Genomic DNA, 72,089 nt, shown 5'->3' on the forward strand with positions numbered 1-72,089 from the left:
AACTCATCTTTGAGCTCTTTTATCATGACTTGTCTTTCACGGGATTCGTACCTGAGCTTTCATTATTACAAGTACAAATCTGTACCAGCTGAGCTACTGAGCAAACTTATTATATAAAAAAAAGCCGAGCATATGGAGCAGATTAAGTGACGCAAACTCCAAAATTTATTCATTTACATGGAAAAAAAAAACGATAAAAAGTGCTTGCTGTTTTACTGCCTCTAGTGTTCATTTCACTTTGAAACTGCAGAGATATGTACATATTGGTACGTATTTTGGCGGTTTGCAAAAACGTTGCTCAGACTCCAAAGACAGGAGAGTAGGCCTATGTTAGCTTCACTATCAAAATGACACAGGAGTTTTCTGCTTTAACTCAGCTTGTGTCAGTCTAATGGGAATGTAATATCGCCAGATGTTGTTTATCTGTTGACTGGAGGAGACTTGATCTCACTGATACAATTAAAGCAGTGTTCTGTTAAATATCCTCAGGCTTGAAGGATCAGAAAGTGGAAGAGATGCTTAGATACTCATACAATACTCAAACAAAAAAGTTTTGTTTATATAGTACCTTATAAAACACTGTTTAAAAAAAACATGTAAATGCCATATAAATAAAAAAACAAAATGTATTAGACGCATTCTAGTTCATATTTGACACTATTCACATTCATGTATATTTTCTTTTCTTTCAATATATTCCCTCTTTTGATAAAATGCATTTTAGTTTGATTTTGGTAGTACACTTCTAAAACTTCATATATACCTCTAAAAATAATGGTATATATATATATATATATATATATATATATATATATATATATATATATATATATATATATATATATATATATATATATATATATATATATATATATATTCCCTTTTGAGCTTATTTAATTATCTGGATTCAATTCAAATTAATTTAACAGAACTTCCAAAGGAGGACAGGGCTGTAGTTTAACACAATTAATTATTATTGATAAAGTATACTCATATACTCGTGCACATACAACAAATATTGTTTTAGAACAATTTTTAAAATCTTTTTAAAAAAATGCCTTTTTTGTAAGTTTGGAAATTCTCTATGATTGAATTCATATGATTATAATAGATAAATAACTACAATTTAATATTATAATCTATACAAAGAGATAGGTAACACTTTATTTTACAGTGACCTTGTTACATGTACTTGCCATAGTAATAACAGTAAATTATGCATAATTGCATGCAACTAACCCTCAACCAAACGCTAATCCTACCCCTAACCCTATAGTAAGTACATGCAGTTATTATATTACTCAGTGCTTAAATATATAATTACACTGTAACAATGACACCTTAAAATAAAGTGTAACCGAGTTGTATTTAATAAAAAAAAATGCCTTTAATTAATTAATATAATGCAACTAAATTTGTTCTGAAGCACAACACTGAAACCAGCATTTATTCAGAATTAGCCTGAATTGCCTCATAGCAAACTCACCTTCCATTTCCAGCGGACTGCTGAACCTCCTCCACCTGGAGCCCCCACATGTGTAGACGACGGCACGGATGAACTCTCGGCCACACAGCTTGACAGTCTTCACGTCAGCCTGCATGACTGACACCCTACACACAGCACACAGCAGCAGAACTGGCAGCAGTACAGCAGGAGAATGTAACCTTCTCATAGTGTCTTCAGTGACCGCGCTCCTCCTGTTCTTATGTTTCCTTCTGTCTCTCTAATGTCCTCTCTATCTTCAGCCAACCTCTCTTAGGTCTAGTGCACGTTTGATTTGCTCACGAGACGTGACCCCAATTTATGGCGGCATGTTGGACAGCTCACGTTGGACCATTCCATCCGGTCCAAACCCCACCCAACACTTACTTGATCGCCTCAAGTCAAACAACTTAGATCAGAAAACAAAGGGCAACAGGTATTTAGGTGCTTTACTGCCCCAATCTGGAATTAAATTACATCCTTTTTAGGGACAATCTGTTGTCTCTTAACATCTTCAGTTTAATGGTCTCATTTCAGTGATATTCTCCTTAATGAATGGATAATCTAGTCACTTAAAGACCAACACTGCTCCCCGAGCGAAAAAGATGTCCACTGATGCTACCATCAAATTATGTTCCCTTAGTTGGTCTATGAGAAAAGGGAGTGCAAATGAGCAAAATGGCTATAATCCGAGCCATTATGGTTTTATGGCTGATGTGCCCCATGCATGAGATGAGTAACAGTATGATGTCTACTGACAAAATGATAAAAGTTTGTGAGACAAACTCAATACAAGGAAACATAACAGAGGAAAAACTTACTTTATATGATATATGATGTGATATGATATATTATATGATATGATATATGGTATGATAGATATGATATGTAATGATATGATATGACTGATATGATAGATATGATATATGATAGATATGATACGATATATGATTGATATGATATGGTATGATATATATGATATGATTGATATGATATGGTACGATAGATATGTAATGATATGATATGGTATGATAGATATGATATGATTGATATGATATGATATGATATGATATGGTATGATAGATAGATATGATATGATATGGTATGATAGATATGATATGATTGATATGATATGGTAGGATAGATATGTAATGATATGATTGATATGGTATGATAGATATGATTGATATGATATATGATATGATATGGTATGATAGATATATGATATGGTATGATAGATATGATATGATACGATATGATATATGATTGATATGGTATTTGCTTTACTGACTCTTGAGTTTAATAACTTTGGTAACATTAAATTTAATAATGCAAAAAAGGAGAAAAAAATGACATTTACTGTTTCCTGGACTAAGTAATAAACAGTTTACAGTTTCATTAACAGATATATATTTTTTTATTTATTATAACTATTATAATACAACAATATTTTTTTTGAAGGATTTTCATGGCACATTAAGCTATCATTAAATTAGGCAAGTAATTATATTTATTAAATTATATTATATTATACCAAATGTCTGTTAAATACATTTTAATGTAATTAAGAAAGAATAGTAAATGTCAAATTTCTTCCAGTATTTCCTAAAATTTTTTGCTTTATTAAATTAAAATATCACTAAAAGAGGTAGTGAAATAAATGAATGAATTAATATAATATAATATAATTAATATAATATAATATAAATCCAAACAACATTTCAAAATATCAACTTCCTTCAATACAAAACTTCATGTGGGAAAGTGTTTTAAAATGTATAAATGACCATATGCCATATGGATAAAAAGTCCCGTATACATTAGTAAACAAGCAAGATCCATTTCCTGTCATAATGTCAGAGTTGTTATTCTTAAAAGCTCTCTCATATAAGCTGAGTTGCATCTTTATTGCTACAGTGTTTGATTTGTACTAAAAAGCTCAGATTAGAGGCTTTTTTGAGATGTAAGAGAGAACAACAGATCAGTAATGACACATTTGTAAAAGTGTGATTTGGTCCTCATGTCGTCGATAAGCTGTAATGTGTGGCGGGCAAGTGGTAATAAAAGTGTCTGTCCATTACCACAGAACAAACACCCACACAAAACCAATATATACACATATGACAATAATTAAAAACAAATGTATTTGTTCCTCAAAAATGAATGCCTGCATGCAAAAAATAACATTGCTTGTGAAGCTATTACAATAATATATGTATAGTTGCAAGAAAAAGTTTGTGAACCGTTAGCAGAATCTGTGAAAATGTGAATCATTTTAACTAAATAAGAGAGATAATACAAAATGTTTTATTTTGTATTTAGTACTGTCCTGAATAAGATATTTTACATAAACATGTTTTTTTACATTTAGTCCACAAGACAAAAAAATAGCCGAATTTATTAAAATTACCCTGTTCAAAAGTTAATGAACCATTGATTCTGAACACTGTGTGTCATTCCCTGGATGATCAACGGCTGTATTTTGTTTTGTTTTGTGATGGTTGTTCTTGAGTCCCTTGTTTTTCCTGAGCAGTTAAACTGACCAACGTTCTTCAGAAATATCCTCCAGGTCCTGCACATTCTTCAGTTTTCAGCATCTGTGGCATATTTGAACCCTCTCCAGCAGTGACTGTATGATTTTGAGATCCATCTTTTCACACTGAGGACAATTGAGGGACTCAAACACAACTATTAAAAAAGGCTGAAACATTCACTTATGCTCCAGAAAGAAAACACGACGCATTAAGAGCCGGGAAAGAAAACCTTTGAACAGGAAGATGTCAAAAATTATATATAAATATAATTAAATATATATATTTTTTCATTTAGTACTGCCCTTTGGAAGCAACAGAAGATACTTAAATGTTTCCCAGAAGACAAATTAAATACAATTTACCTTGATCTTCAAATTCAAAAGGTTTTACCCCCCGGCTCTTAATGCATCGTGTTTCCTTCTGGAGCAGTGTGAATGTTTCAGTCTTTTTTAATAGTTGTGTTTTTAATAGTTGTGTTTAATTTTTATCAGTTCAGCTATTTTTTTTTGTCTTATGGACTAAATGTAAACATCTTTTATGTAAAATATCTTATTCAGGACAGTACTAAATAAAACAACATGCATTTTGTGTGATCTCTCTTATTTTGTTAAAATTATTCACATTTTCACAGATTCTGCAAGCGTTTCACAAACTTTTTCTTGCAACTATACATATACATACATATATATATATACATACATATATATATATATATATATATATATATATATATATATATATATATATATATATATATATATATATATATATATATATATATATATATATATATATATATATATATATATATATATATATATATATATATATACACCTACAAGGATGCTCAATAAAGGCACAAACAGGCATGCATGCTGTAATCCCATTGTTATGTAAAATGGAGTCGCTCAGTCTGCCAGAGGATATAGATTATGATGATGGAGAGGTAAAACAAACAGCCTGATACTTCTATGAGCCTGTACCAGTGTTTCCTAATGCTCCTCAGTGCTGTGTTGACTGGACAGTGTGGACTGAATTACATCCTCCAACGTCTCCACCTGCAGAAACACAAGAGATATAAATGATCTTGGCATTGGACTAAAATGATTCCTTTGAATACTGTACTACACAGATCGAGCCAATGGATATGAACAGAAAAGGCCTAACCTGTGTGCTACCTCCAGCTGTGAGGTTCTTCAGCTTGTACACAGTGACCCGTCCTTCACTGTCCCCCACCAGAACACAGTCCGTCTCAGTGGTGAACAGCAGAGCTGTCGGATTCACTCCTGGACTGGTTACGTTCACAATTGTGGGGTCCAGACTGTTAAAAAAAATGTAGTGTCCTGTATAATAGTCCTTATTATTCAATATTATATATGTTATTGAACAAAGATCTTACCTGCTGATTCTTAGATCCCAGATCTCCACCTTGCCCACACTGACAGCTCCAAAGACAGTAGCACAGTGTGGGGACCACATGATATCAAACACAGCCTTCTGTCCAGAGGTGAAACAAAGCACGGGTATATTGAGGTCCTGCCTCCACAGTTGAATAGTCCAATCTGAGGAACAACTCAGGAAAAAGTCTGGACAGAACGGCGACCATGTCACCTTATTGATGGGACCCTGGGGAAAGGTGCAGAGAGAAAGAAAAGAACGTTTAAATGTTTAAAGGACACCATATTGCAACAATAACGCAATTTAAAATTAGACAAACATTTCTACATACTTGGTGGGCTCTGTAAGTTTCCAAGAATTGCTCATTAGATGAATAGGAGCACTTGTGAATATGACCGCCCTCTGTACCAGCAAGGTAGATATTTGAATCCTGTAAGATAACGGCATTATAGCTAATATCTTTATAGCAAGTATCTTTAGCAGCTTTTTGATATTATGTGTACATATGTGAGATGTACTACTGTACTCAATGTAGGCCTCACATTAGGATGGAAATCGAAGCACAGCACCGGTGACAATAGTGAGGTCACAGGGTTCCATTTCTGGTCTTCCGTCTTTATTATCATCAGGTCTAACAAAATAAAAATGATTCAACACATGGCTCAAATATACCGAAATGCATCTATTTATACTAAAACCAGCTCAACTCGTCAGTATTGTGATATATCTCAATGATAAATATTTGTACATTATGAAGGTGGTCACATTAGTGGGATGTCGGCAAAAGTTTGCAGGCAAAAAATTGTCTTTTGTCAATAGTGCAGCATTAGTGGACTGGATTTCACTTGCAAAATTTTACCAAGCAAAAATCTGACACAAATGTGACGGCAATTTAATACAAATAATATGACTTTGAATTTCAATGTATTTACCAATATATATATATTTTTTTTTTTTTTTTTTTTTTTTTTTTTAAATAGGTGAGTTATATGATAATGATGGGGGGTGGACTATCCCTTCAAGTGTGCCAATGCTTTTTGGGGTCTGAGTTGTAACACAGTATCTTTGGTCTGTGGATCTACGCATATGTTTATCACATCTCTCTCATTTACCAATGCATTCCAGGACTTTGTAGTGCACCCATTTGCTGATTCTTCCATCATCTGACACAGAGATGAGTGTTTCCCCTTTATCCTCTCCAGCCAGGCCGCTCTCATGATCAATCCATCTAAGCTGCCACACCGGACCGGTGTGCCTGTTGGCACAGTCACTGTGAAGAGATGACACAGGAATAAAGTCAAAGCACAATCCTGTCAACTCGTTCAAATATGATTCAGCAGCATTATAGCCTTTCACATCAAAAAAGTTCTCCAATAAACATAATTTGGGAATTCTTTGAGTCGCAAACCACTGATATTGAGAGACCCATTTTAACTGTATGTTAAAAATCTGTAACTTCCTGTACTGTAGCTGATCAAGAGAAGGAATGCTCACAGCCCCACCTGCTGTCAATGATGGGCGTTTGTTCTGTGGCTTGTACATTATAAATGGCAATACTGCCATTAAGCATGCCTACTGCCAGCTGATTGGCATTACAAGCTGAGAAATCCAGTGCAGTGCAGTCACTCTCACAATGAAAGATTCGATCAGGCCACTGAAACAAATGAACAAACATATTTAGAGAATGTTCACAAAATGATATGACATGCTAAGGCATACAAACACAGGAAAAGAATAAAGTGGCTATAAATTAATTTTTCGAGCACTAGTAAAGCCACACTAAAAGTGTATTAGATTAAATACATGAGTAATTTTAAATCCTTTGAAGTTACATAAAACACTGCTGAAAGTGATAAATATTATAGTATATGTCGTGTGTGATATAATAAGCAGACTAACAAAATAGGCGCTTTTTGATTTTTTTGGTTATAAACTCATTTTTGAAAGTGTATATCTCAGGCCCTGTGTGTTCTTGCACCCTGCAGAATAAGATCTTCATTCATCTTCGGAACACAAATGAAGATATTTTTGATGAAATCCGAGATCTCTCAGGCCCCTCCATAGACAGAAATTTAATTAACACTTTCAATGTCCAGAAAGGTAGCAAAAACAAACTATTTGTTAAAATAGTCCATGTGACTCCAGTTGACCTTAATTTAATGAAGCGACAAGAAAACTTTTTGTGTGTAAAAACAAACAAAAATAATGACAATTTCGTTTTGGCCTATGCCAGTCTCCTACGCTGTTTACAATACAGTGAAGCTCCCACGCATGCGTCATAGTGCTCACATGAACAGTATTGGCTGCAGTCGATGAGAGCGCTGCACTATTTACAACGGAAACTTGTTGAATAAAGTCGTTATTTTTGTTTGTTTTTGCACACAAAAACTATTCTCGTCACTTCTTAAAATTAAGGTTTGCATGGACTATTTTAAAAATGTTTTTAATACCTTTCTGGACCTTGAAAGTGTTCATTAAATTGCTGTCTATGGAGGGGCTTGAGAGCTCTCGGATTTCATCAAAAATATCTTAATTTGTGTTCTAAAGATGAACGAAGGTCTTACGGGTTTGGAACGACATGCGGGTGAGTAATTAATGACAGTATATTTATTTTTGGGTGAACTAAGTGTCTCAAAGTGTCCAAATAATTTTGGGGTGGCCACTATATGTGAGCACAATATTTAAATGAACAGCTCTTGAGAGGGAATAAATTACTTACAAACACTGTTAAATTAGCTAAATCTGCTATTCATCTTTGTTCTAAAGTATGCATGAATGTGCAGAATACCGTGGGGTTCTTCAAAGACCAGCAGCACACAAGTCCAGATTTCTGATCTTTGAAATCAAGCTGTCCATATCCCACGGCAAGAAGATCCTGTAGGGAAACACACGCTGTTCAGTAAAGATTTAAAAATAAATAAAATCATTTGTGGATGAAACATGTTGGTAAAATGGATAGTACTGGGTTTTTCTTGTTCCAGGCCATACTGTTGACATTTCGCCCCTTGGTGAGTTCACACTCAAAGGCCCAGAGATGCTCAAGGAATGGGTACTGGGAGTTGCTAGACCCCACTGCCATCTGCACACAGTCTGGGTCTGTTCAACAAAGCAGTATACATACATACATTTATATAAATTGATATTTAAATACAAAGACATAAAAATACTACTGTTACATTTAACATGCAATTTTAGATGCTATACAAAAGACATCACCCTCTATTACAGGCAGTTGTCTGTATGCAGCAAGCTTGTGCTGGAAGATATTGGCCAGAACCACCCTTTCCATCACTGCCAGGTCCTGCTTGAATTTGTCTGACTGTAAGATCAGCTCATGATCTGGCTCATCCTCCACCGGAAGCACACAAGCAATCTTTTCAAGTTGAGTGCTTGAACCACTAACTATAGTCAAAGCAAGGATAAAAAAATGAATGTCTGTTTAACCATTTCCATAATGAAAGGTGAAATAACCTAATGAAAATTTACAAAAATAACACAAATGTTTTTTATTTAATTACCGTAAACATTCAAATGTATTATTATTATTATTATTATTATAACTATATAAGTCTATAATTGATCAAATGTTTAGCTTCATTGATAAGTCAATCTGTATTTAATGTAGTCTGGATCAAATTATATTTTTTATACTTATTTCACACATACATTTTCATCAAACTGTACAGCTTTACCAGATGACAGATGAATCTACACTCACCTAAAGGATTATTAGGAACACCATACTAATACTGTGTTTGACCTTCAGAACTGCCTTAATTCTACGTGGCATTGATTCAACAAGGTGCTGAAAGCATTCTTTAGAAATGTTGGCCCATATTGATAGGATAGCATCTTGCAGTTGATGGAGATTTGTGGGATGCACATCCAGGGCACTAAGCTCCCGTTCCACCACATCCCAAAGATGCTCTATTGGGTTGAGATCTGGTGACTGTGGGGGCCATTTTAGTACAGTGAACTCATTGTCATGTTCAAGAAACCAATTTGAAATAATTCTAGCTTTGTGACATAGTGCATTATCCTGCTGGAAGTAGCCATCAGAGGATGGGTACATGGTGGTCATAAAGGGATGGACATGGTCAGAAACAATGCTCAGGTAGGCTGTGGCATTTAAACAATGCCCAATTGGCACTAAGGGGCCTAAAGTGTGCCAAGAAAATATCCCCCACACCATTACACCACCACCACCAGCCTGCACAGTGGTAACAAGGCATGATGGATCCATATGCTCATTCTGTTTACACCAAATTCTGACTCTACCATCTGAATGTCTCAACCGAAATCGAGACTCATCAGACCAGGCAACATTTTTCCAGTCTTCATCTGTCCAATTTTGGTGAGCTCGTGCAAATTGTAGCCTCTTTTTCCTATTTGTAGTGGAGATGAGTGGTACCCGGTGGGGTCTTCTGCTGTTGTAGCCCATCCGCCTCAAGGTTGTGCGTGTTGTGGCTTCACAAATGCTTTGCTGCATACCTCGGTTGTAACGAGTGGTTATTTCAGTCAAAGTTGCTCTTCTATCAGCTTGAATCAGTCGGCCCATTCTCCTCTGACCTCTAGCATCAACAAGGCATTTTCGCCCACAGGACTGCCGCATACTGGATGTTTTTCCCTTTTCACAACATTCTTTGTAAACCCTAGAAATGGTTGTGTGTGAAAATACCAGTAACTGAGCAGATTGTGAAATACTCAGACCGGCCCGTCTGGCACCAACAACCATGCCACGCTCAAAATTGCTTAAATCACCTTTCTTTCCCATTCTGACATTCAGTTTGGAGTTCAGGAGATTGTCTTGACCAGGACCACACCCCTAAATGCATTGAAGCAACTGCCATGTGATTGGTTGATTAGATAATTGCATTAATGAGAAATTGAACAGGTGTTCCTAATAATCCTTTAGGTGAGTGTATATCATAATAGCACACAGTATGACTTGATGCAAAAGTTACTTCCTTTGGTATCCTAACTACGCATGATTATATGATTACACACCAGCTGAGAACATTACTCTAAATGTAATGTTTATTTATACAAAATAATTACCTGTACTGGTGAGGCTGATCATAGACATACTCTGTTCCGAACCTTTAGGGTGTAGGAGGAAACTCATGGAGGAGGAGTCTGGGACAGCAGCCTTTTTTCCTTGAGCAGACACCGCTGTGTTTCCACTGACATCGCTTTTATTGCTGAATGAATCATACATGTCCCAGACGGTGGACATGACAGCTGGATAGAGTTTTTGACGTGAAAAACATTACATTTGATTTTATGGGCAGATTATAAATGGACTTTGTATCGACATCATACCTTTGTCTACCATTGTAATGCTTTCACATTGGGCTTCCTTCGTCTTTGGTGCACCACTGAATGTTTGCATTGAGCGCTCCACATACTTATCGTTGCCCTGTCGGTTTTTGCACAGTTCTGTGTAAGCGTTGTTCCTTTCCCTTCAAAACGCAAGAACAAAAATGTATTTGAACACTGGAAAAAGTGCCTGTGTGTGTCTAGCTAGCCAAAATAAATGTGACGTAAATTAGATATTTATGGTTTAATTAGCAATAAATTAATTGTCCAACGACTCAAATGTCATCAACAGAGTTAGCTCAATCTTAAAATGGAGTTTGAATATTACTGAAAAAAAAGATCATAAATGTGACCCACTTGACTGCCTCAGCATCCTCTGAATCTACTGACACAGACACTGCAGGAATGTCCAGCAGCCAGATGGTCTCTGTCTCAGTCAGGTAACAATCCACCGCACTGTCCAATACGTCCTCCCTGACCTGCTCCTTCACCTCCTCTTTACGTGCCTGAACATCTGTATGAAGCAAACACAGCAAAATATAGTGGAATATCACAATTATATTGGAACATTAATTCATCCGGGATTTATGGAACGGATGAGTTAATGAAGATATTTAGCAAATGAAAATATGAAATGGAAACGAAAACCTGAAAGACTGTTGGACTGTTTCACTAACAAGTCTTTCGTTTCATCAGTCACTGATTCCGCTGTCAGGCTGGTTCTGGATGCTGAAACGCTCCCAAAAAAGGACCTGATGTGACAGCAGAGACATCAGACAGTGTGGTTCAGATATATGTGCATTCAAGTGCTGCAAAGAAGTGATATTTAAAAAATTACCTTGTAAACGGTCCAGTAATGCTTGTGTTGGTGGTCTGGAAGGCTACCGAGGGAAAGTCTGTCAATGTAGTCCATGACGTTTCACGTGCAGGAAATATTTTACCTTGTTTAGGTTGTAAATCCCCAGGATCTGGATTATATAATGGGCGAGGAGCAACATCCTGTCCATGTTCATCAAACACCTGGTGAAGTAACAAATATGAATGAGTTGTATTTAGATCATCTTTTTTTTCTTCAGTTAAATCATATAGTGAATTTATAAATATTCATAATGAAATGCCCATTACCTGAATATTGTATTTTGGTGTTTGGGCCGAGCTCTTGTCTATAATTTTACTGTCACCTGCCGAACTGAAGCTCTTCCCGCTGAATGAAGGGTTAATGATTTTTGTAATGCTCTGATTCACACGAAATACACCAGATGATACATTTAGTGTTTTGGATGACCTGGAAGGAAGAAAACGTGCTTTAGCCTATGAGGAGAAAATGTAAATATTCAAGGCAAGCCAACATAATAAATATTAAAGAACTGGAAAATGTTGTTTAAAAATATTTTAACCTTAGGACACGACTAATAAATCCATGTTGAAAACTCAAATGTATAAATTAACGTATGCACTGCCTGGTAACATGCTGACTGGCAAGGTATTAGACTAATAATAAAGTGTTTGAGTTGCTCTTTGAGCGTTTGTAATGTATTAACTTACTTGGAGACTTTCAGAGCGGGTCTCTTCTGTTTGACTGTTGTGTTAGACATGTTTCACACTTTTAAAAGCGGTTGGCTGGATGACTTGAAGTTTTAAGCAGGACAACTAACCGGTCATGATGCTTGCTTCTTGTTTGAAATAACCATAGAAACAGACCCCTCCTACTTGTCCAATTCAGTGTGCTTTTCGACTTCCAATGCACCAGGTGGCGGTGTGGCGCACTAGTCCGCTGTACGACTTACAAGAAGAAAAGGTCATCATTCTGTCATGTGTTTAGTATTTATTGATATGTACAATTATCAGTGTCCAATTAATAATATCAGTTTGAGCTGACAACACTTTATAGATGTAAGCAAGATCACGGTAAGTTTGACATTTTCCCCCCGGTTTTTCTGTGATACAATGTCAGTGCATGTTAGCTTCTAGCCACTTACAGGTACGTTACATCAGAGCAACTGTATCAGGTTGTGAATTTAGTTGTTTGCAGTCCGATTCGCTTCAAATGTACAACAGAGACAGTGCTCTTATTTACATGTTAAGCTACTCGATGTCGTGTAGATCTCATGAATGAACAAAACTTGTGTAACATATATCAACACTATAATATTCTCTTCCATCCTCAGAGACCCACAGTAAAATAGTTGGCACAAATGTTCAAAACATACATTAAGTTACACTCTTAAACGTGTCATAGCAATGCACTTGGTTGGAAAATTAAATTTCTGCCAGCATGCCAAAACCACATTACATTGTAACACCATTCTACTATTTTTGTTCTTCATATTTAATGATTACAAAATGGAAAACAAAAATGTGTGTTTGTGTGTACTACATTTTCTATGAATTAGTAAAGCATAACAATTTTGTAAAAGTTTTTTAAAGGCACAATATGTAAGATTTTTGGATTAAAATATCCAAAAACCACTAGAACAATGTTATATATTTTGTTGACTTGTGTACTTACATTATCCCAAATGTTTCCAAGAATGTTTAAATCCAGAGAAATGTCTGTGCATCGCCTATCAATGACATCACACCCACGTTACCCTCGATTTCCGGTTTAATTTTGTAGAAACCGTGGAAACACCAAAGACGCTTTAATATATTATGTGTATTATTTGACGGGCGAGCAACTGTTTGGATACATTTATTAACAGAAAACGAATCATTGCTATATAGCTCAACCAAGTTAGTCTATATGTTTAAATCTCATTTTCTTGATATACCGCGAGTACCATGTTTTACCATGCCTAATATTGATCTAGCTTACTGCAGTGTGCAACAAGTGTCTCATAGTAGCCGCCGAGCGAACACACAGAGTAGTATTATAGCATATCTTCCAACACATTCAAATAATGTATGTAATATGATAAAACAGCGCTGCGTTACCCTACATACGCATAACTGGAGGAGGAAAAGAGCTCCTCTGCGGCATAATAAAAGCTCAGCTAAATCCAGGCGTCATCAAGCTACGCCTTTGTTTTGAATAAGCGATCTCTAGTGGTGAAAAATTACATATTGTGGCTTTAAGTTTCCGAAACTTCATAGAGCGTAAAAGAGCTACACATTCCATCCATTTCTCTCTAGAGCTTTCTGCAGAGTTCTGAAGGTGCATATTCTGTGCTGGATAATCGATTGCCCACTATCAACCATACTTTTGTTTGTTCTTTCATTAAAGGTTGTCAAAAATGGAGGTGTTCATGCATCACTGTCATCACAAGCTCCCAAGTCTTCTGTCCAGGACTCTCTTCAAAGCATCAAGGAAAAGCCACATCAACTGTACCATCCACACTTCTCCCTCAGTCTCTGCCGTTTCCAAACCTGTCATTCCACCACCGCTTGTGTCTCGCCTCTTCCTGCCGTTTAACATACGGGAAGGTCAGGAGGGCGGAGACTTGACATGCCGTAGCCAGAGACTGATGCTGCAGACAGGACTTATCCATCCCTCCAACCCTGGCTGCTTCTATTACTTACCGGTCGCTCTGAGGTCCATGGAGAAGCTGGTTCGTCTCATCGATGAGGAGTTGTGGGCAATCGGTGGGCAGAAAGTTGACATGCCGGCACTGTGCAGTGCAGAACTTTGGAAGAAAAGTGGCCGCTGGGAGCTAATGGGGAAAGAGATGTTCAGGCTACTGGATCGGCACAATGCAGAATACTGCCTCGGACCGACTCATGAAGAAGCAGTCACAGAGCTTTTTGCTTCCCAGACCACGATATCCTACAAGAAGCTGCCACTTCTGCTCTACCAGGTATTAAACACACAAGCTTTCTTGGTAAAAATACTACTATACAGTTGCTTGCAGTTGTAGGTCAGTTATGTACATAAGTAGATAACATGCTTATGTTTTGCAGGTAACACGCAAGTTCCGTGATGAACAGAAACCGAAATTTGGGCTCTTACGTGGCCGAGAATTCTACATGAAAGACATGTATTCATTTGACATTAATGAAGAGGCGGCTCTTCATACATACCACTCTGTGTGTCAAGCTTATGGACGGATATTTGACCGACTGGGCTTGAAGTGGGTGCAGGTACAGGCTGCCACCGGTAACATAGGAGGCACACTTTCCCACGAGTTTCAGCTGCCAGCAGACATCGGCGAAGACCAGTTACTTGTTTGTGGGAACTGTGGCTTCTCTGCCAACATCGAAACCATGGAACCAGGGCAGACAGAGTGTTCACGGTGTCAAAAAGGCACACTGACTGAATCCAAAGGCATCGAAGTGGGGCACACTTTTTACCTCGGCACAAAATATTCACAGGCGTTTAAGGCCCTGTTTGTTAATGCATCCAATGTGCCTGCAGTTGCAGAGATGGGCTGTTTTGGACTGGGTGTCACTCGAATACTTGCCGCTTCTATAGAGGTCATGTCATCTGAGGATGCTATTCACTGGCCTGGGTTGATCGCTCCTTATCAAGTGTGTGTCCTGCCACCTAAAAAGGGCAGTAAAGCACATGAAGTCACGTCCATGGCTGATGAACTGGCTCAAAGCTTAGGAAACAGTCTACCCAACTTAAGAGGAGAGGTGGTACTGGATGACAGGATTCAGATGACCATTGGTAAACGACTGAAGGATGCTAAAATTCTCGGGTATCCATATGTGGTGGTGGTAGGGCAGAAAGCTCTAGAGGATCTGCCCGTATTTGAGGTGATTTGTCAGCAGAGTGGAGAGACCATGTTCCTTAGTAAAGAAGGGCTTGTGGATCTTTTAAGTAGAGTTGAAACTATCTAATCTAATAATGTTTTATAAATTTGTTGTACATTCACAGGGTAAGTGATGTTCAAGAGAGTTCAAACATTGCTTGTGTCAGTATTGACAGTGTGTGATGTGAAAATGCCTGTGATTTGATAACAAGGAAATATATGTAATAAAACTGGTCTGTTTGTAATATTTTTGTCATTTTGTTCTTGCTATTATAGGACCACCAAGAAGTATAGTTTTAATCTAGTGTAATTGTCATTTAAAGTATTCATAAAAATAAAACATTAAGAAAATTTTTAATTAAATTTTAATTAAAGCAAGAATAATAATCTACATTTTTCCATTTGCTCTGATGATAATGATTTTCAAATCAGTATGAGCATTAATATATATATATATATATATATATATATATATATATATATATATATATATATATATATATATATTTAACAGGAACAATGCAGTCAAATATAGTTACAATACAATTACTGCAACTGATGCGCAGCATTTAGAGTTTATAGCTAATGCTAATTTTCAACTCCTGTCCCTGGTCTGGCTTTAAAAATTATAAAACGCATACATGCTAGTATAAAACATAGAATTTTTTTTTAAACATACACTCACACACTCACTCATCTTACACAAAAAATGGTTATAATATTTAAAAATGGTTACAGTTTTGGTTTGTCTTTAGCCACAACTTAAGCCTAGAAGTGAACTTTTTAAGTCAGATATCGATATAATATCGTTAAAAAAAAAAGATTCCTATTGATAGGCAATTTCAGTTTTTTTTTATTTTTGTTTAATTTTTTTAGTTTTGCAGTTTTCATTTTATGTGGTCAAAAGTAGTTTTGTCATTTTAACTCATGTTTATCTGGTCAAGAGGATAATTGTCCCTAGTGATGCAACATTAAAATATAATTAAATATTTGATACAATATTATCAACATTTGCCTTTATATTTTTATATACTTTATTTATTTCAAAGAAGGTTTTCGATATCCTTGAAAGTGACTTATTTATTCCTTTATTATAATCTTTTTTCTTACTCCAAACCAGCTGGTGGCGATAATACGTCCCTGAGTCTGACGTATCTACGCAGCACAGGAACAGCTGCTTGGGCAGGCCATGTGGTTCTCTGCGGCAGTTTATTCTCAGTTTTGTCGCTTTTTGGAGTTTTATGTTTAGCTTCTCATATCGGCTACACTTTGAACACAATAACGTATTAAGATACATCTAGTACCACATTTATTTAAGTAGGATAAAAATAGAATAACGATGGCGGCACCAGTGCAAGGCGAAGACAGTGATGATACCATGGACGAGTTTATGGAGAAGTTTAAAACACAGAAATACAAAAATGCGTTTAGTGAAAGCAACTGGGAGGAGGTAAGGACTGTCTCATTATTAGTAAAAAACAAACAACAAAAAAAACACTGGCAACTGCATGTCAGTACTGGTGAACGCGAGCTGATTGACGTTACTGAAGATCAAGCATTGTGCTGTAACATTTGGCTGAAACAGCTTGTTTTATATATCAATAAATACGCGTTTTATATCTTGCAGGAGTTTAATAAGGTGCCCATGTTCATGAAGACAGCCCCAGAAAACATAGACCCCGAGAAAAACCCTGATCTCGCCTGCATTCAGTCTTTAATCCATGATGATGACAGAACACCTGAAGGTGTGCGGCTCTTTATTTTGCTTTGGTTATGTGTTTTTTTTATTTTTTATTTTTTATGTAAGCAATGTACCTCCTTTAAATGGCAATTGAATACACTATAATTTAATAGTTTCTTCTTTTTTTCAGAGCAAGCCAGTGGTTTGAAGGATGAGGGGAATGATTACTTTAAGGAGAAGAATTATAAGAAAGCTGTAGTGTCTTACACAGAAGGATTGAAAAAGAACTGTATGGATCTTGAACTCAATGCAATTCTATACACCAACCGTGCAGCTGCACATTTCCATTTAGGTACAGTCAGTATTCCTTCAACCACACACAATGAGGTCTATGTTAACGTTAATCTGCCTTGCAAATGTGCCAGAATAATTTAGTTTTTCCTCATTAATTTATGCAATAAATTGTTTCCTCCAGGAAATATGCGTTCAGCTATGAATGATGCCACAGCTGCAAAGAAACTGAAGCCAGACCACATTAAAGCCATAATAAGAGGTGAGTTATGTCTGTAGTTCTATATCTCAGAAAGAAAACCAAAATAGCCTCTTCTGAAATTGCATTATTTTGTGTACAAAAAAACGAATAATATGTATATCTGTGTAATGTTATGTATGGATTTAGGGGCACAGTGCTCAATGGAGCTGCGTAATTACGCTGGAGTGTTGCAGTGGTGTGACGAAGGTCTCAAGCTGTTTCCCACCGACAAGAAACTACAGGAGCTGAGAGCCACAGCAGATAAATTGAAGGTAGAAATGCCTGACAGGAAGATATATTTATGGTGACCCATTCTGGATTTAGAGCATTTAAAGGGATAGTTCACCCAAAAATGCAATTTCAGTCATTAATTACTCCCCCTCATGTTGTTCCAAACCTGTATGACTTGCGTTCATCTTCAGAACACAAATTTAAGATATTTTTGATGAAATCCGAGAGCTCTCTGACCCCAGAAAAGGTATTAAATACATTGTTAAAATAATCCATGTGACTCCAGTGGTACAACCTTATTGTTATAAAACGACGAGAATACTTTTCATAAATTCAGCAATGTCTTCTCTTCTCTGTCACTCTCTTAAGCGATTCACGTTGTTGGGCTGTTCACACAGTGCAGCACTTATACGGCCGAATGCCGTTTTTTTCTATGAAATTATGCTGCTATCAGATTTTTTTTAATGCATATTTTTCGGAGTGTTGACACAGAATTAGTCGATTAATGTTTGATGTAAAATATAAATATGTTAATATTAAATTCCACAATCATTACAATTAAACTATTCACTTTATTCATTTATAATTGCACATTACCACCTTATTACTTGCTAATTTACACCTTTTTGTTCATAATGTTCTCATTTGTTTCTCTCTCTCTCTGTTTGTTTTCTCCCGTGTCTTTCGTCTGCACCAAGGCAAATTGTGGGCATTTTATATTCTGCAAATAATGTTCTAATGTATAAATTAGAGCTGCATGATTCTTGATAAATTTAGAATCACATTTTTTTGTGTCAAATAGAGATCACGATTCTAAATAGCACGGTCCTTCGGGTGAGACGCGAAAACCGAGGTCCTGACTCTGTGGTCATTAAAAATCCCATGGCACTTTCTTGTAAAGAGTAGGGGTGTAACCCCTGTGTCCTGGCCAAATTCCCTCCATTGGCCCTTACCAACCATGGCCTCCTAATAATCCCCATCCATTGAATTGGCTCTATCACTCCCTCTCCTCTCCACCTATCGCTGATGTGTGGTGAGCGCACTGGCGCTTTTGTACTGTGGATGCTGCACACTGATGGTGGTTGAGGAGAGACCCCTGACATGAGTGTAAAGTGCTTTTTGGATGTACAGTAGTACATATGAAAGCGCTATATAAATGCCTCATTCATAAATAGACCACCAAACAAAATAACAATTTATTATAGATTCTGACAAAATGTTAATTGTTGCAATTTATTTATAAAAAAAAAAAAAATATATATATATATATATATATATATATAACTTTTTTTATTTTTTTTTATCAAAGCCACACAATGAATTTTTCGAATGAATGATTCAATGACAAATGCATGTTTTAACAGTCCATTGTTGCCACCTTCTGGTGTAATGATGTAATTGTTACAATCTTTATTTAAAGCGTCAAAAGTGATTTCCTCTATTTTGATCATTACCATACCATCAATGTTTATATTCAAAACTTTCATCAAACTTTTATCCCAGTACTTCTGTGATAGTTTGAATTATTGTAACATAGAAATAACGATACTGTGTGGTTGAAAAGATTGATTGTGCAGCTGTTTCATACGTATACATGACAGCTGCTCTCTCTGGGTCGGTGCCAGCTCCGGCGCAGATTTGAATGTTTCACTGTGATTGTACTTGTCGATCTTTTAAGAAGTATCCATTTATTTGTATTGTAGAGAGAAGCTGACAAGGATGCCAGAAAGGCAAAGGTTAAAGCGAAAAAGGAGCAGAAAGAGAAAGAAGCATTGTCAGCTGCCATTAAGGTACTGCAGAAACTAAGTTTAATCGTAAAAACGTTTTTCTTAAACTGAATTATGAAAAGGCGAAATATTCAATGGCAGTTTTTTACTTAGGAGCGTGGCATTAAACTTCTGAAGACCAAGAAGTCTCGACACAGGGGTTCTGACAGTGAGGATGATGATGGAGGACCGTCTAGAGCTCTGGCTGATCTGGAGCTTGATGGAATGGGCTCGCAGGAGGCCACAGGAGCTCGTGTTTATATGGATGAGCAGGGAGTCCTCCACTGGCCGGTGCTGTTCCTCTACCCTGAACACAGCCAGACGGACTTCATATCTGCCTTCTGCGAGAACTCCAGGTTTGTTACAAAGTCAAAACGTCGTTATCAAAATGTGTATCCTTTCTGAGGAAGGGAGATCTGGATAGGAAATTACTATTGGAATTTGAGTTATTCTCTTTAAATTTAAGAGCTGCAAATATTTTAAATTTTTGTAACCACTCTTTCTTTGTTCTTCAGCTTCATGGACCATTTGGCAGTTATGTTTGGTGAAGAGCTTCCTCCTTGGGATACAGAAAGAAAATACCAGCCACAAAATCTACAGGTCGGTACAAAAAGATCTTAACCTTACACCTTTTTGATCCATCGTTGTTCACTTTTGCTTGAGAATTTTAATTAGATGCATTACCACAAAGAGTTGTTTTTTAACTTTGATCACATCCATCTGTAACCACACAACTATGTTTTTTTAGCTGTTCTTTGAGGATCATGAAAAAGGACATCTTTATCAAGTTGATCTTGAAAAGTCACTTCTTAATGTTCTTCAGCATCAAAGGTATTTCAAAGGAATTTCTTCTAAGTAGTTTTTATCACTGCTTGAATTGGTCTTTGATGTTTTTTTCTCTCCGTTTTGTTCTTTCCAGGTACTCTGTGAAGGCAGGATCACCTAGTTTCATTGTGCTGGTATCAGGCTCTCCATTTTCTAAGCAGTTTTTATCAGGAAAAAAGGTCCAGAGATCGAGATGATTGAAATGTTCTGTTTGGACCTTGAAAGACTTTAAATGACTTGGCCATAAATCAACCTCCGGACATTTCTGCTCACCCCACCCTTTCATCAGTGGATTTATTTTGCAGCGATGTAAATGATTCACTTTAAAGGATTAGTTCACCCCAAAATTAAAATGTTGTCATTAATTACTCACCCTCATGTCACTCCAAACCCATAAGACCTTCGTTCATCTTCGGAACACAAATTAAGATATTTTTGATGAAATCCGAGAGGTTTCTGAACCACACATAGACTGCAACACAATAACCACTTACAAGGCCCAGAAAGGTAGTAAAGACATTGTTAAAATAGTTCTGACTACAGTGGTTCAACCTTCAACCAACAAACTTTTCTCTTCTCCTACACTATTTATCTAGCAAACCGGGTTCTACGTCAAAACGGCAGCTCATTATTGGTCGTCGCTGTTCATGTGAGCTCAACGCATGCATGTGATGCTGACGCAGGAGCTTGCCAATAGAGAGGCGGTATTCTGTTGTAGAACCTGGAACTGCTGCACTGTTTACTATGTGAATAGCGGAGGAGAATGAAGTGGAAGAGAATAAATTGTCGTTATTTTTTTTTGTTTTTTGCACACAAAGTATTCTCGTCGCTTCATAACATTAAGGTTGAACCACTTTTAGTCAGGACTATTTTAACAATGTCTTTACTACCTTTCTGGGCCTTGTAAGTTGCAATGACGTTGTGGTCTATGTGTGGTTCAGAAACCTCAAGATTTCATCAAAAATACCTTAATTTGTGTTCTGAAGATGAATGAAGATCTTCCGGGTTTGGAATGACATGAGGGTGAGTAAGTAATAACAGAATTTTCATTTTGGGGTGAACTAACCCTGTAAAAGTCATAAAAGCATTTTCTTTGGTAAACATTTCTTTAATCTGCATCTTGTATATGGTATGGAATGGTATTAGACTGTTGAATAAGATTAAGAAGACTCAATGTTATTCCAGATTCATAATTTACATCAGTTTTTAATGCAGATTGAAAACATGTATTTAACTGCATTTTTAATATTGGATAAAAATAATAGATGGTCATGAAGAAACGTAAAAGAAGCTGTTTAAAGTATAGCCCAGCCAAAGCAGAAAATTCTGTTCTCATTTACCATCTAAACAGGGATGACTTTCTTCTTCGGAAAACAAATTATATTTTGAAAAAAAAATGTAGGAAACAACACCGGAGCCCATTGACTTCCACTAAAAAACACTGATACGTTTCTTTTTCAGTAAAAAGAAAGTCACATGGTTTTATAGCGTCATACGTGTAAGTAAATGATGACAGAATGTTTATTTGTGGAGTATTGCTTTAAAACATTTTCTTACAAAATAAATTAGAATTAAAGATTTTGGAGTTGTCTTTTAGACAACATTAACTCATTTAGTTTCTACTATATAATGCAAATTGCAAACCTCATTTACTGAGGATTAATCAATGAAACAATCTCTGTTTTACTGTAAATAATTTATTTGCGATGAAATTCACTTGTCATACGGTTCCATTAAACCATTTGTCACACAAATTCTTGTCACATACAATCTCTTGTAAAAAGTAAAAGCATAAAATTATGGAATCTTCACACTTGGAGGATGTTCATCCATCAAATCACAGATATGACACAAACAAATTTCTGCTTAATGGACCAACATTCATATACCTCAAACAATTTAAATTATTTATTTTCAGCCTGCATTCTTTGGGGTGTGAACTTAAATCTGATTCCAACTTTCTAGAATAGCGTTTGACATCAGCTTTGCAGGAGGGATTTTCTCCAAGCCTATTTTCTATCAATGGTATGAGAAAAGTGCCCAAAATTTCAACGTACACTTGTGCATTGACTGCTACGGTAATCATTGCTATCTCCCCTGGTCCTTTACCTGACATGCAACCCCATATCATAAATGAGTTGGGAATCGGGCAGCATCTTTATGCGTTTTATTAGAATGGCACCAGACAAAGGTTCCAGCATCATCTCCTTGGCCAATGCAGATTTGCGATTCATCACTGAATCTTACTTTTATTCTATCATTCACATTACATTGAGTGATTCAATACTTTTTTGATCTGGGAAAAAAAAGGTCATATGATTAGGGTCCAATTCTTACTATTAACTACAGCTTTTGCCTCAATAAACTCCTAATTACTGCTTATTAATAGTTAGTAAGGTAGTTGTTAAGTTTAGGTATTGGGTAGGATTAGGGTAGGGGCATCCAATCCTGATCCTGGAGGGCCACTGTCCTGCAGAGTTTAGCTCCAACCTCAATTAAGCACACCTGTACAAGCTAATCAAGGTCTTATTAGGCATACTAGAAACTTCCAGACTGGTGGTGAGGCAAGTTGGAACTAAACTCTGCAGGACAGTGGCCCTCCAGGACCGAGTTTGGACACCCCTGGCATTAGGGGATGTAGAATAAGGCATTAATATCTGCCTAAAACATATCTAAAAAACAGCCATGAATTTGCTTGAGGTATATGTTTCATGAAGCCAGCATACTATATTGAACAATACTTTTTTGTCTGTGATTGCCAGGGGTTGTACAGTGGTCTGAGACCACTAGTGGAAATTATTTTATTTTATTTATTTATTATTTATTAACTTTTTTTAACAAATGATTTTATTAACATAATTTAAGTGAAACCATTTTTTAATCTACTTTTGCTTTAATGACAGCAGCACTCAAGCCGACATGAACTATACATTTGTGTAAAACTTTATGATGTATTCAGCATGATTCGATAATGTTCCTAAAAGGTTTGGGGGGGGGGGGGGGGGCTGGGGTTATCCCAGATTTTTTATGTGGTCTCAAGGTGTGGTCACATTTACTATTTCTCAGCAAAATTTTACAGCTGGAATCCAGTCATTCCAAAAGGAATGCAATTGGGTGTTTAAAAAAAAAATTGTATTGTATTGACAATGGGCAGTTTTTTGCATGTGAAATTTCACTGATGCTGTTTTCTAATGTGACGGCCCTTTCAGGCTTCTAAACTATGTAGTACATTGTTTAAACACTTAGTTCTCGTCAAACTGGCTCTTCACGCTTTGTGGCATGTGTTGGAGAAAAGGGTAGCCATAAAGGCAACATTTCAAAGCGACTTTTAACACCATAGTAATACATTTAGAATTTAATACATTCCTTTGTCCATCACTCAGCTTTACCAGATGGGAATACCTCTGGTTAGAAATAAGCTACATTATTAATTACCGTCTTAACATGCATAATTCATGGGCATCACATTATTGCACATCAGCACATTATCTGGAGTCACCTTCCCATTGCTCCACAGACCCTTTTAAATAGAAAGGGACCTGCCCAGTGTGAACCTTTTCCCTTGTGGCTGTACACTATTCAGCAGCCTTCTAACCACCTCCAACCTCCCCTTCCTGATCAGTTCTTTTGAGAGCTCTGTCACCTCATCCGTATTTGCTCGGCATAGTGCTTTCAACTCAGTCTGAACAACATGTGTTCCATATCGCTTTTCCGCCTCTTTTAAACATTCTTCTAATTGGATAATTGTTTCATCTGTGTCCCTCCCACATTGGGTGAAGCTCACAAGAATAGCCTGTAGCATGCAGCGCAGTACCATCGTGTTTTGGACGCTGAGAGGTTCCAGTTCAAGCGCTTTCCTAAAACAGTCGATCGCATTCTGCTCCTCTCCTTTCAGCAGCAGGCAGCGACCCCGCAGGAGCTGTAGCTTAGAGATTGTAGAGCCGAGAGGACATTGAAGAGCTTTAGATAGACTAACCAGGGCCTGGTTTATCGCCATCTCATCAACCAACAGGCTCTCCTGTAGGGCGTCCACACCCATGTAGTAGTAAACCTGAGAGAAGTGGAGAGATGGATATGTTATGCTCTTAAAATACATAGTAACTATGTTAGTAGCTACTTTACCGTTCAAAAGTTTGGAATAGAGACGTTTTGGTTACACTTTATTTTAAGGTGGCCTATCCTTGTTACAGTGTGGGCTAATTTTACATTTAATTACTAATAATAGTAATAGTGTTTTTAATATTTAGGTTTAGGTTAATATTTAGTTGCATGTAATTATGCATAATTTATAGTACTTCAATAACTACATGTAACACTGAAAAATAAAGTTACCAATTTTTCTGAAAGAAATCTCTTCTGCTCACTAAGGCTGCATTTATTGCAGAGCTCTAAAAAATGCTATTGGATTGTTTTAACCAAGCAGTTGGATTAAATGTTTGCTTAAAACAACCCAACTGTTGGGCTAAAACAACCTAATGGCTGGGTTAGTCCATTTTCAACCCAACTTGGGTTGTTTTTAACCCAGCATTTTTTAGAGTGTAGAATATGAAGTAGTTTAGTCAAACTATTCAGCATGAATGTGAAGATTTTGTTTTAGTATTATTTAAACATGATGATTTACCAATAATTTATTTCAAATTCATAACTGTTTGTAAATGGGTCTTTCACAGCAGTGAATCAACTGCTGAGATTCATCTTTGAAAGATGTGACATCATCTCTTGTAAACATCACGTAATGATGCACAGCCATCAATACTTGACATACAAAACACAACAATGGTGACACTCAACAAATAATAAAAGCACTTATACAACATAAACCAACATTACAAAATAAACCAACAACACAAACTGCTAAAAGCGAAGCAAACATAAGCTCAGCACAGATAAAACCAACAAGAATCAAGAACGCACTGCATTCTGGGTAGGCTACCTTCATAGTACATAAACACTGTAGAAATACAGTATGTTGTTTGTTTACAGTAAATCGTTTTTTCCAATACTGTAAACTCACAGTAAAACCACATTTTTAGTGCACTTAGATAAGAGAAAAGTGAAATTACTGTGAAAGTAATGCAATTATTAACCTGGGAATATACTGTAATTTCCCACTCAAATGTTTAACAGTGTGAAAAAATTTTTTTTCACAAAGATAGGAATGTTTATTAGACACCAAATCAGTATAAGAATGATTGTGACGTGAAGACTGCAGCAATGGCTGCTGAAAATTCAGCTTTACCATCACCGGAATGAATTACATTGTATAGTATATTCAAATAGAATGGTTATTTTAAATATTAATAATATTATTGTTTTACTGTATTTTACTATAAATAAATGCAGCCTTTGTCAGTTTTCTTTCAAAAACATAAAAAAAGCACAATTATTCCAAACTTTTGACCGGTAGTGTTGTGTTCTCATAACTACCTGACCCATCTCCAAATGAGTCCTCAAACAGGGTCGGACAGCCAAAACCCGTTCCAGGTCAGCACGAGCCTCTTTTAGAATCTGACGGTCAGGGATTCCACCTTGGCCACACTTCGCTTTATCAAGATCCTTTGCATAAGTGGTGACACTAAGCTGGAGAAAAGATAGAAAAGGACAAAGAATACATATTTTTAGGTGCATTAAAACGATCAAAACAAGATTAGACAGAGAGTAATAAAATGCTAAACATCTAAACAGAAATTAATGTACAATGGCCCCAACAAGAGCTTGTACACCTTATCCATTTTAATCAAAACATTAAAACAGGCAGAGGTTTGTTTCATCTAATAATATAATTAATATTGTTAAAAATTAAGAGAAGCATTTGGCCATTTTCTGTTTAATTGTTAGTGGAGTATAAGCCTCAGTAACGATTTGAATCATTCGTGAAATGGGTTTGCAAAAAGCTCTGAAATTGTTTGCGTTTCAGTTTGATTCATTGGAAAGGTTCACTCACGCACTGAATCATTTGCAGCAGTTTCTCACACAGTAACGGAATACTTTAGAACTGGATGAGGTGATATTTATCTATAAGTAATATGAACCATTGTATGAAACAAAACTTGTAAATGTGTGTCTCTTTAGCTTGTGAACATGCAGCACACTTTATACTGCATGTAAAGACAATTTATATAAATATATCCAAAACGGCATCAAAATTCCGGCCATATTCCACTTCAATAGCAGCAAAATTGTTTTGCAGATTGGTTTTTTATTATATGAAAATCACACATTTAAAATGTTCAAACACTTCTGGGGAAACTTTACATTTATTACAATATTGCCTTTTAGTCTTTAAGTAACAAAATGGGTGTTTCTTTGTCTGTGCAGAAGCATTTTATCCTAGATTATCCTGGGGTGTGATTCAAGGAGAGGTTATAAAACTTGTAACTCTTTATTTTAGGGTTCAATTCACGCTATTAACTAGTTGCTTATTAGCTTTCCTATTATTGGCTGTTCATTAGTACTATAAAGCACATAGTAATGCCTTATTCTGCCTGACTTTATTTGACATCCCTTAATCCTACCCAATACCTAAACTTAAACTCTACAAAAACTACCTTACTAACTATTAATAAGCAGTAAATTAGGAGTTCATTGAGGTAAAAGTCATAGTTAAAGGGTTAGTTCACCCAAAAATGAAAATTCTGTCATTAATTACTCACCCTCATGTCGTTGGACACCCGTAAGACCTCCGTTCATATTCGGAACTCAAATGAAGATATTTTAGTTGAAAGCTGATGGCTGAGAAAGGCTTCACACAGGCCTCCATTGGCATTCAGTACATTGACACTTCCAAGATCCATGAAAGGCACTTAAAACGTCGTTATAAAGTCTATCTCACCACAGTGGCTCTACAATAATCTTACAATGCGACGACAATAGTTTTTGTGCGCAAAAAAAAATCAAAATAACACCTTTATCCAACTTGTTCTCGACTTCCGTGTGTGCCTCCACGACGCATGCGCGAGAATATGACGTAGCGCCGGTGTTCGGGAATCCATGAAATACACACTTAAGCCCCATTTTGAGCACTACGCCGGGACCTAAAGCACGATCAATGTAGAATCCAACAGCTTAGACACGCGCGTCTTCCTCTGCTCGTAAACAAATCGCTTCTGGGTCATCTGTCCGAACGCCGGATCTGCGTCATATTCTCGCGCATGCGTCGTGGAGGCATACACGGAAGTCGAGAACAAGTTGGATAAAGGTGTTATTTTGATTTTTTTTTGCGCACAAAAACTATTGTCGTCGCATCGTAAGATTATTGTAGAGCCACTGTGGTGAGATAGACTTTGTAACGACGTTTTAAGTGCCTTTCATGGATCTTGGAAGTGTCAATGTACTGAATGCCAATGGAGGCCTGTGTGAAGCCTTTCTCAGCATCAGCTTTCAACTAAAATATCTCCATTTGTGTTCCGAATATGAACGGAGGACTTACGGGTGTCCAACGACATGAGGGTGAGTAATTAATGACAGAATTTTCATTTTTGGGTGAACTAACCCTTTAATAGTGAATATTAGGGGTGGCACGGTACATGGAAAAAAACCGAACCGTTCGGTTCGCTTGTGTCGGTTCGGTGTGTGTGTGTCGCACGGTTCGCGCCTGCGCAATGTATCCTCGTGCCCGCATGTTACCTCAGACAGCTGGTGTCCTTTTCGCGCGAAATAAGAGGTTTGTGTGGACATACAGTAAAGTAAAAGTGGAGTGCTGCAGGTCACGTCACATGTAGAAATGAAAGTGGGAGAGATAAGGAAGGCTGCCGGAGTTGGAGGATGCGCTAACATCGTATAGCAGGGAAGATGCAGTGCGAGAGCGGGTGCTGCGCGACTCGCGAGACAAACACTGCCAGTGTGTGTATGCGCAGCGGGCACGCGCGGCGCGGCACCCGCTCTCGCACTGAACCGCGGCTAGTGTGAGAGAGAGTGTGTCTGGTGTGTGTGTGTGTGTGTGTGTGTGTGTGTGAGAGTCTGTGGGAGATTGAGTGTGTGTGTGAGTCTGTGGGAGATTGTGTGTGTGTGTGTGTGTGTGTGTGTGTGTGTGTGTGTGTGTGTGTGTGTGTGTGTGTGTGTGTGTGTGTGTGTGTGTCTGTCTGTGAGAGTGTGAATCTGTGGGACAGGCAAATATAGTCTGTCACATTTTCCAGTGTTCTCCTCCGAGCCCTGTCTGTCTCGTGCTTTGATTTATGAAGGGCAACATATCTGCTGCAAATGCGACCGTGTTCCCCTCTGTCTCATACACACATTCATATAACATGCTGTATATAAGTAGTTCACATGATAAATGTAACATTTAAAAGTTAAGATATGCTTCTAGTTCTAATAATTTAAACATGCCTTTGAAGTTTGGGCAAAAACTTCTGGCAGTGTTGTGTTTTCGTGTATTTTATGTTATTTTTTCCCAGCGCTGGATGTCATATGGTGATTGTGAAACACACGGGACACTTGGTGAAATGTGTTAATCAGGTCAGCTGAATTAAAGCCACAGTGCATTGTTCTGATCAAAATTGATATGATTAACATGAAAAATGTACGGCAATGTGTCGGACTCGGTTGACAGCCAGTTAGGAAACAACTTGATATAACAATTTTTAATACTGTATCCTAATTGTGGATGATTAAGCCATATATATCATATGCTGAAGTAAATTTCTGGAGTGTTAACGATAAAAAACAACAACAAAAAGAACCGTACAGAACCGAAAACCGTGACCCTAAAACCGTGATACGAACCGAACCGTGGGTTTTGTGAACCGTGCCACCCCTAGTGAATATGTGTTCCCCCTACTAAAGTGTTACCAAATAATAAATAATAAAATAACAAATACACTCAGCATATTCAATGTTTGTGAGAGTATAGGCACTTGTGAATACAAAGAAATATACTGTATATGAAAAATTGTAATGAGTTGTTGAATGTTGATTTGGAGATTTGTCTTACCTTGGCACGTGTGCAGTACGCCTGCCAGTTGAGTTCTGCATCAGGCAGGACACTCAGTGCCATGTTACAGATACCTATGGCCATCTCCAGTTTGCCTGACAGGAAGAACACGTCCGCTAGCCTGTTGAGTATGAAAGCATCATCTGTGGCGAGCTTAATGGCCTGTGAAAATCAGCAGTGAGAACAAATCTGATCATTTAGAGCCTTTACACTGCATTATTACTCACATAGTCACAGTTTTATAAGCTTTCAGTTTAACAGCTAATGTTTAATCATATCAAACATAAGCCTAAGCTCATCTTTCTAATATCTGTGTCAATAAACAACACAGTTACATGTCATGGGACATGTTGTGGATACAGAGGAAATGTGTGCAAATAAAACTGAAATCTGATTAGCTTGACCACAATAAAACATTCCACACGTTTCCTAGGCTGACATTCATTACCGATCCATAACACGTCAAAGGGTCCGATCCAGAGAAACCACAGTCATGGACTGACATTGGCACAGTGGAGAACTCCTCCGTCCGCTCCAGCATGAGACCAACATAACACCAGGCCAGGGCTAGAGAGAAAAGAGAGATATAATGACCTTGTCTGAATGATTCCTTGACATCTGAGATCTGCTGATAAGTAGAAAGCCAAGCGTGACATGTGGCAACATAAAACTGGAAAGGCTGGTCTGTGAAACCTTTTACTTCTCCTTTTATGTAAGGGTGAATAATGGACTGGGCCAAGGGGGGCCTCTAGTTGTCAGGGCCCTCAACGTGAGAGTGAAGTAAATGTAAAAAATGTATTGACAGACAAAAAGCACTTGAATATGTGCCAGTGAGTACTGTCAATGTGAAATAGACAAAAAAGGGACATTTTCTCTGTTCTTGGCCCCTCCATACTATCAATGCCTCCTGAACACCTCCAATATTTGCAAATGCATTATTTGGACATTACATTTCACGACTCTGAGGACCATAATCAGTCCTTGATTAATGGTATCATCAATGAACTGAATGTGCTTTATTAAAAACCAATAAATCCATTCTTCATCATATATAGGGCCGGTTTCACAGACAGGGCTTAGATTAAGCCAGGATTAAGCCTTAGTTCAATTAAGACATTTAAGAGGATTTTATAAATGTGCCTAGAAAAAAAAACACTAGTGTGCATCTTGAGACAAAACAATGGAACTGACTGATATTTTTTAGAATATGCCGGTGCAAGTTGCTTTCAGTTTTAACACCTCAAACGTACATTTTAGTCTGGGACTAGCTACTAGATGAGTCTGTGAAACCAGAGGATAATATATGAAAATTACCTTTGAGATGTGTGTTGTCAGATTGTAGAGTCTCTGTGAGAAGCTTGAGGCCCTTGTTGAAATAGGTCAGTCTCGTGAGGTCAATGTCTTTTGAATCCCTCACAATTCCATCTAACCTATTAACACAAAGAAACAAAGGTTAAGATCAGCCTATTAATGTTTAAGTTCATGATAAGGAATGACTGAGCTGCCTAAAATGCTTAGATATGCAGTCAGATGTTTGATAATGTGTTAAAAATGAAGTTAAACAGGTGTGTCGAAAAATACTTATGTTAATACCTTATGTAAATTGTTGCCATTTTGAAATACCAGCTTCTTTTTTCCTCTATTGGTATCTGTAAGAAATAAAACAATGTTATACTCTGTGATAAAACACTCAATTTCCAATGTACTGTGTTCATTTCCGCATATATATTTTTGTTTTCGCTGTATTTTGAACTGTGCTTTGTATTGTGTTGTGTTTTAGGGTTAAAGGAAATGTTAACGGAAAATTCCCTGGCAGAAAATTCTGTCCGTATTTTTTCTGTTTTTTTTTTTAAGTGATAAAGATACTTGGCTCAATGACATGACAAATATTTGTCTATCTAACAACTCAAAAATACATACAAAAAAATCTATTTATTGCATACAATTGCTTGTATACATCCCTTCTATGATAAGTAAGTTTTTAATTTCTGAATTATATTTTTTGGAAGGGTCATTAAGTAAAAATGTCTAACATTTCTATCATTCTAGGGCCCAGCAGACCCTCAAAGTCAATAAGTCTCTTAAAATATCAGAAATTTGTAGCCAAGTTTAGTTATAAAAACTAAGTCCAACTCCCATGTGTGAATTAAAAAAATTTTTTTAGATTCTTATATGTCATTGACTCTCCTACAAGATATCTATGTCTCCCTGAAACTCACCAGTTCCTCTCCGTAATCGAGCGCACGGTTGTATAACATAAGCGCAGCTGTCAGTCTCTCCCGTAAATCTTCGTCCCTCTCCAGCTCCACATCATGAGGATGTGCATACGCCTGTTCAGCCAAGCACCGTGCCACCCTGAGCCTGCAGTCTGTCTGGTTCTCCCCCATCTCTGGCCCCATGAGGGCAGCCACACGCTCCACGCACTCCCTCTCCTCCAGCTCGCGACCCAGGCGTTCGTATACGTAATCCAGATTGGCCCAGGCGTTGAGGTTTTCTGGATCCTCTTGGCAGATGCTGTGAAAGGCCTCTTCTGCCGTCTCCAGTTCGTCCATATGAAAGGCCAGCAGGCCCAGCATATTGCGCACTGCGTACTGTAGTCGTCCCGTCTCCGCTTCAAGCTCAGCCCTGAGACTCTCACGCTTGAGCTGGGTGTCTCGGTGCCGAAGTGTGGCTGGTCCATTGGGTTCACCATTCAGATTCAGATCCAAATGAAAGTGACCAGGGATGTAGGCCATCCCCTCAATCAGAGATTCAATGTCCTCTTCTGTGCTGTCTTCCATTGTCTCCCACATACGTACTGACAATGCCTGCCTAAGACAGAGCAACTTATTAGTGGGACAGGAAATACAGGTTTAAAGAGGAGGAGAAATAAGACATGAGTAAGGAAAGCTGTGGAACATGTGCTTTCTTGCTTCCTGTAACAGGTTTCTCCACCCCAACATTGTGGTTTTTACATCAACCTTCATTTAAAAGGAAAACATGGGCGTTTGCTTTAGTTCAACTGTGTAAAGAATGAGTCCTGCTTACTGAATTTGAGTGACACAACATGATGTTGTGTCATATAGGGCTTGTCTTTTACCATGAATCTGCAAAACATGGTTCCAAAAAGAACACCCCTTTAAATGCTGCCAGATATGATAGAAATGTAAAAACAGTCCTCTGTGTGTAAGATGACATTGAAAATGCGTTCTGTAAAGCTATTTTTAATTCAAAGCTTCCAGGTCTGTGTTTGGGTGAAAAATGTTCTCTGGTGTGAGATAAATGTCAGGAAGATGGGGAAGTTCTTGTGGTCTAATGAGCATTTTGATTTCATTTATCGTTATTCTCTGAGTGCAAGCAATAGTAATGAAATGCTGATCAAATATGGATATGGATACAGTAAACTTGGATCAAATATGGATACAGTAAACTTCAACCCTTCCTGTGGCCTTAAAGGGTAGTTCACTTAAAATAGAAAATTCTGTCATCATGGAAAATATGGGGAAATACTATGGAAGTCAATGAGGCCTATCAACTCTTTGGTTACCGACATTGTTCAAAATATCTTCTTTTGTGTTCAGCAGAAGAAAGGAAATCAGTTTGGATCAACTTGAGAATGAGTAAATGATGACAGAATTTTAATTTTTAGGTGAACTATCCCTACTACAGGTCTACAGGTTTAAGGTCTGAAGACTGCAAAAAAATATAATAATTTACTCACCCTTATGTTGTTCTAAACATGTATGCCTTTCTTTCTTTAAACATAAAAAAAGACTTTTAGCAGAATGGCTAAACTGCTCTTTTCCATATAATGAAGATGAATGGGGACCAGGAGTGGTGCCATATTAATAAATAAATATTACATTAATATAGATCAATAAATACTTCTGGATACAGTCAGATAACATGTAATTTATAAACTGTGTATTAAGTTATTGATATTTTCAATTAAGATTTATGTATTAATATGTCACCTTCAGTAAATGATGACAGAATGTCAATAAATGATCCCTCTTCTAAAATATAAAAATTATACAAAACAATTATCTTGATCTTTTCAAGCAACACAATTGTAGACTAATGTCAGTTCATCATTTTCATCAGGTGCAATTTCCGTTATGACCACTAGAATGAATCCTTTCACTAAATATAAAGAACATGCAGAGAAAACAGTGACATGCACATATGGAGAATTTTTTTGTCATTCAAGTAAACCAGACTTAAAATAGTATTTCTCTAGTTATATACGCACAAGCAGATTTAGGCTAAGTAAATCTTGGGAATGTACGCATATAGAATGCATTTAATATTTCCATAAACTATCTGGCTGGCAATAGGTCGATATCGTGACAAGAGTATAGGCCTACTTCAAAGTGCAGCCAATTATATATATTAAGCTCCCATTTTAAAGTAGGCCACATGAATAAACAGTGACGTTTGTATGGTTACCTCAGACTGGAAATATGAGTCTGTTGTGTGAGGTTATTCTCCTCACGTTCCTGTTCTGTTTTCGTCCCTGATGACTATAACAGAGGGGAGATCCTCGTTGAGCAGCCAGCAGATGTGTAATGATGTCATCTCAACTTGTCCCTGGCCCCGAGAGAACATTAGTATGACACAGGGCAGAATAAGGACTCCTACTTCTTGTCTAAATAGGTATTTTATTTCTATGTAACTTACAAAAAAACTGAATATCAGCCATGCGGTAATGTGCGGTACAGACCACAACTTTTTTCATTGGTATGGAAATACGGTGTCAACTGTGCTGACTTACGGTTGGCAAGAAGATTACGATTTTAGTGGAAACATTAAATGTCAGTTTGAGATGTGTTTCGCAGACAGTGGTGCTTGATATTCAACAGTTCCAGTCTGAACTGAAACTTGTCAAAATAATCATTCTGCGTAGGTATAAGGCCTACATATTTAATATAGACGCTGCTTGATATGCTACAGCTGTTTCCCTTTTTACAATCTGTGGTTTTTCCTCATGTGTTTATAAGTGCACACATCCCACAATTTCGGCCTATATAATTGATTTGAATGGAGATATGGTTAAATTAGCTATCATACCGGTATACGGTATACAGAACTTCTTAAAGGGATAGTTCACCCAAAAAATGAAAATGTACTCACCCTCAAGCCATCCTGGGTGTGTGTATGACATTCTTCTTTCAGACGAATACAATTTAAGTTATATTAAAAAATGTCCTGGCTCTTCCACGCATTATAATGGCAGTAAATGGCAGCCCAAAATTTGAAGCCCAAAAAAAGTGCATCCGTCCATTATAAAAGTAACCCACACGGCTCCAGAGGGTTAATAAAGGCCTTCTGAAGCGAATTGATAGGTGTTTGTAAGAAAAAGATCAATTTTTAACACATTCATAAATATCTAGCTTCCAGCGGACCACCTTCCATATTCAACTTAAGAAACATATTATGGGATCATTTATATTTTTGGGTGAACTAGTTTACACTTTATTTTAAGGTTTCTTTGTTACACTGTAATTATACATTTAAGTTCTGAGTAATATTAATATGCACTTACTATAGGGTTAGGGTTTGGTTGAGGGTAAATAATTATGCATAATTTACTGTTATTATACTATGGTACATACATGTAATAAGGTCACTGTAAAATAAAGTGTTACCCTGGCCTTCTTAAATAATTTTTACTTAGCCTAGGCCTTCTACTATTATTAGCCTTATTAGCTAATTTATTGATTAATTATAATATGTGATAGGCCTATATGTAGGTATGTTGTTTAAAGTAGGCTTATTACCAATTTAACTTGTGGGAGTGAATTTCTACGGTCGCGTTTACTCCGTTACTTACGGCAGTGAACTTCTGCGCTCCGCTCGCTGTCATGCAGGTGGAATTCAGTCCAACCGTGTGATTCAAGAAGCACATCAGGACAGACAGCCAGTTTGAAGAGAGCTTCTGTCCAAACCTTACTTCATCTCCGAGCATCACATACGCACTTTACTTTAACACAGTCATGGCATCATCAGCACAACCGACGAATTTGAACAGCAAGCAGATCGGATATATTTAAACGACGAATCTTCAGAGAGACTCGCATCATGCTCAGGTGGTCCGTCTTTCCCACTGAAGGAGATCATATAGGCGCGTTTGGGAAAGAAAACAGTCGTGTGAATGTTTAGAATATTAAACAGGTATGTCACTCTTCGTACATGATGCATTTAGCTCAGTTGACGCATGTGACGTGTTTGTAAGGTATAGCCTTGGCGGATTTCAGTCATAGCCTACAGAAGGCTATGTTTACAAATAATCACAGGATGTTGCATACTATTATTTAGGCATAATACTATCTATATCAGTGGGGTGTAAAGAAAACTTAGTCAATGAGCTGCATTTTATTTCAGAGCAACAGTCAAGCAATATTTTCTTTTTTCTCTTTTCTTTTAAGTATCCTTTGTTTAATCATGGAGGAGAGCAATACTTGTGAATCAGTCCCAGATTTAAAGGATCTGGAGTTAAAAGTGGGGAGAAAGACCCCAGAGGGGCTCCTAAAGTGGATGAGAGAGGATCACAAAATGATCTCTCATCATCAGACAGACAATAATGACACAGAGAAGAAAGGACTGGATGAGAAGATCCGAAAACTTAAAATGGAGATGGTAAGAGCTACATTTCCAATAAACTACATTAATTGATTTAAATCATTTTTATTCTTACGCTTATTTATTTATAAACTGTATTGTATTTGATAATGTGACCCTCTCTTTTATACTCTTCATCTTACAAATGAAATAAAATATAAAATGAATGGATAGTGTGACAGCAGTCAGAAGAATGTGTGTAAAATGTGTGCAAGTTTTATAAATGTGTGTGGGTGACAGCAAAATGTATTTTCTTCTCTTTATGAAACATAAAGCCTCTGGCTTCCCAGATTCTTTTTTTTTGTGGTCTGTTACATATCCAATATCCTTATAAAAATTCCAGTGTAAAGCTCTTATATACTGACTGTGATTGTATCTTTTCATAACACAACTCCCAAGAAGAAGCCTGCAGCATGTTGTTGTTGTTTTCTCATTTTGAAGGGTCCCAACCCACATTCCACAAACCAAATCAACCATAAGCAAAATAATTTTTCACAGCATTGCCAAACAGTAAACCAAGCATTGAAACATGACCCTAAGAAACTGTCATACTAGGCAATGATGTTTTTTTAATTAACAGATATATTGCTTGCAACCACATATCTGAGATGATGTTGAAGTGAAGAGTGACTTGAGTTGTGGAACTAGATTTGCTGCTTTTTAATCTTCACGCTTTATACTGTAACTTCAAGCTCTTGGGGCAGATATGCCCTCGGTTGTGTAAAGAATTGTTGTAGTTAGGGAAATGAGCTTGTTCCCCAGTGGAATGCAGAGCCATTAAGCAAATGGACCCTGATGTTGTTGCTATGGTGCTCTTTACGGAGTGGGAGACTTTGTAAAAGGCCCCAAAGCTGCCATGAATTATGCTACTGCCACTTCGTTTCTGATTTTTAGAAGTCAGAGAGGTGAATGGTACTAAAAGCAGAGTCTTGACAGCTTTGTGCAATTATCTATTTATTAGCATTGCAAATTGTAGATCAACAAAAACAAGTTATTGTTTAGAACATCTAGAACTAAAATGTACATACACACAAAAAAAAAGGTTCTATATGGCACCAAAAATGGTTCTTGGCTCGTAATAGGGGAAACTTTTTAAGTGCTATATAGCACCAATTTTGGTGCTTCAGTGGTTCTTCGCCGGTTCTTTGACTAAGGTCCTATATAGCACCGCTAACTATGGTGCTATATAGCACCGCTACCATATACAGAACATGTTAAGATATGGTGCTATATAGCACCAAAAGTGGTACCTCTATGATTACGACGAAGCAGAGGTGTCAAGTAACGAAGTACAAATACTTCGTTACCTTACTTAAGTAGAAATTTTGAGTATCTATACTTTACTGGAGTAATTATTTTTCAGCCTACTTTTTACTTCTACTCCTTACATTTTCAAGCAATTATCTGTACTTTCTACTCCTTACATTTTAAAAATAGCCTCGTTACTCCTATTCCATTTCGGCATGTTTTCATTTCGGCTTGTCATAAAATAAAAAAAAACTATCCAGATAAATCGCGCCATCCGGACAGAGTGAATTTGATTGTGGTTGGATGAGAAGGATAAACACAAACCATTCCGACATCCTATTGGGTTGTAGGCTATCAATCACGCCTGCACCTGCACAAATCACACACCATGTTGCCAGATAGGGCGGGTTCTCGCCGACGAGCACGTACTTTCAGCCAATCAGCGATCAGCAGGCAGACGTGCTCAGCCTCATTCATGACTTTAGCCAGGTTTTTAGCGCGATGACTCGTAGCTGTATATTCCAGTGAATCAGTGATCGCTATGCCAGTGGCATAAATACACAGTAAGTTGTTTCTACAGTAAAGAGTGGGAGAGTGACTCAACTCTCAAACGTGAATTACACCTGTGACTCGAAGACTCTTTATAAATATAACCGTGACTCCTGTCCATCATCATACACACACTTAGGACATCTGCAACTCCCTTACGGAAATTAACCATGGTTTTATTGTAGTAAAAATGTAGTAACCATGGTTTTTTGGCTAATTGAATACCATTTATATAACTACAGTTTTACCACAAATACCATGGTTAAACTATGGTTAGAGAATCAAAACCATGGTTAATTTGCGGTTACCATGGTTTTACTACAATAACCATGGTTTTTTGGTTTTATTTGTAGTAAAACCATGGTTTATTTTCGTAAGGGCTAGCAACCCAGACAGATGCTGAAAGATGTTAAAATCAACGACTAATCCGTTTTGACTGTGCTAAATGTGCATGTGCCATGTACTTCACGAAAGACATACTGTAGTTTTGTCAAAGCAAAGTGCAACACAAGGGTAAGCGCATTGTTGTTATGTATTTGTTGACGGATTATTGTACAGTATAAATGAATTACGCATTTTGACATTGGTGTGTGCATTAACGTGTGAAATGCCTGTTAATTACATAGCTTTTTCCAATCTCTATATTGGGCACTTTTTGCACGTAAATTGGCTTCTTACTGTTGACATTGAAAATCTTGTGTTTTTCTAAGGGATTGCGGTTTTGACAGTTTCTAGCTGGACATATAGTCATATTTGAACCGTTTTACTGGGATTTTTTTTTTTTTTTTTTTATCATCAATGTTATGCTTTAAGGAGATAAAATGGTAACTTACTTATCAACATTGATTGGTATGGCAATAAAATAATATCACATTATTTTGGCAGTTAAAGTTTTGGGGTTTTTTCTTGGAGTGACTAGTTGCCTATAAGTATTGTGAGAGGTGCAAACTTGTTATCAATAACCAGGCATGTTATCAATAACCATTTTAAAAAAAATATATAAATGTACATTTGGTGAGGTTTTTGGGCTGGAAATTGTTGACCCAATCTGGCCACACTGATCACACATTCAAAAAATGGTTATTGATAACATGCCTCTGAATTTTGACTTTTTGCACCTTTACAATATTTATAGGCAACTAGTCATCAAATCTTCCACTCCATGAAACACGTTAATGCTCAGTAGTACACAATATGGTATTTTAATGTATTTGCATTGTCCTAAAATGCATTCATTTCAATGGGAATATATGCGGCTGAAACACGTAGCCAAGTGCATCTAAAAATGTTCAACATTAACTTTTTAATATAACATTATAGTCATTATGGCCTTCAGAAAATTTTTTTTTTGAGGAGGTGGGGTATGCACTGTGGCGCGGCCTAATCTTTTGTCCTTAAAGGGATACTTCACCCAAAAATGAAAATTCTGTCATCATTTACTCACCCTCAAGTTGTTCCAAACCTGTATGAGTTTTTGTTCTGAAGATATTTTGAAGAATGTTTGTAACCAAGCAGATAGAGCAACCATTGACTGCCATAGTAGGGGGAAAATGCTATGGCAGTCAATGGTTGCATATAATCTGCTTGTTACAAAAATTCTTCAATCTTCAGAACAAAGAAACTCATACAGGTTTGGAACAATTTGAGTAAATTATGACAGAATTTTCATTTTTGGGTGAACTACCCCTTTAATGGCATTTTTTCCCCTTACAATACTTTTACTTTTATACTTTAAGTAGTTTTGAAACCAGTTACTTTTACACTTTTACTTGAGTAAAAAGCTTGAGTTGATACTTCAACTTCTACAGAAGTCTTTTTAAACCCCAGTATCTATACTTCTACCTGAGTAATGAATGCGAATACTTTTGACACCTCTGCGACGAAGAACCATAGAACCTTTTTTTTTTTTTAGAGTGTACCTGTATGGCTTACGGGCCTAAAGTGAATGGCTGCCCACTGCTCCAGGTGTGTGTGTGTGTGTGTGTGTGTGTGTGTGTGTGTGTGTGTGTGTGTGTACTACACACTGCTCCTAAAGTGTGTGCACTTGCATGGGTTAAATGCAGAGGACAAATTCTTTGAAATTTAATTTAAATTGCGAGTATGAGTTACAATTGGCCTTCACATCACTTCACTTATTATAAAACAAACATGTAAAGGCTAAATAGGATTTTAAACTTTAGTTCAGGGACCCCCAAGAGATTTATAAAAACTGGTGGATATCATGATGAGATTAATCAAGATTTATTCATTTTTCATTTTTATCATTTATCATCATCAGGCCTATTTTACCATTCAAGTCAGTAATAATAAAAAAAGCTGTCTTAATTGTCTAATGAATCTCTTTTTTACATTGTGTTTGCACGTTGTTGGTAATAATCAAAGGATTTGCGAGTATGCAGCTCGTGTTGAACAAAACAAAACCTTGTACATTTTCAGCGGTCTTAAGCGGATTCTGACTAATTAGCTGACTAGCACCACTGATAAGCCATTGTGTTCACACGCTCAACAGATATGATTGTGATTGGATACAATGCTCAACGCCTGTAAAAAAAACACTGAACTATAGGGTGTTATACTATATGTATATATATATATATATGTATATATATATTTCTATTAATCAAATAATGAATGCTAATGTATCACGGTTTCCAGAAAAATATTGAGCAGCACAGCTGTTTTCAGCATTGATAATAATCAGAAATGTTTCTTGAGCAGCAAATCATCATATTATAATAATTTCTGAAGAATCGTGTGACACTGATTATTTTTGATGCTGAAAATTCTGCTTTACCATCACAGGAATAAATTACATTTTAATATATATTCAAATAGTTGGCAGTTAGAAGAAAATAGAAGACAAACTCTTTTAAATTGTAATAATATTTCACAATATTACTGTTTTTACATCAAATAAATGCAGCCTCGGTGAGCATAAGAGAGTATTTATTCTTGACAGCCCTGTTTTTTTAACAGTTAGAAATAAAAACCAAAATATGGCTAGTCTTTTTATCTAATATATAGGTGGGTCTTTATATATGAAAAAATATTTAGCTACTTTTATATTTTTGGAAAGGGATCCTTCACAAGGGTTTTGAGTGTCCATGGTAAATGTGAAAATCCCTGGCAACAAATAAGCCCATCTAATAATGAGCCCAAATAATGTCCATCTAAAAAAAAATATGGTAATACGCTATATAACTTCAATACCTGAGGATAGTAGTAAAACACTTGTAGTTGTGATAAAACACTGGCTAGTGGCTTCAAAGTAATTTCACAAAATAACACTCGCTTCTAAGGTTCAATGGGGTTCTATACAGAACCCTAGGGTCCGTGACTAAATTTGAAAGAACCAAAAAGATTCTATATAAGAAGAAATGTCTTATTTTTATTCACGTAATACTTTCATGTTTAACAGGTTATTTCCCTTTTTTCTAACGATAAAGTATGTTAACAAGCTGTTTAATTTGTAACATTTAATTAAGATTAAATATTATTAAATGAATTAATTAAAAATAAATTCATAATGAATCCCATGATGGGAACCACTAAAAGGTTCTATGATGAATAGCATGGCGGAACCCTTTAGATTCTAAATAGAACCTTTTCTTATAAGAGTCAAAGTAGATTAGGTTTTAGGGAATTGATGTAGAGATTTACTGTGTTCTCCTGATGCCATTTCACACTGTTCCCAAATAGTCATGAGCTACAGCAAAGTCAACTTTACCTCACACTGTGACATTGTCACCCGGACTGCTGCAGTCTATTCACACGCACACACAACACACACTAAGTGAGGACATTCCATAGACGTAATGGTTTTTATACTGTACAAACTGTACATTCTATCACTACCCCTACCCCTAAACCTACCCATCACAGAAAACATTCAGCATTTTTACAGCATTTTCATTTTTAATAAAACATTGTTTAGTATGTTTTAAAGCTAAATTAAAAATGAGGACATGAAATCAGCCATGTGTAATACGTCATAATACCAGTGTAATACCCGTGTCAATATACAAATTTGTGTCCTCATAAATCACAAAAACAAACACACACACACAGTATGATGTGAGACAGTGTAGCCATTTTGAGTAAAAATTTCAACTTACATAAAATGATGAAATATGATAAAATGATCACATTTGACTTTAAAACACTGGACGTAAGTGTGAAATCAAACAGCTTGTTATTTATGTCTGTGATCTGCATGAAGAAAGAGCGAGAGAGGGGTGTCCTCGATGACTTTCAGCAACTTGGCCCCTGCTGAATGCAACTCTCTCTCCCTGCCTGACACACAGATGGGAAACACAGGGGAAGGTGTGCTAACAGATGGAGGAAAGGGAGATGACTCTTCCAGTCTGATAGATCGCGTGGAGAGGGGAAATGAGGGAGGGGAGAGAGAGAAGCAGTAAGGTTGAAATGGAGAGTGGGAGGACGTAAAGGTTAGGAAGGAATGCAGAGAGATTGCATGCACGTGTCGTGCTAGATGAGAGGGAGACAGCGATGATGGATTGGAATATTAGAGATGCTGTCAATACTGTCAGAGCTGCAGTGTGTCAGGAGGAACAAAAGACAGCTGCCTGCAGTTAAATAAATACAGAAAGAGTGTAAACTGTGATGACCCTGAAATATTTTGCTGTCTCATTACGCACTAATGCTCAATAGTTTGGGGTCAGTAATGTTGTTTTAAATTGATCAATAGTGACAGTAAACACATGTAATGTTTTAAATGATTTATACTTCTAATAAAAGCCACAAAAATATTAAGCAGTGCACTGTCTTCGACACTGATAAAAATAGGAAATGTTCATTGGGGACCATATGATTTTAAATTGTAACAATATATTTCACAATATTACTGTTTTTATTGTAATTTTGTTTAAATAAATGCAGATGAGCATAAGAGATTTCTTTCAAAAAACATTTAAAAATCATACAGACCACAAACTTTTGAACAGTAGCATCTGTTGATTTCTTTGAGGAGCATTTTTTCCCCTAATGATAAAACACATTTACTGCGTCTCAAATACTTTGATTGAATACATTAACTGAATACAATTCTAAATCTGAACAATTATAAATCTATTTATATCTTATATCAATTTATTATTAAAGACACAATATGTAATTTTTCGTCTTCAAAATAAAGGCGTAGCTTGATGCCTTAATTTCACAGAGCTTTTATTATGCCGCAGACAAGCTCTTCCGCTTCTTCCGGTCAAGCATATGCAGCTTAACGCAGCGCTGTTTTATCATATTAGATACATTTGAGTGTGTTGAAAGTTGTTATAATGCTTCTCTGTGCGTTTAACAATACGACTAACTGTGTTGAGCTATATAACAATGATTCGTTTTCTGTCGATGAATGTATACAAACAGTTGCTCACCTATAAAACACAATATATTGAAGCATCTTTGGTGTTTCCATGGTTTCTACAAAATAAAACTGGAAATCGAGGGTAACACAGGTATGGTGTCATTGATAGGCGACGCACAGACACGGTCTGTGTCCTGGTTAAAATAGCTTATTTCTCTGGATTAAACATTCTTGGAAACATCTGGAATAATGTAAGTACGCAAGTCAACAAAATATATAACATTGTTCTAGTGGTTTTTGGATATTTTAATCAAAAAATCTTGCATATTGTGCCTTTAATACAGTAATGTAGCTTTAAAAAATGAGCAAAATATGATAGCGCAATAAACATTCTGCTAGATTTTAAATAATAGGCTGTCACTATGTGCGTATTATACAGCTCTCTGTAATGGCAGATTTGCAGTTGTGCGGGTTTCGGGAGTGTTTTCTTCACAATCAGTGTTTATACAGCTGACTTTAGTTTCTGACTTCAGTTTTATATCATCCTAAACCACTAAGTAGCTACATTCAACATCGCTCGCCTTTGAGACAGCAAATACAACTCTCTGACAACTAAAGGTCACTATGGTGTCTGCATAGGCCCATAACTTGAATGGAATAATGAAATACTATCAAAACACATAAATATCTGGGGCTTTTTTGTCCCCTGCCCTATTTCATTTTTGACCCTTAATGTGAAACTCCAAGAATGACAAATGAGCACCATAATCATGATCCATATGACTTGTATATTTCATATACTACTGTATGTTGTAATTGCCATTTAACATAGCACAATGCGTGATGCGGCAAGTTTGAAAACATGCAAACTTGTGTGTTTTTATTTGTAGTTTGTCTGCTTTAGAATCTATTTTATAAATATTTTTTGTAGCAGATATATTTATTACAGTATTTCCCAATGGCATGGCCAAAAATGGCTACGTCAACGTTCTTCACGTACTGTACCTGAGTACATGCTTGAAAGGACTTTTTTCTAAAGTCAGTGAGCCATGACCAAGAAAATATGCATTATAGTAAAATATCTTAGATACTGTAAGCCTATTTGTGCCTATATTGTAACTCTGCCACTGAGTAATAATATAGTCTTTTTAACACACACACACATAGAGAGAGAGCTACGTGGTGTGGTGTGATACTTAACAGAGCAGGACACCACAGCATGGAAAATGAGCTCTCCAGAATTCCAAGGATTAGAACACAAGACCTATGAGCTATGGTTTAAGGAGTGGGAAAATGGAATTCTTCTGGCTGTGAGAATCTCCAGTGTGAGCCTCAGACACTGTGGAATGTTCTCCCTAAGGAGAGTCTGTGGGTCATTGTGTGGCTCCATGTGGAAGGGTGAAAGCTAAATCAGACGATTGCAGCAACAGTGCACTTTATTGCATGGGGTTACAATTTTCATTTATTTAGCATTTTATATGGTCTATTTTAAGAATAGTTCACCCAGAAATCTGACAGTTCGGTCATTGTCTTAATGATTTGTTGATTTGTTCCAAACCCATGTCTTTCTTTATGAAAACCAGGGTACATTTTGAAAAATAAATTGTTTTGCTCTTTTACCTGCAGTTCCCCATCTTTCAGTCACTACAACATTATGTCGACTGACAAACTATTCACCTCTGAGTTTTAGAAAAACGGCCATGGAATTGGCGAATGGAATTTGCATGCCGAGCCACTCCCCCGTATGGTATAAAGCCTGGAACACACCAAGCCGACGGTCGGCCGTCGGGCAGTTTTCGTGCGTCGGCCATGTAAGTTTTCTGGGTGTGTTCCGCACATGGTTCCGCACCGTCAGCTGACGTTGGTCCTCGTCGGCTATTTTTCAGCCAATTCGACATGTTGATTCGGTCAGTCAGGCCATCTGATCGTTCTGATTGGCTGTTCTGCTAGCAAACCAGTGCACGAGAAAACCCCCCAGAAGTGACCGTCTGTGGTGAGCGAGATTATGAGCTGCTTTGTTTATATCCCTGTAGCTCTTCCGGTTTCCCGCTTTGAATAACGAAAACAGACTACTGCCACCAGCTGGTACGGAAAGCTATTTCCTCTTACGCAGGCGCAGAACGGACGTGCTACTTGGCCGTCGGATGTCGAGCATCGGCTTGGTGTGTCAGGGCAACTTTGGACCCAGACGCTGCTGACGTGAGCCAACATGACCCAACTCTGCAGTCTGCTTTCATCACCACTAGATGGTCGGCGTCGGTTTGGTGTGTTCCTAGCTTAAGATAATTTTTTACATTTATATAGCGCTTTTCTAGGCACTCACTCAAAACGCTTTTACACAGAAGAGGGGAATCTCCTCAACCACCACCAATGTGCAGCATCCACCTGGATGATGCGACGGCAGCCATATTGCGCCAGTACGCCCACCACACATCAGCTGATTGGTGGAGAGGAGACTGAGGGATGATACCAATCGTATATATATATGGGGGTGATTTGGAGGCCATGATGGACAGGGGCCAGTGGGCAAATGTTGGCCAGGATGCCGGGGTTACACCCCTACTCTTTATCGAAGGACATCCTGGGATTTTTAATGACCACAGATAGTCAGGACCTCGGTTTAACGTCTCATCCGAATGGCGGCATGCCCAGGCCCCCTATGCCCCTTATGTCCCCCTGCCACAACCCTAACCATGCCCATGTCCTGGGAGCCCAGGCGAGGCCCCCCGGCTATTCAGCGGTGGTTGAGGATTGTGGCAGGGGGACATAACGTCCCCGTTCCCTCCATCAGGGAATGAGGGTTACATCAGTAACCAAGACGTTACAATGAATGGTGATTGGAGCTAAAAAGGATGCAAATCTTTGAATAACTACATAACATTTTGTTTGGTTTCTCATAAAGTCGTATTATTTTGGCTTTCAAAGATATTTGGCAACTGGTAGAATACCTTTTAAGGTGCTTTTGTGTCCTTTTTGTAGTTTGAAAGCACCAGACAAGGAAATAAGAAGCCAGTAAAATTCTTCCAAACTTCTCCTTTTTGTGTACCACAGAAGAAATAAAGTCATATGGGTTTGGGATAATGACAATATTTTCATTTTTGGGTGAACTATTCCTTATAACATTATCTTTGTCATTTGAACTTTTCTGGACAAACAAAATATTATGGCCTCAAGTAATCAGATTTATTTATGGCCACACAGCAGCGGAATATGTATGTTTGCGTCCTTAATACAGTTCACACACAGTTCAGTTCACAGTATTTACAGGAGTTACAACTGCATTCTCAGAAAACCTGTGCTGTGTGAATGCAAGCGGATCGGACAACTAGTTGTCTGTCACGTCATGCAGTGCGAGAGAGCTGCTCTGCGCTGCACAAACACGCGTCTACCGTGTTTTGCGGGTTTTCATGTGTTGTTTCAATAACTTACAATGATGGAGATATGAGCTGTGAGTCATCTGAAGGTTTTAGATACAGTCACTGTTCTCCACCGGTTAGGAGCTAGATTTGGTGGTTCATTCATCAATCTTGTTTCTTGGAAACTCGTGTCAGAAGTGCATGATAAAACTTTTCAGCATCTTTGATATTACGTTGACTCCCATTGTAAATTCACACAGACAGTTTCGAGACAATACTGTAAGTTGCTGTGTGAACGGGACATTTCGAGACACCTGTAAGTAAATGCGGTTGTTAATCCCAAAAACTGACAGTGTAAACGTAGCCTAAATTAAATTTATTAGGAATTTGAAGTGTATTAACTCGATATCCAAATATACTGGCCACTGTACAGTGCCATACAAAAGTTTGGGGTTAGTACGATTTTTCTTTTTTAATATAATTTATTCAGCAAGGATGCATTAAGTTGGTCAAAAGTGACATTAAAGACATTTGTAATGTTACAAAAGATGTAAAAAAAAAATGCTGTTCGTTTGAACTTTATACAAATCCAGAAAAAAAGTATGAAGGTTTCCAGAAAAATTATTAAGCAGCACAGCTGTTTTCAACTGTGACAATAATAAGTAATCTGCGAATTAGAATGATTTCTGAAGCATCATGTGACACTGAAGACTGGAGTAATGATGCTGAAAATTCAGCTTTCCACCACAGGAATATATATTACAATATAGAAAATAGTTATGTTAAATTGTAATATTTCACAATGAAATACATGATACAGTTTTACTGTATTTTTGATTTTAAAAAATGCATCCTTGGTAAGCATAAGAGACTTCTTCTGGTATGTGTATGTTTAATTCATCCAGTTCCAGATGCATATATAGAGATATTTAGCAAACAGGCTGGAGTTGGGCACAGCCAGATCAGCGCTCACCACATCAGTGCTGAGACAGGGAGAATATTTATGAGTATGTTCATTAGTCTCAGCAACTCAGACTGAGGTGCTGTGCCGACATTAACCCAGCCCAACGCACACCAGAGCAGAGTTGTTACAATCTGTTCTCTGAATCTCTCTCGTCTTTTACTTATTTACATCTTTCTCTATTTACTGTAAAAAAGGCTTGTTTATCTTTGCCTTCTAAATTCAGCTCTATTTCCCATCCCCCCTCGCTCTGCCTCATTTGTTCTTTTTGTATCCCACGCTCTTTTTACCGAAATGTTCTCTTTTGGTTTTTTTGTACTGTAATTAGTGTGGTTGACGTCAGCAGTGCACTATGGCCTTTAAATTACACAGAAGGCTGAATGTATAGGAGTGATGCTGTCCATTTATGACCGGCTTGGACTGGTGCTTTTAAACTGATTTATCTCATCCTGTTCTCAAACGGGTCCTGAGTCTATTGGCATTTAGCACATTATCCACATTTAGACATCCTCCTTTTAATTGAAAATGTACACAATATGAGTCAGAAATTTCATTGAATTTCAAATTTATATTCAACTTTCTTTCTTCAGTGGCTCACAAAAGAAGTTAGGCCGCGGTCATCATTCACTTTCACTGTATGGAAAAAAGATGCAGTGAAAATGAATGGTGACTAAGACTTTCAGTCCCTAACGGCGTCTTTTGTGTTCCACAGAAGAAAGAAAGTAAAGTATGGGTTTGGACCAACATACGGGTGAGTAAATAATGACGGAATTTTCATTTTTAGGTGAACTGTTCCTTTATGAAACGCTGTGTGACTAGCTGATGGGGTGAAGACAGGGCAGAATCTGTCAGGGATTGTGGGAGCCAATGTACTGTGGCTTTCAGAGGAAGCACTGACTATTTGATGAGCACTGTTGTATGGGCTGGAAAGCCAGCAGTCAGTCTGAAGAGTTCAGGACTTTGTATATCATATTACATCTTCCTGGCAAAAATGCTCCACTTCTGAATGAATGTAAATCTCTCACATTTTGATAGGCTATACCTCATAAAATGAGAATACATTCCAAAAGCAAGATCTAATGATGGATGGAGGATCTAATATATTATTGTCATAGGACCAATAGTATCCATTATTACTCTACTGATTTGGCAAAATTTATATATTTCAGTATACAGTATATGTGCTAGGGTTTACTTTTTTTTAGACATCATGTTTAGATGTGTCAGATAAAAACTGCTTAATCCATTTGCTGTGGGAATTAGGAAGAGACGAGTGCTTCACTAGAGGAATGGATATTGTCAGGAAGATCTATAAATCTCAACAGCATTTACAGTAATGGACCTCTGGCTCTGCAGTCAGCACAGGACTCCAGTCATGCTTATGAACCCCAGACTTAATACAGCCATCAGCACTAATCAGAATTCATTTTGAGCATTTATTAAAGTTGTCAAACTTCCAAAATGACATAAAAAGCACCATAAATGTGACTCATGCACTATATTTTTTTATTGATTCAGTCTCTAAAAAGCCATTTAATAGCTTTGTTAAAGGAACAAACCAAATACATTTTTTCCTCTACCAAATCAAATCTCATTCACATTATTTGAACATGTGCATATTCAAGGCACATAGCATTTTTTTGAGACATAACATTTTAATATTTGCAAATGTACATGGAATTTGGAGAATTTTTACAGAATTTTGGATGTGCTATCCCTTTATCCTCCTGGGACCCAGGAATAGACTTTTGTCCTCTGTAGTGGACATTATATTTTAGTGAATTTCTCTGACAACATACATGTCACAGTCTGGATGTCCTGTATAGAGCACATTCAGAGCTTTTCAGAGATATCAAATGTTTGGAAGTTTCACAATGAAAACATGTCTTTCTTTGGACTTTAAAAATGACTGACATTAAATTAGTGATCAAATTTAACACTCTTATGGAAAATTATGATATTTTGTGATTCATTTAAATCTGACTAATTTTGTAATCATTTGTCATAAAGTAACATCGCAGGAAAATGTTATGGGGTTTCAAATCAAAATATGACTTTCTGTTATGAAACAGGGCATTGATTTCATACATGTCCACTGTAGAGGACACCAGGACTTGTTACACAACAAGTTTATATATATATATATATATAAAAAAAATCTTGCCAATTACAACTCCCATCATTACACTTTTTTTTCATTACATGTTGCCCCACAAGCACATTAATATGCAAATTAGATACAATACATTTTATATAATGGGAAAACCCGTGTATGGCCATTTTACACACACATATTGCATAAAGCAAAATGGTATATAAAATCATTCTGTTATATATTTCATAACATAGTTGAGAAAAATTGATTGGTGATTTAAAAAAAAAAGTTTTTGCCAATGTCTCTTTAAAAAAAAAATTTTTTTTATTGAGCCTTGGTGTCCTCAATTAATAATTCACTTGGTGTGACATAGCATAACATATTAATATTTTTTTTTTTAAATGCTCTAAACAATGCAATGACACACACACACACACACACACACACACACACACACACACACACACACACACACACACACACACACACACACACACACACACACACACACACACACACACACACACACACACACACACACACACACACACACACACACACACACACACACACACACACACACACACACACACACACACACACACACACACACACACACACACACACACACACACACACACACACACACACACACACACACACACACACACACACACACACACACACACACACACACACACACACACACACACACACACACACACACACACACACACACACACACACACACACACACACACACACACACACACACACACACACACACACACACACACACACACACACACACACACACACACACACACACACACACACAAAATGCTGGTTCTCAAGAGGATTGATACACCTTTTAAAAAAAGAAAGGTTCCAAAAGGGTGTATACGTAGTGATGCCATAGTAAAGCTATTTTTGGTTCCACAAAGAACCTTTCAGTAACAGTTCTTAAAAGAACAATTTTTGTTAGTGTTAAGAGCATGTTAATAAACTAAAGAATTATTTTCCACTATACAGAACCTTTTGTGGAATGGAAAGGTTCCATGGATGCTAAAGGTTCTTCAATGAACCACATGCCAGTTTATTTTAAAGGGTGTGGCATGTACTTTCGTTTGACTGTAGTTATGGTTGTGAAAAAAGCTCTTGATGTCCATGTGTATTTCCTCTGCCCAGGCTCATCTACGAGCAGCAGACGTCAAGATCTTGAACCAGTTGCTAGCACTGCATGAAGGCATTGAGTCAGTGAAATGGCTCCTGGAAGAGCGTGGCGCGCTCACCAGCCGCTGCAGCAGCCTGACCAGCAGCCAGTACAGTTTAGGAGAGGGTCCTGACACCTCCTGGAGGGGCAGCTGGAGCAGTCTGCAGGACCCCCATGACAAGCTGGACAACATTTCCATTGGCAGCTATCTGGACACATTAGCTGATGATCTGGATGAGTACTGCCCCTCCAGTGGGACCGAATCAATACTGTGTGCCACCCCTATGGGGACCGATGGCTCGCGAGGTACTGGAGGAGGCATGGGCAATTCCACTGGATCTGTAACTAGATCTCCACAAGTCAAATCCGATGCACCTAAAGAAGAAGCTCAGGTTTGGAATAAAGCGTCTGAGACAGCGAGACCATACCAACCCAACAAGACCAATGGAATCCTGGACAAATCAGTAAAGCAAATGGCCAGCACAGATTCGCCCAGGGCCTGTCTCGCTGAGAAGCTGGGGAAGAATCTGAGCCCTAAAGTGAAACCCTACAAGAATGGCAAAATTGAGCTGGAAAGCGGAAAAATGAATGGCAAAGTTCAACTGGAGTATGACGCACACTGGCGCTGGGTGCAGTCGCAGGACGATGTGACTTTTTTGTGATAATATACATGATTAGCAAGCCAAAGGTGTTGATGGTAGATTTGCCTGGCCCTTTATTCACCACTGAGCTTTTGTTTGCAGACATTGAGCTTTGATTAATTTGAGGTTAAGAGGTCAGCAATGGAAAAAAGCTTAGACCTGTAGGGGTCAGAGTTTAAAAAAATCCTGAATTAATTACTTTAGACTCTGTCAGGTTGTGTAGATGTTTATGGACGCATGTTTCAAATGTGCATTTTATGTTGGATCATAATCTTTTCTGTAATGGCATCTATTGATTCAGCACAACTATTTATTGAGTCAGTAACTTTATTGCATAAGTCAGTAAATTTTTCATTTAAATGATGCAATTCTGTGTGTTTTTGTTAAGCTTTTAGAGATTAAAAACGTCAAAACAGTCCTTAGAAACAAAGAAGTAGTTCACTATTTGTTTTTGCATATTCACTAACACTCAAAAGTTTGGGGTTGGTAAGATTTTTTTTTTAAAGAATTATTTTATGCTCACCAAGGCTGCATTTATTATTGAAGAAATACAGAATATTGTTACAGTTTAAAATAACTGTTTTATATGTTAGAATGTAATTTATTGGTGGCAAAGCTGAATTTTCGGCTGCCATTACTCCAGTCTTCAGTGTCACACGATCCTTCCAAAATCAGTACAATATTCTGATTTGGTTCTCAAGAATAATTACTGTTTATTATTAATCCCTAATATTTTTGTGGAAACCATGATCATTTTTTCCTGAATTCTTTGAATAGAAAGTTCAATACAAGTGCATTTATTAGAAACAGAAATCATTTGTAACAATACAAACGTCTTTATTGTAACTTTTGATCAATTTAATGCATCCTTGCTGATAAAAAGACAAAAGAGTGCACAAATACTCACATTTGCTCACACAGGGACCAAAGTTTGTTTAGCTAAAACAATCCGAAAGCTTGTAACCACAACAACTTCTTTTGTCACAAAATCAGTGAATGTTTTTCTGACCATTTTGTTTGGCCTTTCTGCTGATTACAATATGGACAAAATGAAGTGCAGCATTTGCTCTTAAACTGTAGGGAATGTTTAAATCATGCTTCGTTTTACTACCAAAGTCTTAAATCACCTCAGAGTGTGTTCCTCTGAGTTAACATCTAAAGGTCAAAGAACGAATCCATTCTGAATACCAAGCATGTTCCCATCTGTTACAATGTGACCCTGAGTCCAGAATCAGCAACACCCTTGAGTTGCCTTTGACAATTATTATTATTATAATCTACAATCAGAATGTGTTTTTACATATAAAAAATTGTTCATTTGAAAACTTGCTTGTAGTTTACTCTTTGTCTGTCAGAATGCTTATGTAATCAATCAGTAAAAATGCTGTATTGTAAATCTAATCAGGTAAACCGTGGGTTAGCTTTAAGTAGGATCCTGTTTTGGAGTACCAATTAGTGCTGTTTTTATTGGATCAATTAAACAGGAACAGGAAAATAAGGATGTCATATATATCTTATTCCACTGCACAGATCCAATGGAGTAATAATGCTCACACCAACGCATGGAGACCAGTGGTTGTGCTGTGATCTTTGCATTTGTAATGTGTCTTTTCCTTGTTATTTAAAAATTCCGCACCTCAAGTGCACTTTTAATTTAAAGTTGTTCAGATTGCTAACTCTTACCAGTTAATCAAGTTCTATATGTGGTGTAACTTTGACTAGTCACAGTGTTAGCACTGGATATAATCCTGCATTGCCTATGTTTTGTATGCCAAAAGAACTGTATTGATGTAATATTTTTTTGTCTAATGCAAGAACTGAAAGTACTATCAGTATTCAATAATTGAACACGTGTTATGTAATAAAACACCATACTGTATTTATGTGTTCATGTATTTGTTTTGTGCTGTGTTATATAAACTCTTTTTCTTACTTTCTTACCACAAACACCCACTCTCCGTTAATAATGCCTGTGCTTCTAGGAAAGGGTTTCCATGACTACTGAATACATGTGTAACATGTGCATGTGTGTTTGTTTAGAGTCAGGGAAATGGAGAAAGGACAAATCCCAGAAGCCACTGTGCGAAGAGCTGGGTTATGGCAGGAATAGGTGAAGATATTGGAGTGAGATGGTGAGGAAGATCAAAGAAGCGAGCGAGTAATACAAATGAAATATGGATTATGTTTGGGAGAGATGAAATAAAAGATATGACAATGTTATACAGTTTGCTACGTTTACACGATCACGATGTACTAGAAGCGGAAGTTTTTCCTTTGCATTTTTTTTCGCGTACAGACGGAACCGTCAAAACAATCTCTGTTCACTTACAGTATATCCGTGAAAAATACTAAAAACACTGTAATGTGCATGCCTGTCCAGTAGTTGGCGATGTCACACGGCCATAGACTGAACACGTAATAGGCCTACACGTGCATGACGTCACCGGTTTCACAAAGGCACGTTTTTGTAGTTTACACGGAGACAATAACGATATCGTTTTCAAAAGTTTGCATTTTCAGGCCCCCAATACGCTGTTGTCGTGTAAATGAACGGCCAAAATGCATAAAAGGTTTTCAGGTTTTAGTTTAAATAAGCCCCTAAATCTCACAAAAAGTCTCAGTCAATTGGCTTTTTCGTTCCTTCAGCCGCCATATTAAATGTATATTAAATTACTTCTATTCATTTTCCTATGAGTGCTATTGTAAAGAAAATACTGACTGCTAAAAGCATCTTTTTCTCTGACCTTGCTAGCCAACAGTAGCAGTCAGTTGATGTCAAAAACAAACGACGATCAGCATTAAAGGTCCCGTTTTTCCTGATTTTTTGAAGCTTTGATTGTGTTTACAGTGTGCAATATAACATGTGTTCATGTTTCGCGTGTAAAAAAACACAGAATTTTTTACACAATTTACTTATGTGTATACCGCTGTTCCCTTTCGTTCAGTCACTACGACGTACGTTAGTGACTAACGAATGGGGGTTTCGCTTAGAAGCCAATCATCTTCATCGTGTTCAACAGCGCCCAATGGCAGTGCCAATGCCATGGGCATGCGGAATTTGCATGCGTAACTCCGCCCCACCTCGTGGGTATATAAGGAAGTACGCTGCGAACATCGCATTATGTTTCTGCTTTGGAGCCAAGAGGATCTCTTCACTCCTACAAGCCTGATCTGAGTCATCGACAGCTTTCGAGACGAGCAGCTTTCCAGAGGCGTTGGTGTTACGGCGCGTTCCAGTGATCATCATACTGCCTGCCTGCTGATCTGCGCAGTGGTCCGCTAGACAGCTGGTGTGTGGTCCCTGGGCGCTTCGGCGTTCTCTGCGAGGCTTTCCTCTCATAAAAGAGCTTACACGTGACGCGTCCTTTTCAGGATGTCTCGTCCGTGTACTTCTGGGTGTGGTCGGTTGCTTTCCTCCTCTGATGGGCACGAACACTGTCTGGTATGTTTGGGCTTTCAGCATGCTCAGACAGCGTTCGCGGATGAGTCATGTTCTCACTGCGGGAACATGACCATCGCAATGTTGCGGTCAAGACTCCATGACCTTCGTTCTGAAGTGAGAGTCCCCTCTACCACACCCCGATCTACTGAGTCCCAGAGGCCCAGTACTTCGGCTGGTGGTCAGGGTGACTTGACGGTTACGGTGTGGAACAAAGCCCCGACGCTCATGCCTCGGGCCACACCCCCGTCTTGCACATTGCAACCCGCGAGCGTTCAGATGCAGATCGCGGGGCCGGCTCCGGCCCCCCCGCGCATCTCATTTGGCGCTCCGGAGGAGGATGCGATGTCGATCACCGCATCACAAGGTGGGCTCGAGTCTTCTGGAGATGACGACTCGGCTGTGCTGCCGCCCTCGGGCGTGCCAGCATTGCCCGAGTCAGATCCAGAGCTGACAGCCATGTTGTCTCGGGCAGCCGCGAGTTTAGGGATCGAGTGGAACCCTCCACCCTGTCCCGAACGCTCAAGGCTCGATGATTGGTTTTTGGGGGCTCGCGCTGACACCCGTCAGTCCTTGCCCTCAATACCTTTCTTTCCCGAGCTGCATGAGGAACTCACGCGGTCCTGGAAGTCCCCGTTGTCTTCCCGTGACCGTTCACTGACTTCCTCCGCCTTCTCCGTCCTCGATGGGGCGGCAGCTAAAGGGTACACTGGGGTCCCTCCAGTTGAACGTTCTGTTGCGATGCAACTGTGTCCTCAGAGCGCTTCAACCTGGCGTGGTGATCCTAAGCACCCCTCCAAAGCCTGTCGATTCACATCAACCTTGGTGTCGAAATCGCACAGAGCCGCGGGGCAGGCTGCCGCTTCGCTGCATGCCATGGCGATCCTCCAGGTCTACCAGGCCAGGATCCTCAAGGACATGCACGAGGGTGGAGTTGATCCGGGGCTCTTAAATGAGCTGCGTGCCGCCACCGACCTTGCTCTCCGGGCGACGAAGGTGACCGCACGCTCCCTGGGTCAAGTGATGTCCACAAATGTGGTCCAGGAGCGTCACCTGTGGCTGAACCTGGCCGATATGCGGGACACCGAGCGAACCCGGTTCCTCGATGCCCCCATATCCCAGGCCGGCCTCTTCGGCGGGGCGGTTGAGGACTTTGCCCAACAGTTCTCAATCGCCCAGAAGCAGACTGAGGCTATCAAGCACGTACTGCCCCGGCGGCCAGCTGCTGCCTCCACCCCGCCGCCGGCACAGTCAACTCAGTCTGCTCCACGCCGAGGACGCCCTCCTAAGGCTCCCGCCCCTCCCACCCGGTCCAAGCAGCAGCCTTCACCCGGGCCGGGTCGCGGAGGAAGCCGTAGGAAGGCGTCCAAGTCCCCTCAGGCCGCCCCGCGCCCCGCTAAACGCCAGGCCAAGCGGCGCTCCTGAGACGGACGGCTCAGGGATGGGAAATTCTTTCGAGGAGATGGTAGCAGGACCACTCCTTCCCCCGGTGGAGGGCCGGGGGAGAATCCTTTGTTCAGCTGCTGGCCCCCGGGTCAGCAGCACCCTATGTTGGTCAAAGAAAGAATTAACACTCCCATCCCTGAGCCCACAGAGTCCGGTGATGACGGTGCGCGCCACCCACGGGTCCCGCCACTCGCATCCCACTCTGTCGCCAGCCTCCTGGCAGAGCAAACCCCAGTGGAACGCTGGTCCTTCCCTGGTCTCCTCTGTCAGGACGCAGCTGTCAACCGTGCCCCCGCACCGGGACGCCCCACAGCCTCCCATGTCCGGGCCGGTGACGCTGCATCGCTGCAAGCCCACACCGGGTACGTCTGTACACCGTATGACCCCGCTGGTGCAGTTTCTGGATGTCTGGCTTCAGCTTCCAGGGCTGTCCCGCTGGGTCGAGCGGACCGTCAGGCGCGGCTACGCGATTCAGTTCGCGCAGGTTCCTCCCTGCTTCCGGGGAGTCCGTTCCCCCATGATCGGGGCCAACGCCCCCGTCATGCGAGCGGAGATTGCCACCCTACTGGCGAAGGGTGCGATCGAACCTGTCCCTCCAGCCGAGATGAATTGCGGGTTTTACAGCCCGTACTTCATTGTACCCAAAAAGACCGGTGGGCTACGGCCAATCCTGGACCTGCGCGTCTTGAACCGTTACCTTCACCGGTTTCCGTTCAAGATGTTGACAGCGAAACGCCTTTTCGAATGCGTTCGTCCACACGATTGGTTTGCAGCGATCGACCTGAAGGACGCCTACTTCCATGTCTCCATTTTGCCTCGACACAGACCGTTCCTACGGTTTGCTTTCGAGGGGCGGGCATATCAGTACGCAGTTCTACCATTCGGGCTATCTCTGTCCCCTCGCGTCTTTACGAAGATTGCCGAGGCAGCCCTTGCGCCCCTTCGGCAGCACGGGGTCCGCATCCTGAACTACCTCGACGACTGGCTCATACTGGGTCCCTCTCGAGAGCAGGTTTGCGGACACAGAGATCTGGTGCTCCATCACCTAGCCCGTCTGGGCCTTCGGGTCAACTGGGAGAAGAGCAAACTTTGCCCCGCGCAGAGGATCTCTTTTCTCGGTATGGATATCGACTCGGTCGCCATGTGCGCGCAGCTTTCGAGCGAGCGCGCGCAGTCTCTGCTGACTTCCCTTCGACAACTCGAGGGCAAGAGTGCGGTTCCACTGAAACACTTTCAGAGGCTCCTGGGGCATATGGCATCTGCAGCCGCGGTAACGCCGCTCGGATTGCTTCATATGAGACCGCTTCAGCACTGGCTACGCGATCGAGTCCCGAGATGGGCATGGCGGTCTGGCACGCTCCGGGTCCCAGTGACCCGGGCCTGCTTACAGACACTCACCCCGTGGTCGAACCTCAAGTTTCTACGGACCGGAGTGTCCTTAGAACGAGCTTCCCGGCATGTTGTTGTGACAACAGATGCATCATCCACGGGCTGGGGTGCCATGTGCAATGGACAAGCAGCCGCGGGCTCCTGGACAGGACCCCAGCGCCTTCTGCATGTCAATTGCCTCGAGTTACTGGCTGTACGGTTCGCCCTGCACCGCTTCCGAGCGTTGCTGAAGGGTCAACATGTGCTAGTCAGGACAGACAACACGGCCGTAGTAGCGTACATCAACCACCAGGGCGGTCTACGCTCCCACCGTATGTCTCAACTCGCCCGCCATCTCGTTTTGTGGAGTCAGAAGCGCCTGAGGTCCCTTCGTGCTGTCCACATCCCTGGAGACCTGAACTGTGCAGCCGACGAGCTGTCACGGTTTCAGCCTCTCCCCGGAGAGTGGAGACTCCACCCCCAGACGATCCAGCTGATATGGGAACGGTTCGGCGACGCACAGGTAGATCTGTTTGCCTCCCAGGACTCTTCCCATTGCTCCCTGTATTATTCCCTGACCGAGGGCACCCTCGGCACGGATGCACTGGCGCACAGCTGGCCGTCCGGGCTACGCAAGTATGCGTTTCCCCCAGTGAGCCTTCTTGCACGGGTACTGTGCAAGATCAGGGAGGACAAGGAGCAGGTCGTCTTGGTCGCCCCGCTTTGGCATGGCCAGACCTGGTTCCCAGAACTCTTACTCCTTGCGACAGCCCCTCCCTGGCCTATCCCTCTGAGACCAGACCTCCTGACTCAGAGACGGGGCACCTTTTGGCACCCGCGTCCAGCGTTCTGGAAGCTCCACGTGTGGCTTCTGGACGGGACACGGCAGGTTTGAGTAGCCTTCCACCTGCGGTGGTCGCTACCATCACTTCCGCTAGAGCTGAGTCTACACGACGTCTCTATGCGTTGAAGTGGAACCTCTTCGTCACATGGTGCTCTTCCCGCCAAGAAGACCCCTGGAAATGCCCGATCGGGTCCGTGCTATCGTTTCTCCAGGAGGGGGTGGAGCGAAGGCTGTCTCCCTCCACCCTGAAAGTGTACGTGGCCGCAATATCTGCCTACCACGATCTCCTGGGAGACAAAAAGGTAAGTCAGCACGACCTGATCATCAGGTTCCTGAGGGGGGCGAGGAGACTGAATCCTCCTCGCTCTCCTCTCGTTCCCTCTTGGGACCTCTCAGTAGTCTTAAGTGCTCTGCAGAGGCCTCCCTTTGAGCCTTTGCGGTCGGCCGAGATTAAGTTCTTGTCTATGAAGACGGCTCTGCTGACCGCATTGGCCTCGCTTAAGAGGGTCGGGGACCTGCAAGCATTTTCGGTTGACGAAGCGTGCCTTGAGTTCGGGCCGGCTAACTCTCACGTGATCCTGAGACCCCGGCCCGGATATGTGCCCAAGGTTCCTACCACTCCGTTCCGAGATCAGGTGGTGAACCTGCAAGCGCTGCCTTTGGAGGAGGCAGACCCAGCCTTGGCATTGCTCTGTCCAGTACGCGCTCTCCGCGCCTACGTAGACATGACGCAGTGTTTCAGGACCTCAGACCAGCTCTTTGTCTGTTATGGTGGAGAGCGGAAGGGAAGCGCTCTCTCAAAGCAGAGGCTGTCTCACTGGATAGTGGACACCATTGTTTTGGCTTACCAGCAGCAAGGCCGACCATGTCCCCTTGGTGTGAGGGCACACTCCACCCGGAGTGTGGCCTCCTCTTGGGCTCTAGCGCATGGCGCCTCGCTAACAGACATCTGCAGAGCTGCAGGCTGGGCGACACCCAACACATTCGCCAGATTCTACAATCTCCGAGTGGAGCCAGTGTCCGACTATGTACTCGCCCCTACAGGTGGCCGGTAATGGGCCAGGCTCAGGTGTCTTCGCTTGCTCGCCATTCCACTCCCATGACTGGATACGTGCGATATTTTCCTCAGGTGAGCTCCCCGAGAGCCCTGAGCTCCTCCAGCACTGTCGACGCCGACATCAGTTCAGTCTGCCCTTTCGAGCCCAGACCCTCATGTCCGGCCAGGTGCTCCGTGTGCATGGTTCCCCTCCGGCGACCCCCACACGAGTATTCCCACCGTAAGCCTCCTCAGTGAACAGGTGTCTTTCCCTTGGCAAGTCCCTGCCACCCCTAGGGTTAAAAATCCACCTTCGGCTGGTACCCTAGAGATCTTCCATATGCAACCCTCAGCGGGTCATATGTGTATTCTCTAAGTCCTCCCTACGGTAGGCATCTTGGCATTCCCTCACTGGGATATGCTTCCCAGTGTACCTTGGTAATCCTGTGATAAGTGGGAGTCCTAGGGCCTTAAGTGGCGGGATCTCACACTTACGCAGGGCACTGGATGACAGCTGAGTGGCGTTGTTGAATAGGATCCCCCATTCGTTAGTCACTAACGTACGTCGTAGTGACTGAACGAAAGGGAACGTCTCGGTTACGTATGTAACCCTCGTTCCCTGAGGAGGGAACGGAGACGTACGTTTCCTTAGCCACGTCAGCTGTGCTGCCTGGAACGCGAGGAGTTCAGTCTTGGCTCCTGCAGCAGTAACATAATGCGATGTTCGCAGCGTACTTCCTTATATACCCACGAGGTGGGGCGGAGTTACGCATGCAAATTCCGCATGCCCATGGCATTGGCACTGCCATTGGGCGCTGTTGAACACGATGAAGATGATTGGCTTCTAAGCGAAACCCCCATTCGTTAGTCACTAACGTACGTCTCCGTTCCCTCCTCAGGGAACGAGGGTTACATACGTAACCGAGACGTTTTCACTGTCCTAAAAACGGCTTGAGGATTTCCTTATTCTATGAAGTCCCTCCTTCAGAAATACGTAACGAGTTCTGATTGTGCCAGCGGTTCCCTTGTTGTGATTCGACAGCAGCTTAGCGCACGTTGCCCGGAAAGGTCACGCCTCTTACCATAACGGGGAGATGCATGCGCTCAAAGTACAGCGTCCCTGAAGGCCAAACCAAAGTGATTTGACTCTGGGATGAAAATAACAGCGTCTGGACGACATGGCGACAAACACACTACAAACGCAACCGAATGCAACACTTCCTCTTCTCCACGTGGGAGAGCAACAAGACCACGCCCCCTTTTTTGCGTATTCTTGTGGGCGGAGGTTAGTCAACAAACTGTTCTACTGACGTCATTAAAGCAGGATGTACAGGGATGTAGTCCAAACCGGCCGTTCGCTGTAGGCTTTGAAAGGAAACTTCTGTTAAATAAAATATCTCGCTTGACATTGAACTTTGAGCTTTATAATTTTACAGGTATTATTTATGCTCTAACAGCAACATTACACACTAACTAAAGTTTGAAAAATGGGATCACGAAGAACAGGACCTTTAATGTTGAACGCAACTTTTTTTAAAAGCTTTTGCATTGGCAATTTTGTAGGTAAATACGACATTCCTCAGCACAGCAGGATGCGAATTCACCTAATGGGTTCCAAATGAGAGATTCTTGCTTAGTTAGCATAGCGGCTAACCCTCTGTGTTAAATATGCTTCGTTAGTTAAATGCAGTGTACCTTGCTCGACACCACTAACCACACAATGAAGTAGGCTCTGCAGCTATAAAACTTGTTTGTGTTTAAAAAAAACGTTTTCTGTATGCTAACTTACATTATAAATCATGCTCACTTGTCAGTTGCAGTTTTGGAGGCTGTCTAGCCAAAATAAATGTAATTGGTTAGATTCAGCCCATCATTGTACATATTGTTATTTGCATGCAGTTGTGTTTCTTTCCTTTTACTATGTGTAAATGAGGCTTGCAAGTGGTTTCATTATGGGTATATGGCATTTTATTTCCTATTACTTCAGCAAAATTGTTGGCAGGTACGACCACACTTGATGCCAAAGCCTGAGAGAGATTTTTCCCTTCAAGTTGTTGTCTGCTATTTAAATCAGCCCATCCTTTTAGAGAAATGATATCCAGCTTATATATGGCTCCTCTATACACACACACACACACACACACACACACACACACACACACACACACACACTCTCTCTCTCTCTCTCTCTCTCTCTCTCTCTCTAGAATTCTTATATATATATAAGAAGGCACACTCACATATGCCTCATCACCCCACCCCACTAACATACACATATATAAACCCAACCCATATGTACACAATTGCATAACATTCCCTTCTCACACTCGCCACACATACAGTGTCAATTACATAACATAACATCCCATCCCATTCTCTTTTTAGCTTTACTTTTGTAAAAGACTCCAGCAAGACTAGCGTTTACCTAAATGAAAATGCAAGTAAGTTGCTTTAAAGAGGCTTGATTTGCAGGCAATGAGGAACATAGGAGACGATGAAAGAAACGTCCTCCTCTGTTGTTTTGCACTACCTTTGATCTACTGCAGTTTGCCAGTGCCTGACCAGTCCACTACTGAAAGAAAGAATTTTCACATATTTTTCTTGCTGTTTCACCCAAAGAATTGTAGGAAATGCTTGTGGAAAAACCCCTTGCGATAAAATCAATGTATTGAAAAAGTGCTTGAAATCAACATCAAGAAAGGAAGAGCTAATCATGCTGGGCACATAGTATAGTGCTGTTGTACAATGTGCTATTGAATAAAAAAAAAACACCCACAGTTCAAAAATTTGCGATCTGTAATTTTTTTTTATGATTTTGTGCACCAAGGTTGCATTTATTTGCTCAAAAACACAGGAAAAAAACTTATAAATGTGAAATATTATTACAATTTAAAATAACTGTTTTAATATATAATTAATTTCTGTGATGGCAAATCACATGATGCTTTAGAAATAATTTTGATATGCTGATTTGCTGCTCAAGAAACTTCTTATTAATGTTGAAAACAGATGTGCTGCTAAATATTTTTCTGGAAACTGATAAATTTTTTTAGGATTCTTTGATGAATAGAAAGTTCAGAAGAGCAGCATTTATTTAAAATTTTATATAATCTTTTGTAACATTAGCCTTTGTCTTTATAAATGCCTTTACTGTCATTTTTGAGCAATTTAAAGGGGTCATGAATTGAGAAATCAACTTTCCCTTGAGCTTTTGATATATAAAAGGTCATGGTAATATAAGAATATCCTGTAAGTTTCAGAGCTGAAAACTTCCTTGTTAGTCAAAGAAAAGCTTTTATTGACACCAGGCCCAGCAAACGCTCGATCTCAGAATGTGCCAGGCTATGACGCCAGAGTGTAGTGAAGCACCGCCTCAACAGAAAAACAACAACGTCTGATTCTGTAGCCCCGCCCACCGACTCCTGCCACTAACATAACTACATGGAGCCAAACTGGATAGAATTTCTAAACATACCACATAAGCTTCATTCGGATTCCAATATTATGAATGCATGGATGAACTTTATTTTTAATGAACATCCAGCTCACGTGGGGAAGACATTGCACGTCTGTTCCTTCATTTAACCACAAATTCGTTTGTAAACAAGAGACTGGATTTGCAGACAGGATGAGATTGCATGAATGAATGAAGCAAAACACTTATGTGAGTAAATTTTTTTTTTTAAATGTGATAGTATTGCATTGTTACAGATCGTTTGATATCTATTGATTATGTGTACGTGTCTAACTGAACATTAGCACGCTGTCAAAGGCTGGAGAATCCTTTATTTGTGGTTTTGTTGGTTTATTGCGTTTCATGATCAGACTCGGACATGTATGGGCTAGGGCTCACAAAGCCAAACGTCCCGGGGCTATGTGTTTTTTCAGACGGGCTACCAAAACATAAGCCCGGCTTGCCGACGGGCTATCTTAAATAGTGAAATAACATTCCTTTCTCGATGTGCGTTGTTCACTCTCTTGACTTGATGTTTGAAGGAAAAACACAATCGCAGAAGTTTTGATCATGCGGTCTGCAACGTACTTAGTGTGTGTGATGCACGGTTCGCGCTTATATCCACCGATCGGGCGGGCCAAGTAATAAAAAAAATAACATTCCAATCAATCGCGGATGGATGAGAGATAAATCATTGTGTTTATTTGATAAAGATATTTTGCGAGCCCTTTGGGACGAATCATCTCGGTTGCCGTTTCTCCACACGCTTTCAAAACAATTCCTTGTGTTTCCCTGTTATCCAATCCATGCCGTGGCCATTTACTTCCAAGTCTTCAGTGCAGCACATGCCCATCACAACCGAGTGTTTCTTGAGAGAGCCTCAAAACCAGGGTAGAAAATAGCCTATTAATGATTCATTATGATGTTTTTTAATGTAAAAACCACACAAACGTCTTAAGTTGACCTCAGACAAAAGTATAACATTTTTTTAAAAGCCAGTTCATGACACCTTTAATGCATCCTTGCTGAATAAAAGCATTCATTTCTTTAAAAAAATCTTACTGACCCCAAACGTTTGAACAATAGTGTATTTGTTTGGTTTAACTCAATGTGAGAATGTACATTTGTTTAATTTTATCATAGTAGTCCCTATGACATCAGTATTTACCCTGTGTTGCAATAACAATATGGGCTGTGATCAAACGGTTAGTGTTTATCTGTGGGTGCAGCTATGTGATGGACCTGCCTTGCAATGAACACTGGCAAGGCAATGTTTGTGTCAGTGTGCAAAAACAAATACTCAGGCAAATGCAAGAGTATTTGTCTAGATGAGAGTTCACCACTAACCGCACTGGCTGTTCTAATGGCAGAGCTGGAGAACAGAGACAGTGGGATGCTGATCATATCCCAGAAGCCACTGGAGGGGCTCGGTGGGGTTTTAGCCACAGAACGTCAGCGCTGGTGCTCCAAAAATCACAAAAATCGAGGGTTGGCGGAAATGAGCACCATATGATTTGTAGATTGGGTACAAATATTAGGCCCTCATGCGCAGTGAGGACATTTTTGCTTCGTTTCACAGTGTGTACACAGGCTGTTTCACAAAAGAAAAGAACATAGATGTGGTGGGCACAGGCGATAAATGAAATATGAAGCAAACCAAATGTGTATAAATGAATCGTGCAATTGAAACAGCATAGTGGAGAAATAGGACTGGGGCTAGTTGTCACACAAGCTCTGTATTGAATAGTACTGTTTCAATCAAAATCACACTTTTACTTTTTCACATTGTTTTGTTTAAATTTAGCTGAAAAGCCTATAATTGGCATTTTGATAATGGCGGGTTCCACTGTGACAAATTATATAGCATGACAACATTCTGTGTACTCTTAAAAATGATGTGTTGAAAACAACACAACCTGTGTTGTTGCTAAACACACCTTTGTGTCTAAATAAGGACAATACATTTTGTGTTACTTTTAACTCAACCAATGTGTTATTCCTCTTAACACAGAAAGTGTTAAAATCTTTCACTTTGTTGCTTTGAAAAATAATGCATTACAATATTGTGTTACTCCCTTTAAAAGTAACTAATTGCGTTTCTTAATTACTTTTTAAGAAAAGTAATGCGTTACGTTACTTTTGCGTTACTTTTTCTCAGCTAGGGTTTTTTTTATAACAAAAAAGTTATATTTTTGTACAAATGTTACACCAAAATTGAAATAATGAAATGCAAATTCACACATGTACAGTAGAGGGCGCAGCTCAAACAAACCTTTCAGCTGTGCTGCCATTCTAGACAACTGAAAAATAGAAAAAAAGTGTAACACCACCAATAAAAACTAAAAATCATAAAAGTCATTTTTGTTTCGAATAATCGAAGGTCAGCAGCAATACATTGGTCAGTAAAGTGAAATTAAATGCATACAAATATTTGTTTTATTTAAAGCTGCTATCTGTAACCTTTTCTGTGTTCAAGATTTACAAAAATTATATAATGAGAATGCACAACATGAATCCATTTTCCAAACAGTGTTTTTGTCTTACCCTGAATCATTATGGTACACTTATAATAAGTGTTTATATTGGGACTATTTCACACCAGAACCGCTGCGGAGGAGCACAGTCCATGCGTGACTCGCCATAGACATAAACAGAGAGAAGTAGCTCCGGCTGCAATGTTCTTCCACAAGATGCATGCAGTTTTGTTTATTAACCGCTAGAGCGCAAAAAGTTACGGACTGCAGCTTTAACATATTTAATTATTGGAGATTTGCATAGTATTCAGATTTTGCATTTGACTGATTTTATTCATTTTGAGTAATTTTGTTTGTGCAAGTGAGATTAGTAAATGCTCACGTTTAGTCTAGTCTAGAACTACCATAACCATCATGTTAACACACAACGCCGCTGCACTTAAGATATTTCTCAACGATTTTTCACAACAGTGGGACAAGAGAGCTGTCAGTCAATAAATGTGAAAAAGTAATGTCTCGGTTACGTATGTAACCCTCGTTCCCTGAGGAGGGAACGGAGACGTAACGTTAGTGACTAACGAATGGGGGTTTCGCTTAGAAGCCAATCATCTTCGAGATCTTAGAAAATGCCCAGTGGGAGTGCCATTGCCATGGGCATGCGGAATTTGCATGCGTAACTCCGCCCCACCGTGTGGGTATAAAAGGAAGTACGCTGGCAATATCGCATTATGTTTACCTGCTGAGGAGCCAAGACTGAACTCTCGGCCGTTCCAGCGGTACAGCGGATGTGGCAAAGGGATGTTACGTCTCCGTTCCCTCCTCAAGGAACAAGGGTTACATACGTAACTGAGACGTTCACTTTCGTTCAGTCACTACGACGTAACGTAAGTGACTAACGAATGGGGGTCCCAATATAATCACTCCACTCTCCACTCGGCTGTCTTCCAGTGCCCTGCATAAGTGCGAGTGCCCTGTCGTAAGACTAGTACGGACGAAGGACTCCCACTTATCACAGGAATAACAAAGGTACACTGGGAAGCGTATTCCAGGTGGAGATATGCCAAGAAGGGAGGACTTTGAGTGTACACATATGACCCGCTACGGGTTGCAAATGGGAACTCTGGGGGACCAGCCGAAGGTGAATTTTTAACCCCAGGGGTGGCAAGGCTTGCCAAGGGAAAGACACCTGCTCACTAGGAGGTTTCTGGTGGACATACACGTGTGGGGGTCGCAGGAGGGGAACCATGCACATGGGGCACCTGGCCTGACACGAGGGACTGGGCTCGAGAGGGCAGACTTACTGGTGCTGGCGTTGACAGTGCTGGAGGAGCTCAGGGCTTCTGGAAAGCTCACCTGAGGAGAATATTGCACGTATCCAGTCCGTGGAGTGGAATGGCGAGCAAGCGAAGATACCTGAGCCTAGTCCATTACCGGCCACTAGTAGAGGCGAGTACATAGTCGGACACTGGCTCCACTCAGAGATTGTAGAATCTGGCGAATGTTTTCAGTGTCACCCAGCCTGCAGCTCTGCAGATGTCTGTTAGCGAGGCGCCACACGCTAGAGCCCAAGAGGAGGCCACACTCCGAGTGGAATGGGCCCTGACCCCAAGGGGGCATGGTCGACCCTGCTGCTGGTAAGCCAAAACAATGGTGTCCACTATCCAGTGAGACAGCCTTTGCTTTGAGAGAGCTCTTACCTTCCGCTCTCCACCATAACAGACAAAGAGCTGGTCTCAGGTCCTGAAACACTGCGTCCTGTCTACGTAAGCGCGGAGGGCGCGTACTTGACAGAGCAGTGCCAAGGCTGGGTCTGCCTCCTCCAAGGCAGCGCTTGCAGGTTCACCACCTGGTCTCTAAACGGAGTGGTGGGAACCTTGGGCACATATCTGAACTCCAGGCACGCTTCGTCAACTGAAAATGCCTGCAGGTCCCCTACCCTCTTGACGGAGGCCAATGCGGTCAGGAGCGCTGTCTTCATAGACAGGAACTTAAGATCGACTGACCGCAAAGGCTCAATGGGAGGCCTCTGCAGAGCATCTAAGACTACTGAGAGTTCCCAAGAGGGTACGAGAGGAGAGCGAGGAGGATTCAGTCTCCTCGCCCCCCTCAGGAACCTGATGACCAGGTCGTGCTGACTTACCTGTTTGTTCTCAACAAGGTCGTGGTAGGCTGATATAGCGGCCACATAAACCTTGAGGGTGGAAGGAGACAGCCTTCGTTCCAACCCATCTTGGAAAAACAAGAGCACGGACCCGATCTGGCATTCCCATGGGTCTTCTTGCCGAGAAGAACACCAAGTGACGAAGAGGTTCCACTTCAACGCATAGGCGTGTCGTGTAGACTCTGCCCTAGCGGAAGTGATGGTAGCCACCACTGGAGGTGGTAGGGTACTCAAACCTGCCGCGTCCCATCCAGGAGCCACACAAGGAGGTTCCAAAGATCGGGACGCGGGTGCCATAGGGTGCCCCGTCTCTGAGTGAGGCCTCAGAGGAATAGGCCAGGGAGGGGCTGTCGCAAGGAGTAAGAGTTCGGGGAACCAGGTCCGGCCGTGCCAAAACGGGGCGACCAGAGGGACCTGCTCCTTGTCCTCCCTGATCTTGCACAATAGCTGTGCGAGAAGGCTCACTGGGTAGGGCGCATATTTGCGCAGGCCCCGCGGCTAGCTGTGCGCCAGTGCATCTGTGCCAAGCGTGCCCTCGGACAGGGAATAAAACAGGCAGCAGTGGGAAGAGTCATGGGAGGCAAACAGATCTACCTGTGCGTCGCAAACTGTTCCCAAACAGCTGGGCCGACTGAGGATGGAGTCTCCATTCTCCCGGAAGTGGCTGAGACCGTGAGAGCTCGTTGGCTGCACGGTTCAGTTCTCCCGGAATATGGACAGCACTAAGGGACCTCAGATGCTTCTGACTCCATAGAACGAGATGGCGGGCGAGTTGAGACATACGGCGGGAGCGTAGACCCCCCTGGTGGTTGATGTACGCTACTGACCGTGTAGTCTGACCGGACTAGTACATGTTGACCCTTCAGCAATGCTCGGAAGCGGTGCAGGGCGAACCGTACTGCCAGCAACTCGAGGCAATTGACATGCAGAAGGCGCTGGGGTCCTGTCCAGGAGCCCGCGGCAGCACGTCCATTGCACATGGCACCCCAGCCCGTGGTGGAGGCATCTGTTGATACAACAACATGCCTGGAAAATCGTTCTAAGGGCACACCCGCCTGTAGAAGGCTGAGGTTCGACCACGGGATGAGAGTCTGAAGGCAGGCCCGAGTCACTGGACCCGGAGCGTGCCCGAATGCCATGCCCATTTTGGGACTCGATCGTGAAGCCAGTGCTGAAGCGGTCTCATATGAAGCAATCCGAGCGGCGTTACCATGGCTGCAGATGCCATATGCCCCAGGAGCCTCTGAAATAACTTCAGTGGAACCACACTCTTGCTCTCGATTTAACAGAGTTGCTCTTCTCCCAGTTGACCCGAAGGCCCAGACGGGCTAAGTGCTGGAGCACTAGGACTTTGTGTTCGCACCCTGCTCTCGAGAGTGACTCAGTATGAGCCAGTCGCTGAGGCAGTTCAGGATGCGAACCCCGTGCTGCCTGAGTGGCGCAAGGGCTGCCTCGACAGACTTCGTGAAGTCATGAGGGGACAGAGCTAGCCCGAATGGGAGGGCCGCGTACTGAAATGTCCGCCCCTCGAAGCAAACCATAGGAACGGTCTGAGTCGAGATAGGAGACATGGACGTAGGCGTCCTTCAGGTCGATCGCTGCAAAACAAATCTACTGGATGATCGCATTCGAGAAGGTGTTCGCTACTAGCATCCTGAACTGAAGCCTGTGAAGGGATCGGTTCAGGATGGGCAGATCCAGGATTGGCCGTAACCCATGGGTTTTCTAGGGTACAATGAAGTAAGAGCTGAGGAAGCCGGACTTCATTTCGGCTGGAGGGACAGGCTCGATCGCACCCTTCGCCAATAGGGTGGCAACCTCCGCACGAATGACTGGGGCATTGGGCCCCACCATGGTGAGCGGACTCCCCAGAACTGAATCGCGTAGCCGAGCCTGATGGTCTTCGTGACCCAGCGGCCAGTCCTGGAAGCTGTAGCCAGGCTCCCAGGAACTGACCAGCGGGGTAACTCGAACCACAGACGTACCCCGGATGGGGCAGCGAGGCAGTGTGACTGGCCCAGATGTGGGAGGCAGCTGGGTGCAGCAGCTGGCTGCCGGGGCAGTACGTGTTACAGCCTCAGTCTGCTTTCGGGCAGCCGAGAACCGTTGGGCGCAGTTCTCAGCCGCGCCGCCGAAGAGGCCAGCCTGGGATATGGGCGAGTTGAGGAGGAGGGCTCGCTCAACCTCCCCCACATCACCAGGTAAGGCCAGGTGTTTCTCCCAGACCACAGCTGTGGACATCGCCCGACCCAGGGAGCGTGTGGCCACCTTCACCGCCCGGAGGGCGGGATCAGTGGCTGCACGCAGCTCATTGAAGAGCCCTGGGTCGGCTACACCCTCGTGCATGTGCAAAGGGACGGCGGCCTGCCCCGTAGCTCTGCAGGACCACGCCACCGAAGTAGACGAGCCCACAGGCTTGGAAGGGCGCTTAGGATAGCCACGCCACATCAAAGCCCTCCGTGGACACCGTAGTGCGCAACAGAGTGTTCAACAGTGGGGGGGACCCCAGTGTACCCTTGGCCGCGGCCCCATCTAGGGCAGAGAAGGCGGAGGAGGCCACCGAACGGTCACGGGAAGCACGGGGACTTCCAGGACCGCTTGATCACCTCATGCACTTCGGGAGCAAAAGGCATTGGGGACGGGGCCCGACAGCTGTCAGGTGCCGCCCCAAAAACCAATCGCGCAACCACGAGCGCTCGTGACAGGGCGAAGTTCCACACCAGCCCGAGGCTCGCGGCTGCCCGAGATAACATGGCTGTCAACTCTAGGTCGGATCCGGCAGCGCTGGCACACCTGAAGGCGGAGCACAGCCTAATTGTCATCCCCAAAGGACTCTAACCCACCTTGAGATGCGGCGATCCACATCTCGCCCCTATCTGGAGTATGTACGAAACCAACGGGGCGTCAGAGACGGGCCGCCGCTTCAGTCTAGCACTCGCGGGAAGCAGTGTGCGAGAGGGGGGCGTGGCCCAAGGAATGATCGTCGGGGTTCTTAATACCACGACACCGCCCTCAGGTCACCCTGGCCACCAGCAAAAGTACCACCTCTCTCGGAGACGGTAGATAGGGGTGTAGCAGAGGGGACTCTCTCTTCTCACGGAGATCACTGAGTTTCGACCGCAACATCGCGATGGTCACGCTCCCGCAGTGGGAACATGACACATCCACAAACACTGCCCGAAAGTGCTGAAGCCCAAACACGTTGAGCAGTTAATGTGCCCATAGACAGCAATGGAGATCAATCGCACCTGGAAGTGCACGGGTGAGCCGTCTTGAAAAAGACGTGCCACGCGCCAGCTCTTTTTGTGAGAGGAAAGCTTTACAGAGTGCCGAAGCGCCCAGGGAAAACACACACAGCTGTTGCAGATCACTGCACAGATCAGCAGGCAGGCAATGTGAGATCGCTGGAACGCGCCGTCACACCAACACCCTGGAGAACCGCTCGTCTCGAAGACTGAAGAGAGGACTTCAGAATTCAGGCTTGCAGGAGTGAAGAGATGCTCTTGGCTCCGAAGCAGAAACATAATGCGATATTGCCAGTGTACTTCCTTTTATACCCACGCGGTGGGGCGGAGTTACGCATGCAAATTCCGCATGCCCATGGCATTGGCACTGCCATTGGGCGTTTTCTAAGATCTCGAAAATGATTGGCTTCTAAGCGAAACCCCCATTCATTAGTCACTAACGTTATGTCGTAGTGTCTGAACGAAAGGGAACTTGCGTTACTTATTTGAAAAAGTAACTCATATTTTGTTGCAAATTTTAAAAGTATTGTGTTACTTTACTAGTTACTTCAAAAAGTAATCTGATTACCTAACTCAAGTTACTTGAAATAGGTTACCCCCAACACTGCTAGTGATATAGTTGCACAATTTTTTGTGTCAAATGTGTTATTTATTATCTAATTGAACAAAACCTGTATGCAATAAAAACAATGTTTATATAGATACGGTCAATGTGTATTTAATTAATATCTTTCTTGTGCAATAATATTGAAAATGCTGAATAAGTTTTTTGTTTTCGTAGGTAAGCTTTCTGAATGTCTATTCAGAAAGTATTTTTTAAATAAAAATAAAAAAATTAAAAAAAAACCTTTAGAAATGTAATAAGACATGACAACTATCCCTGGTTGCTCCAGGAAAATGCATTTCCCCACTAATCTGTCTAAAAAATCATATATTTATATGATAGTTTCAATTGAAATTGAATCAGAGCATACACAGATCCATATATGTGATATTCAAACCATTCATGTCAACTCACATTGCTGTTAAAGAATGATTTATTTACAAAGATTCTTATGAGAGCTTCCAACGTTTGTTCTGTAAGTGATCACATTTGACTGTGGTGTTATTGCAGGTTTTGTGTATAATGCTCAGTTTCAGATTCCATGTGTGCTCAGCCATAATTTTCAGAAAAGCAACCAAGGTTTTGGCACCTGTAGTGTGGAGTTAAATCTTGTGATTTACTGTGGCTTTGATGTCTGCCACTA

The 72,089-nt window shown here is 40.4% G+C and overlaps 5 protein-coding genes across 5 annotated transcripts; 3 read left to right on the forward strand and 2 right to left on the reverse strand.

The window, feature by feature from the left end:
* Nucleotides 1-5,009: 5,009 nt before the first annotated feature.
* dnai4 (dynein axonemal intermediate chain 4) lies at nt 5,010-12,329 on the reverse strand (the record flags this gene model as incomplete). Its single annotated transcript, XM_079841344.1, has 17 exons — nt 5,010-5,075; nt 5,185-5,338; nt 5,417-5,643; nt 5,747-5,845; nt 5,958-6,046; nt 6,528-6,685; nt 6,918-7,069; nt 8,204-8,290; nt 8,378-8,511; nt 8,632-8,817; nt 10,474-10,656; nt 10,738-10,877; nt 11,092-11,248; nt 11,383-11,486; nt 11,573-11,754; nt 11,860-12,019; nt 12,280-12,329. 17 exons carry the CDS (start codon nt 12,327-12,329, stop codon nt 5,010-5,012), a joined length of 2,328 nt encoding a protein of 775 aa, XP_079697470.1.
* Nucleotides 12,330-12,497: 168 nt separating this feature from the next.
* pars2 (prolyl-tRNA synthetase 2, mitochondrial) lies at nt 12,498-15,668 on the forward strand. The gene is made up of 3 exons (XM_079840172.1): nt 12,498-12,642; nt 13,958-14,528; nt 14,632-15,668. The coding sequence occupies exons 2-3, from the start codon at nt 13,968-13,970 to the stop codon at nt 15,511-15,513; spliced, it is 1,443 nt and encodes a 480-aa protein (XP_079696298.1). The 5' UTR covers nt 12,498-12,642; nt 13,958-13,967; the 3' UTR covers nt 15,514-15,668.
* An 891-nt stretch (nt 15,669-16,559) lies between these two features.
* Nucleotides 16,560-22,228, forward strand: ttc4 (tetratricopeptide repeat domain 4). Its single transcript, XM_079840226.1, has 10 exons — nt 16,560-16,875; nt 17,053-17,170; nt 17,297-17,458; nt 17,582-17,659; nt 17,786-17,910; nt 19,573-19,659; nt 19,750-19,991; nt 20,151-20,235; nt 20,384-20,466; nt 20,555-22,228. Exons 1-10 carry the CDS (start codon nt 16,765-16,767, stop codon nt 20,655-20,657), a joined length of 1,194 nt encoding a protein of 397 aa, XP_079696352.1. The 5' UTR covers nt 16,560-16,764; the 3' UTR covers nt 20,658-22,228.
* Nucleotides 22,229-23,296: 1,068 nt separating this feature from the next.
* ttc22 (tetratricopeptide repeat domain 22) lies at nt 23,297-32,196 on the reverse strand. Its single transcript, XM_079840227.1, has 7 exons — nt 31,609-32,196; nt 30,983-31,038; nt 30,704-30,819; nt 29,838-29,956; nt 29,390-29,551; nt 25,888-26,040; nt 23,297-24,511 (listed from the first exon to the last, which is right to left on the reverse strand). The coding sequence occupies exons 1-7, from the start codon at nt 32,179-32,181 to the stop codon at nt 23,984-23,986; spliced, it is 1,707 nt and encodes a 568-aa protein (XP_079696353.1). The 5' UTR covers nt 32,182-32,196; the 3' UTR covers nt 23,297-23,983.
* A 2,947-nt stretch (nt 32,197-35,143) lies between these two features.
* Nucleotides 35,144-53,319, forward strand: lurap1 (leucine rich adaptor protein 1). Its single transcript, XM_079841600.1, has 3 exons — nt 35,144-35,542; nt 35,797-36,007; nt 50,710-53,319. Exons 1-3 carry the CDS (start codon nt 35,523-35,525, stop codon nt 51,394-51,396), a joined length of 918 nt encoding a protein of 305 aa, XP_079697726.1. The 5' UTR covers nt 35,144-35,522; the 3' UTR covers nt 51,397-53,319.
* The last annotated feature ends 18,770 nt before the right edge of the window (nt 53,320-72,089 follow it).

The sequence above is a fragment of the Gobio gobio genome (assembly GCF_949357685.1).
Source record: "Gobio gobio genome assembly, chromosome: 17".
Classification (NCBI taxonomy): Eukaryota; Metazoa; Chordata; class Actinopteri; order Cypriniformes; family Gobionidae; genus Gobio; species Gobio gobio.

Excerpts from the sequence above, each read along its gene's own strand:
- pars2 (XM_079840172.1), top strand. The coding sequence starts at position 13,968 with ATGGAGGTGTTCATGCATCACTGTCATCACAAGCTCCCAAGTCTTCTG. Across the intron at positions 14,529-14,631 it reads TGCCACTTCTGCTCTACCAG|GTAACACGCAAGTTCCGTGA; the intron begins GTATTAAACACA and ends TATGTTTTGCAG.
- ttc4 (XM_079840226.1), top strand. The coding sequence starts at position 16,765 with ATGGCGGCACCAGTGCAAGGCGAAGACAGTGATGATACCATGGACGAG. Across the intron at positions 17,660-17,785 it reads CATTAAAGCCATAATAAGAG|GGGCACAGTGCTCAATGGAG; the intron begins GTGAGTTATGTC and ends GTATGGATTTAG. Across the intron at positions 19,660-19,749 it reads CATTGTCAGCTGCCATTAAG|GAGCGTGGCATTAAACTTCT; the intron begins GTACTGCAGAAA and ends TTTTTTACTTAG.
- ttc22 (XM_079840227.1), bottom strand. The coding sequence starts at position 32,181 with ATGTGGGAGACAATGGAAGACAGCACAGAAGAGGACATTGAATCTCTG. Across the intron at positions 31,039-31,608 it reads TCGATTACGGAGAGGAACTG|ATACCAATAGAGGAAAAAAG; the intron begins GTGAGTTTCAGG and ends TATTTCTTACAG. Across the intron at positions 24,512-25,887 it reads CTCATTTGGAGATGGGTCAG|GTTTACTACTACATGGGTGT; the intron begins GTAGTTATGAGA and ends CACTTCTCTCAG.
- lurap1 (XM_079841600.1), top strand. The coding sequence starts at position 35,523 with ATGTTTAGAATATTAAACAG. Across the intron at positions 35,543-35,796 it reads ATGTTTAGAATATTAAACAG|TATCCTTTGTTTAATCATGG; the intron begins GTATGTCACTCT and ends TTTTCTTTTAAG. Across the intron at positions 36,008-50,709 it reads GAAAACTTAAAATGGAGATG|GCTCATCTACGAGCAGCAGA; the intron begins GTAAGAGCTACA and ends TCCTCTGCCCAG.